Here is a 63,165-nt window from a genome sequence, read left to right on the forward strand (position 1 = left end):
TACATGAAATATATAGTTGTCCACCTCCATAATTTTTTGATGTCATGGAACATCTAGTTGTCCATTACAGTTGGATGTATCCGTACGAGGCATTGCTTCGTGAATCGGTTCACAACGGATGGATGTATCCGTATGAGCGCTCTATGAAACATTTGAAGGGGAAAGCAAAAAATCTTGCAAAGGTGGAAGGTTCAATTGTTTCTGGGAGGTTTAAAGCAGAATCATCTCACTTCACATCATACTACTTTTCACCAACAGTTCGTACGAGGAAAAAAGTTCCTAAATGATATGATGATGGTGGAGTCATGCCAATATATACAGTTGACGGTGTTCCTGAAATTTTCTGCTAAATTAGACGGTTTGGTGGTAAATTGAAAGAAGTATAGTTGTCCACGGAAGAGGATATGCATAGTGCCTACACTTATATTCTTCTAAATTGCGAAGATGCAGTGATGCGTTCGTTTGAAAGGTAAATATTGATGTAAATGTTAATTATATGAAGTGATGTTAATTATATGAAATGATACTTTTGTTCAATTTGCAGCTTATTTGTAACGAGAGTTGAAGAAGCAATACCAGAAATTCAGAGATAACTTGGTTAGCTGTTATCAAAATTACACCTCATTGACGAATTGTTGCTGGAGAAGAGCCATATTTGCAAGAAAAAGAGTGTATCACTAAAGTAGGTACCTGACCAACAAACTGATGAAATAATTCTTATTGACCTGGATTACCATGTCCCCGTTCCTCGAACTTGACATAGGGCTTAGAAGTTTCGATAAAAACGAGCTACCTTGGTTCAGATCATGAGAATAGATCATGAACAAGGTGGCAGGAGCTGAATGATCAGGATAGATCATGTGAAAGCTTAGTCAAGGTCAAGGAATGGATCAAGGGACATAGACAGATTGATTAAGATGAATATATCAAGCTGCACGAGTGATATGACAGCTGGGCAATGCGGTAAGGTAGCTCGACCAGCTAGGTGAAGCTTAGTGTAGATCTGTGTGGCTCACTCAAGTGAAAGTCAGCTCCATTAGCTGGAGGACTAGCTCCCTAAGATGGGTCATCTGGATATCAGCTCAACTCAGCTGGACTGAGTGTTCAAGTCTTGGGCGGTTTGGCCAGGTCCGGGCTGTGGTCGGCCGATGTGGGTGATCCATGTGTGCCGATGGGCCGGTGGGCTCTTGGGATGGGGCCAGTGGCTTGGAATTCATATTGGGATTGGTTTGGACATGTCCAGGAGCTGATTGACAAGTCCAGGACATCAGCAAACTGCTATAGGCGAATGGGTGTGATCTGGACTATTGATGAAATCAATGGCCAGAAAGGGATGCAATGGTTGGAAAGTAACCACCTCTTCTTCTATATAAGAAAGGAAAGTCTGTGCCTTTACAGGCACGCCAAGGCTTCCTCCCACACCCTGAAACACAAAGAAAAAATAGATAAAAAGAAAGAGATGGTCGGATTGCACAATCAAAGACCAAGGGTGGTTTGAAGGCAGCAAAGAGGCAGTTTTGGTAGGCAATCATTGGGAAGGTTATGAACGACCTTTGGATAGGTTTTGATCATGGTTTTCCACGCCCTAGGCTTTTTATACTGCCATGTAACACACACAAATAGCCAAAGAGAAGATAGGAGGCCAGATTCCACTTCTAATGGCTGAGACAGCCTTGAAGGTAAATGTGGGTGGAGAGGCAGTTTCATGAGCAGTAAAGGGAGAAGTGTTGCATGACTCCTGGATGGGTTTTGATCATGGGTGATCATGCCCTAAGATTCCTCTAAATCCTGGAAACACACGAAAATGGTCAGGAGAAAAGGGAGAAGGCTGGACTCCACTCTCAAAGGCCAAGAAAGCCTTGAAGGCAGATGCAGTGTAGAAAAGAGTTTCCTGGAAATCAATGGAGGGGAAGTTTGGGTGCGACCCATGGAGGGATCTTATCACATCTTATATATACTGGAAGTATATGATAAGACTTGATAATGGTGTGTGCAAGAGGATCAATGCCTAACATGATAAGGGAAGCACAAGATCTAGTAAGATCAAGTATAAGGTAACATATGTATGATTACTTTCCGGTTGATGTTTATATCTCTTGTGGTGTGATCAAGGCCAAGCATGGCACACCCCTTAAAGACTATATATTGCGATTAAACGAAGTATCCAGAACCTTGAGGAAAGGGACGGATCTTAGTTGATCTAATTCAGCCATGTGGATGATAGTTAGATACAACACCTCGGACTGCACAATAGGCGATATGGTGATGGTTACAAGTATGAACGGTTATGCTTGGCTGAGTCCAAAGGGTATGGCCGGTTGATACTTAGTGTAATTAGAATGTACTGATAGATCAGGATAAGGGAACCAAACATGCATTAATAGGCTTGTTCATTAGGATATTGGTTGGTATTGATTGTGTTCTGATTATGCAAGGAAGGCCGTTTGTGATCTGATCATGGGTAAGAATGGACGACCTGATCCATAGGTGATCAAGGTGTCTGATCTAATTGATCAAAATATGCATCGGTTGTAATAGTAAGACTGGTCGGCTCAAGTGGGACATAGTTCCATGGTCGGTTAGGTATGAGTGAAGACTGATCAGTTCTGAGCCAGGTGGGATGGCTGGTTGATTGACTTAGAGTCTGATGGGTGTTGTTAGTCCAAGAGATGGAATTGATGTTATATCCTACAAAGCGTAAGGATATTGGATGATGCATGAGCTGAGAAGAGCTAGATGCATGTTATTTACCATTGAAGACTTCCCAAAATTTACTTAGTCTGTGGGGATGGTTGGTTGAATGACTAAGTACCAAGGGAAGAGTTTATGCAGGTATAAGAGAGCTGGACGAGTAGACGGGGAGCTGGGTGAAGCTACCTCGAAGCTCAATCAGCTGGAAGAGAGTAGATGGAAGCTCAAGTGAAGTGGTCCAGCTCAGTTAGCTGGATGAGCTAGCTAAACAAGCTGGGGCAGCTGGTCATAGCTCGGTCTTAGCTAGCTAGAGTGTCTCCGCTCTACCATCCTTCTTCAGGTTCCATTCTTCCCAAAAATGGAGGACTTGCTTCACAACAGTCACCCTGAAACTACCAGCCTTTTAATCAAACAGAAGCAATTGAGGGTTTGCAGTGATCGAATAAAATCTTACTGAATGTAGAATTTGAGAAAATTGCGAGAGAAAGAGATGTGTTGATTCCTCTCTTTAGGTCCATAGTGTATGAATAAGATGGCTAACACTTGGAATCTGGAAAGATAAGGCTGTCCATACATATTCCCTCTGATTTAATGCTATCACTATTGCAATTTGGAGACATTATGGTCACTTGATCGACGGCTGCATTATCTAGAGATTTCGGCTGCGGAGATACAAAGTTCGAAGATGAGAAAAAGATGAAACATATCCTTCAATGGGCCTGAACAGTTATGTAAAAGCTCAAACGTAATATATTTAAAAATAAAAACAAAAGGTAAACTAAACGCTCAGTTCCGATAAAGGCACAAAATCATTCGAAGGCTGGAAATTTTACACACGCCATGTGGTAGCATAAGAGAAGAAGGTATTCTCCTTTATATATATATATACTAGTGGTTTGTCCTAGCATAATGATTGATATTTGACTGGGTATTTTAGTGTTTATATTGCAAATTAACATTTGTGAGCTGTGAAGGGTTGTTTGATATTTTGTGTATATGTTTTTTATTATCTTGGTGTTAATTTGTTGTGAAAAGTGAATTGTCCATAATGATTTTGGTTTTGTATAACGATGATTTGGCTATGGAAATGCCTCTAATGGGTATGTATAACATGAATCATCTTCAGTGAGCACAGTAAATTTTGGACATTAAAGATTGGCATAGTTGTTATATTAAACCCGACCCATTACAGAAATTTGTCAAATTTTAGAACCTTTAATTTTTATGATCATCAGATCTCTATTTTATTAGTTAAGAAACTTGACTAATCTGATTTTTGTGTATTTTAAATCCTAAAAGTATGGATATTGTTTTATTATTTTATCGTTATAATATAGTCATATATGTAAGACTGCTATATACATATGGAGCAGGCGATTAATCGTTTTCCCTTTAAATCTCACTGCGACGTCTAAAGTCAGCCCGTAAGCATGAGTAGATAATAGAATGCAAGTCTATTCAATTTAAGAAACTGTAGAACAGATACATGCTATAGTTTTTATTTTTGAATCGAAAGATTTAATATTCTGAAGAACACCTGCAATGGTCACATTGTGAGGGGTAAATTAATATTTTATAAATAAACGTTGATTAAATCATAAATAAAGTAAAAAACATTAGAAATAGTTTTTTTTCTCCAGAATATTTGATCTTCATGTCGATTATTAGATGTTGTATTACTTCTATCTTCAAAACATCGTTTGAGGAGTTGAGGATATTCTTTTCATAGTGATCACTTTCAAACCAAACACCAAAAGGAAATCTTCTTGGCCTGGAAAGCCAAATCATAATCTTGTCATATGCAATTGCATGGATGTCAAAGATGGCAAACACAATTAGCATACATATGGAGTTGATTGTAGTTCTCGTACTGGAGATGATTGTAGTTGTTTGTAATGGAGTTAATTGTAGCGTGTCAGTGATAGACACCATTTTGTTGTGCTTAAAATTAAGGACAAACTTATGTTTCACCTCCTTCATCAAGTCAAAAAATGAAAATGAAGGTGATCACCAAAGAAAGTAAGAGAATTAGAGCTTAAGAAAACTAAAGAGCATTAACTAATATGCCAGAAGTTACATATCACACTAAGAGCATTATTCAATATTTTTTTTTTTTTTGAATTATACAGAGGTATCCTGGCCCCACCGAAGTGGTCCAGACTAGTCACGTGTTGCCACATGTTGGTCCTCTGTCCCTGGCGATGCCGAAATGTTAATTCCCCAGTGCCGGGATTCGAACCCAGGTGGCGGAACTCATAGCTGTGAACCCTTTACCAACTGAGCTAGAAGCCCCGGTTGGTGCATGTGACTTATGATCTTATTTCTTCACTGTTTGCTCATTTTCAGAAAAGATAGAGGTTCTCTTGACCAAATTTAAAACTCATCAACTATACAAACTATTAAATAAAATCAACAGTTTTAGTTGTTCCCTATATATTCTAAAAGATTGTGAAAGAAAAAGGTTGTAAAAACGGTTTCTTGATTCACGAGTTATAGAGACTTAAAGTGTTTACTAAGGAAACATTTTTAAAATCAATGATTAGAAGATGAAACGTATCGGATTTAGCTGATTACCAGCATCCACTGATTTTTTAGGTTTGTCCAAATTTTTAAAAAGGAAGAAAAAAATTTGATATATAGTTGATTACCTTTTTGTTCATCATAGCTTGAGTTAAATCTTCTTGCACAATCCTGTGAGAAAGTGTGTTTTGCAAATGGACATGTGATATCTTAGCATTACAAAAACATATGGTTAAGTTTCTGAAATTTCGGTTTTCCCAACTTGGTTCACCGATCAACATATGGTTACTCTTTCTCCTCCTTGAGATAATCTCAATGAGTCTACTGATTGTCTTCTCTTTTAGTCAGAGGATAAAGTTTTCCTTCTCTCACTATTGCTATCAAATCATTTTCATGCTTCTCTAGTGCCTCAATACTTGCATGTTGGATCTTACAAACATAATTATTAACTCTCTTATTCATTAAATTTTTTATTGGGATTTTTAAATATGTGTCTTACAACGTGGTTACTGACCTTGGTCAATGACTGTCTGGTTCCCTCAATGAATTCAATTCCGAATTTGAAGCTCTTCTCAAGATATCTGAAAATTCTTAGCGAGAAACAAATACTCCACTGAGAGATAGAGCCCCCCTAAGTCTTTCCTTTGTTTGTCTTGCTCTATTAAACAAACCTTGCAAATCACGCCCAACATTGACTCAGAAGCTTGTACATAGACCTGAAGTGACTAACATAACTGATGACTCTCCAGACAAAACAAAAAAAATCACATTGATAGTAGACATTCATTACCTTTGTCCTTTGGTTGGTGTTTAAATGAACTTATAAGTTGCTTCTGGAATCTTTGTGTATATCATGCATTAAATGATTCTATTGGATGCTATGTCTTCACATCTCTGTTCCTCCGTCTCGTATAAGTGCGCCAACAACGGCTACTCTCTCAGATTCTTTAAAATCCAATAAATGAATCCTTCAACCACTCGTCGAGCTTCTCTTGGGACACAACGAATCCACCACCATTGCTTTTTCATACATGCTCTCATTCAAGATGAACTGGTGCCATCGTTATTGGAATGAAAATCCACATGCGCCACCTTCGTAATCATCTCCGTCTGCTACTTCATCACCAGCTAACTTCCCTACCAGTACCACTCCCACCCCACATTCCTTCAATCTCCGACCAATCCTCTACATCCTGATTAGTTGCTGTCGTAGTTAGAAAATCCTCTCCAAGTCTTAATGCTCTCAACAACAGAATCCAGAAAATACTATAATTGGAGAGAAATTATAAATTCTTGGTGAAATAATTCTAAAGGTTTTGCTAGAAAATATGCAACTATGAAAGTCTAATAGAAAGTTTGAAGAGGTGGAAAATGTATAGAGATGAGTAGATTTATCGATTACTTATTTGGTGGAGAGAGTAAATGATGAATTAGTGGAAGAAGTGGGAGTTGTTTGTAACTGATGAAGATTAAGTTCCACAATCGGCGAAGGATACAAAAACATTGCTTTAAATAAAAAAAATATGAGCTGCCACGTGTCGAAAAATAGAGATAGGAGTGTTGAGGTGGCGCAAGGAGAAATGAGAAAATGCAGCCTTATTATAGTAGATAGATAGATAGATATATAAGGTCCGATTGGTAATGGCTGTAGCTTCAAAATTATTGCTGTAGAAAAAAGTATGTAGATTTTTTGCTATAGCTTTAGATTTTATTGCTGTAGAATTTTATGGAAAAATTTGCTTTGGATATTTGGCTCTGCAAAGCACTTTTACGTCTGTAGGTTATTTCAAGAGCTGTGGTTTTAAAAAATAAACTAAAGTTTGATTGTTCTGATTTTGGTACTTTAAAAATAAATAGAGCTGTGGAGAGCACCCACAGCCACTACCAATCACACCCATAGATAGATGTTAGGGACACAACGTAGAAATGAAATTAAAATATTGCCTTATTTAAAATACAACACAATCGTTAAAGTAAAACTAGTTATTCTTAGGTTTACTTTCTAAGATGAACTTCTATGTTCACCATCAACATAATAGCCAATAAATTTTTTGACAAGTTATATTATGTTTTGAAATAAAAAATGTAGAAAAATAGTGCCAAAAATATATTTTTTTAACGTTGTTAACATGGTTATCAAAACCCTAAATCATAAACTCTAAACCCTTGGGTAAACCATAAACTTTTAGATAAACTTTTAACCATTGGATAAACCCTAAAACTTAGGGCCTATGGTATAAGGTTTAAGATTTTACTGACGACGTTTAGAGTTTAGTGTTTAGATGTTACCAATATTAAACTTGTTATGAATATCATGTTTGTGGATGTCCAGCAACCAGGTCCAAACCATTAGAATATAGTCTAGAGTCTAGACCTATTTATGGCCCACCATGTATTAGCCCCATTAGGGTTTATGAAATGTAATCCTATATAAGAAACCCTCTTGTTCATTAATGAATATCACGAAATCCTCTTTCACAAACACTACTTTCACAACACGTTATCAGCACGAGACTCTAAACCCTATCTAAAATCCGGCGACCACAAAAATCCTAGTTTCGGACGCCCGTCCGTTCTCTCAAACCGTATGAATCCACACAACGAGTAATATATCAAATTAAAGCCCTCGACGAGACGAATCCACCGTCGCAAACCTCGTGTCAATCCGATCTAAAAACCGCTCTCACGTTCCGTTTCAATACGCGCCACCACTTTGTTCTAAAACTCTAATTTCGGCTGCAACTTCAAACTGTCATATCTCTCCAACCATAAGGACTCAGACGACGAGACACCTATCAATCTCAAGCTCTTGACGAGAAGAATCCAGAGCCGCAAAACTCACCTCAATTCGATCTAAGACGCGCTCTCACCTCACGATCTCAGACGCGCCGTCAAAAACACTAAATCAACCAGCAGCTCTCTCTCTCTAGGTGGTCTGGTTTCAGACCTTTTAAAATCAAATGTAAACTGTCTAAAACTCTAAAAGAGAACCTACAGATCGAACATGGACTTAATATTAAAGGTTATGACAATTGAAAATATGCAAAACCCCTAACAGCCTAGATTAATAAGTCCAAACCCGTTCATGAGTAAATAAGAGTTCTTAAACCAAAAGTCTGATATGAGATTGTAAATCAATTAAAATCACAGCTTTAAGGGCTTGCTGAATCTCGACAAACCCATTGATCTGAATGATCAAATCGTTTTGAAACTTTAAAGATTGATCATCCCCTAAAACAGAAATATGATCAAACTTTATAAACCCTAATTACAAATCAGATATTATGAGTGTTTCTTCATCGGCCTTGAAACCGATTTGTTTCCTCCCTGTTTTGCTTGTCGAATTTTTTGATATGTCTGAATCTATGGACCTTGAAAATCCATGTTTATCGGAAATTTCGGATAAGTACAATCCGACCTTGAAAATCGGATCGGACATGATGAGCTTTATCCGACCCTTAAAACATCGGAGATGATAGGCTTTAATCCGACTAGTTTGCAGAAAAGGAAACTTTATATTTTTAGAAAAGAAAACTTTACATTTTTATAAAAGGAAACTTTCAATTTTTAGAAACTTATTATAAACGGAAAATTTACATTTTATAAAAAGAAAATTTCCATTTTCTAAAAATTTTCCATAAAAGGAAACTTCAAAGTTCAGTCATGTGATATGTTAGCCGACTTCTTCACCATGTCTACACCAACTACACGTCCATGAAGTCTACCTATCCATTTGGGACGTGACAACAGAAGGACCAGTTCAAGACTTGGCGCCCATGAAGCTAAACCACAAGAGTATCCATGCGCCAGACTTGAAAAATATTTACGGAGGTCCAAATCAGGGGGAGTAGTGTGTGTTGTACTCTTTTTCCTTCACCAAGATTTTGTCCCACTGGGTTTTCCTGGTAAGGTTTTAACGAGGTAACATTAAGCACACTACAAGCTCTAAATGGTTATGGCATCCAAAGGGGAGTGTTATGAATAATATATTATGGATGTCCATTAACCAGCCCGGCCCATCAAGAGAGTTAAAGTCTAGGTCCATTATGTATTAGGCCCATTTGACTATGACGGTCTATGACGGTCTATGTAATCTTATATAAAGGAATCCTCTGATTATGAATAAGATATACAGAAACATTACTTTCACAGCACGTTGTTTTCCAGTTCATACCTTGTCTCAGTCGACTTTGAAAACCGACTTTGATCTACTTGTTGATTTGATGCATGTTTTATAATCTCATCAAAGTATCAGTTGGCCGTGTGGCCTTGCATTGCATCATACATATAATTTTTAGAATTAAAATTTTCTTGCATGACTGATTAAACTTAGAGTTTTCATATTCTCATATATCATCTAGAAACCAAATTGTTAAGGTGTACTAAAATCTGCAAGCATATAGATTTTGATTATTCATGTCCTTATCCGTATTGCTTGCTTGTGTGGTCGTGTCACCAGCTTGAATGTTTCACCCTTGGATTATGATACCCTGTATATTTCTGGAGAAAATTATCTAGGATGGGCAATGAACATCTCGGTCATACTAGAGATGAAAGGTCTTGGTAAATGCATCATCAAGGATGATCATAAAACTGAGAATGAAATATATATATATGGCATTATCAGTAATGCATCATCATCTCACCGAGGAACTGAGAAATCAGTACCGAGGTATAGAGAGCCCTCGATGCCTTTGGACGGAGTTAAAGTCCAGATACATAAGGTGTTATTACCAAAGGCAAAGAATGAGTGGATGGGTCTCAGATTCCGGGACTTTGGGTCCGTGGAAGAATACAATAATGATCTATCCCAAATAGCCCATACATTGATGTTCTGTGGTGAAAAGATAACAGAGGATGAATTACTTGAAAAGACATTCTCCACAGCAGATCCAAAAGATCTAGTCTTACAGCAAACCTATAGAGAGAAATGTTTCACCACATACAATGATCTGCTCTCATATTTGTTGCAAAATGAGCAAATGAATAAGATAGACGATGAGATGAGTGGTTATGAGGCAGATAGTGATGAAAGTGATAATAAAGAATTCAAGGGAGCCGTATCTAATGTGACAAATGGAGTGGCCGGCTTGACCATTGTCTAAAGCCCTTTTGACATCCTGATTTTATTTATTTTATTTTGGTGTTTGATTTATTTATTTTAAACCTTGTTATCTTTTATGTTTTGGTGTTTATTTATGAGTTGTTATTTCCTGATTTTATATGCAATGAATTATTTTATTTATAAAATCTCAGCAAATGGTATTTACCTATAAGACACGTTTTTATTCACCCAAATATAAGTCTTATTGAGTTATAAGATTTGAGATTGAATGGTTTCCATATTGAACCAATAGGCACACAAAGGAAATGAAATTTCCTACAGATTTTGAAAGAAAAATCGCCTAAAGAGGTTATGACTATATAATACTGATCAGAACTATGCTAAGGATCAGTAAGGCACAGAGGCCTTGGTAACCAGCTTGGTTGACCACGAAATTTATAGAATCATTGGCATGACCGGACTAGCCATCCTGGTCCAAACTTGATGCAAAGTTGAATATTACAAAGGCACAAAGAGTTATCCCATATAAATCTCACATTGTGAAACATGTACACAAGGGGAACTCATAAGGCATAATAGTCCCAAGCATCACGAAATTGGCATAATGGTTTAGTGTTCTTACACAAACGAATTTTATAGCATGTTCATGAGGGGGAGAATTCACACCCGTGTGGTACATGACCATACTATAAAAGCATGAACGTGATTGCCAAAGAGAACATGATAGATTGAAAGAACAAGCCAAAACCCATACGGTTTAGACTATTAATGTCTAGAGCATCCGAAAATTACAGTATGTTCATGAGGGGGAGAGAGGATAACCCCATGATACATGAACACACTATAATCTTGCGGATATGACAGCTCAAACGCATTGTCCTTTAAATACAATCAGATGTATGAACTTCTAGTTCTCTGACTCTCCATACAGAGGTCACAAAGATATCTGATTAAGGACATATTAATTCCTAAGACTAAAAGTCTATAAGCTTGGGGACATCACACGATTTACATGTATAAGAGATACAGTGCATCAGGCCAGAAGCATAGATAATCCCATCTAAAGGGTCTTGATCCAAACATAGACCATCCTAAGAAATTATGTATAGACCACCATAAGCATATGTGCCGTCTAGGATGGAACCTCATAAGAAGATGAGATAAGATTGGGACTATATGTTGGATAAAAGAATATGTCTTTCTCCCACGAATTCTAAGAGACCATGAGCCAAACATGGGTACACGGATTACATACAAGATGTATCCGATTATGGCCAAGGTACACGGATTACATACAAGATGTATCCGACTATCCAACATCAAGGAGAAAGAAATAAGTTGGTAAATATAAAAGAAATGAGAGAAATGGATTGGTATTAACCATCCTTGTCTTGGCAAGATCCTCGGACCAGAGAAAGTAATATTGGACGTCCATATAAAGAAAGAAAATCTTATAAAGATAGCCAGACAGATTAAACCCGAATGAATGACTAAGTCATACCAACTTAGCACCACGAAATAAATGTCCTTGTAGAGACATAATCAAGTGCTATAAGTCTATACAAGATAGACCAATATGTTCCATATATAAGGAACCTCAGATAGAAATAGAAAGGTGCTCATAATGATAGATCCAAGGTCACAGTAAGGAAACCAGACCAGACATAGAGACAAGGCTTGCCAGCTAAACATCTAAGTACCGAACCATGTAGCTTGGGACGCCAAGATACAAGGTAACAAAGGTTCTGGATAATGAAATCTCTAAATTGATTAGAACATGTCTGGAACGCGATTGAACGCGATCGAACATCATATAAGGTGTCGACACACATATATACACTCACATAAGTGATAAAGATGCATAAGAGAAAACACTTGAACATAAGAGATATAAGCGAGGATCACGAACCCACGTGAGAGTACTCATAAAGAAAAGAAAGGGATGTTGGGTTAAAGAAAAGAAAGTATGAGATAGGCGTATTGGCCACATACATAAGAGAGACGCCATCTAACCAGTGAACAAATGAGTCTTGTGAGAAATAGAAAATCGTGAGATGTAGAACATGAACATATAGACAAGAGATTGTCCATGTTCCTACATAAAATCATTCAAAGGAATGGCTTGATCACAGAAGGATACTCACAAGGACTAAGGAACAATTTATAAGGAGATATACTCCTATGTGGTGGATGCTACTACAGAAAATCGAGATTGATTTTGTCTGGACACATATTAAAGAAATAATGGTGAAGTAAGCAGTAGATGAATCACTGGATGAGAATAGAAAGGTACCAGAAAGATCAGAGAAAGAAAATCTCGTAGAATAGTGTAGTTCCTGAGCTGTTCGTGGACTGAAGTAAAAGGCAGCTGCATGCATATAATGAGACTAAGTGATACTTAGTGAATGAGTTCCATCAGAACATTCATGATCAGTCCGTATGAAAATCATTCTATTGTATGAAAGAAATTCCTTGTGTTTATACTTAAGAAAGGGATGATTAAGTGTGTTGGGATATATGATCCAATGTACCAAAATAGAATGTGATATGGTCAGAGAATAAGAGGATGAATCCATCAGATTCACTACAAAAGGATCCATATCAACTAGGATCATGTCCGACCTAGTTCAAACTTAATCATCCTGGTCCTTGTCCCAGCCCGTTCAGATCCATCCCCTTAGGTCCTAATCCGACCTGAAAAGTCCAAGTTAGACGAACGACATATTGACCTAAAATGGCTTAGTTTTGAGAAACATCAAACCATGATATGGTAGCCATTCATGAACAGATTATAGACACACATTGGACGATAGCATGATCTGAATGGATCATGGATATACAAAAGCATTTATGGTCGAGATCCATCCAAGGAAGATGGATGAAAATAAATGAGACACTCCCGTGTATAAAAAGTCCATATGTTCTGGTCAAGTACCATAGAACATGTCCGAACATATTTATGAAATGGATGAAAGATTTGGTTTATTTATACTAATCAAACAAAGAGGAGTTTGGTTGATTTTGCTAATGCAGGATATTCATGAAGCATACGATTATAGCAACATCACCCAATCATGTCAAGATCATTGCCTTTCATGAGGTAAGTCGCGAGGTCGTTTGGAGACGGTCCATTACCAATCATATCCGTGTACCAGTCAAGTGCCATCCGTCCTACCAGGACATGGAGTGATCAGCAGCAAAGATGTACATCCTGACAACATCTTAATGGAGTTCCAGAAGACATACAGACGTCCAAGGAGCTACCAGTTCACCCAAAGGAGAATTCAGCTGATTCCTTCACCAAGGCACCACCGACCGCGACGTTCGAGAGGCTTGTGCACTAGACTGGGACGTGCAGGCTCAGGGACCTACACGGAGGTCCAGAATAGGGGGAGTAGTGTGTGTTGTACTCTTTTTCCTGTCTTTGGTTTCTCTTTTACCACATTGGGTTTTGGGTTTTCCAGGAGAGGTTTTAATGAGGCAACATTAAGCACACTACGAGCTCTAGACGGTTCTGGCATCCAAAGAGGAGTGTTATGAATATCATATTTGTGGATGTCCAGGTATCAGGCCCAAACCATTAGAATATAGTCTAGAGTCTAGGTCCATTTATGGCCTACCATGTATTAGGTCCATTAGGGTTTATGATCGATGTAATCCTATATAAGTAACCCTCTTGTTCATTAATGAATATCACGTAATCCTCTTTCACAAATACTACTTTCACAACAAAACTTTTCTTTTGGAATTACTATTATTTTTCATTTTAAATCTTTTTTTATTTCAAAAATATAATGTGTCTTATCAAATTTTTATTAGCTATTATGTTAGTGGTGAACCTAAATTTCACCCTATATGGTGAACCTAAGAAACTCAAACTTTATATATGTGAAAATACAATTTATAAAGACTTATTCTTCGGTTCACTCCCTAGGGTGAACCTCTAGGTTCACCAACCAATAGGATTGTGTCATTTAAGATTCAGTATCTTTTAAAAAAGGAAACAAAATATTATCGAATTATATTATACTTTTAAAATAAAAATTAAATAAAAATTATACTAATCACAAAAAAATAACTTTTTAATCTAAAAAAAAATATTTTCAAAAAATATTTTTAACGCTCCCAACAAACATTAAATCTTAGACTTTTGGATAAATTTTAAATTTTAAGATTTATCCAAGAATTTCAGATTTACCCAAGGGTTTAGAGTTTACCCAAGGGTTTAGGGTTTAGGATTAGGATTTAGGGTATAGTTTTTTGTTGATTGTGTTATAAATAGTTTTTTTTTAAATCAACGTTTTATAATTTATCCAAAGGTTTACTAAAGGATTTAGGGTTTAAGATTCAGAGATTAGTGTTTTTGTGGTATTAATTTATTTTTTTGAAAAAAACTTATTTTTTGCATTTTATTATTATTTTATTTATTTTTACTTTATTTTATTTATTTTTACTTTATTTTTTATTTTTAAAACGTAATATAATTTGACAATATTTTGTTTCCTTTTTTAAATGATGTCAAATTTGAAATAACTAAATCCTATTGGTTGGTGAACCTAGAGGTTCACCCTAGGGGGTGAACCCAAGAATAACTCATTTATAAATATAAATAACTGGTAGAGTCCTAAACTGTAACACAATCAGGGGCGAATCTACGTTGTAGACTAAAGGTGCACGTGCACCCACTTTTATTTAGTTTTCAAAAATTTTCCACTAGATATATAAAGTGTAAATGGCTTAATTGGTAAAGGTACACCCGTAACTTTTGAGCAACCTGAGTTCGATTCCCTTATTTTGCCTTTTATCAGTATATTTAGTAATTATTTTATTTATATGCACCCAGTTAATAATATGTCTGGCTTCCCCCTGAACACGATCATTTAAGTTGCTACACTTTTTTTTCGTAAAGTTGTTTCATATATATGAGGCATATATGTTTAATTAAAAATGTTTCAGTTTCAGGAGTTATAATCAAATCAGATTGCAATTGAGTTTAGCCGTGGATAACAAAACCTGTCCTTAAGTACTAATTATTAACATACTAGGATCGGTCCGCCCTACGGGCGGGATATACTTTATTTCTGATCTAAGTTATTATTTTTGTATGATTTTATTGTTTGTATTTTAGATTTGAATTTGCAAGACATGTGTATGGTAAACTATAAATTAAAGATCATATTATATTACATAAATAGTATCAAAAAAATAAATGATATCAATTTGAAACACTTCTTAATAAATGGTACAAAATATTTGTTTTGTAGGTTTAAAGATTTGGTTAATTTATAAGTATAAAATAATATATTGAAAAATATTTTATCATACACCATTGCCGGGGATGAGATATTATGGTCCTTGAGTTTGACTAAATTGTGTTTTATAATTGTACATTCTCATTTTTATTTTATATCTACTCTCGGTAATCATTAGAATTATGTTGATTTTTGAAATATTATATGTCAGTTGTGTATATTAAGTTTTATCATTGTTGAGTTTTTGAAAAGAATGGACTTTTTAAAATTCACTATTGTTGACTTTAAGTTCCACCTGGAGACTAAATTTTTGTATAATATTGTTGCTAAATTGATTGGTTATAATTTAAAAAAGTTCTAATTTATTTCTTAAAGCAAAACTCGAATTCTCTGGCTTAAAGCAAAAAAAAAAATTGTTAGTTTGTTTGTAGTAAATACATTTTTTTTTGTAGTAAATACATTTGATATTGATTTTCGATATTGTTGGGGTAATATGTAATCATCGTTTTTATATTCTTATATATTTTATGTTAAATGGTAGCCTCTTAAATCTAACCCAATATAAATGTTGTCAAGCTATTTTTTATATTCGTTTTTATATATAACCAACACCAAAAATCAAGCATGCAAATATGGATTTTGGTCCTTACTTAGAAACTATGGGTAGCGAATGATATGACTTATTTGATTCCTGGACGGAAATAGTTTTTTAGAGGGACTTTTTCTAGTACTAAATATAATTTATCTCCTTAATATTAAAATAGAAGCAAAAAATAAAAGTAATCTTTAAAGAGTACTATATTAACGAGTATGCCATTATGGCAACGTGGCAGCATGAATTTCTTTCTCAGACGGTTTATGAAGAAAGGCTTACTAACCTTAAGAAATTACGGCTATTGCCATTGGACAGACCTATATCCCCTATATATTAATCCTGGAACATTGCAACATTGTTTGGTAGCTACGTGTCATCATGAGAATTATTCTGAGGATTGTTAGAGAAATAAGTTGGTCCATCTACACATATATTATAGTTTTTATTAAATAACTATTAAATCAATTATTAATATACAAAAGAATATTCTCTGTTGTTTCCTTAAATAAAAGCTACGGAACTTCCTAATATGATTGACATATATATCACCATTAATGATTATGAATAATAAAGATTTGATAATAATTTTTTATCCTCTATACTTTTCGTTTAATTTTATTTGTTAAAATAAATTAAACAATCACATTAAGCATATAATAAAAAAAATTTATATTTTTTCTTATATGTTGTATTTAGAATTTTTTAAAACGATTATAAATTACTAAAAATGGTACAAGCCTCACATTAAAAATTTTGTGATCAATAGTAACTTTTTTTTCAGTTCAGCCTATCGTTTTTAATGGGTCTTGAACATTTTTTTAATGATTAACTAAATAAATCACGTACATAAAAGAAAGTGTTTTGATTTAAAAATTGTTGCATACCCAAAATCAGTATGAACCATCGTCACTTTCATTTAAAATTTGGTTACAATAAAAAATATATGGTTGGGAAAAAAATCCGAATCCAATAACCGAACCAAATCCAATCTACAAAATAGTATAGAACTTTAATCAATTTGGTTAGATATCTGAACATGTTTAAAATTTTGGTATCTAAAAACCAGAACCGAACCCGATTCGGACCAAAATATTTTGGGTATCCGAGTATATTCGAATCAAATTTGTATACTTAAATATATTATTTAAAAAAATTAATATCTCAAAGAAATAAACAAAATACTTAAGATGTTTTTAAATTGTCCAAAATATTTAGAAATATATAAAAATAGTAAAAATTATATATTTAAAATAACTAAACATTACTCAAAATACCAAAATACTGAAAATATCTATTCATTTTCTATCCAAATATTTAAGTTAAACCAATTTTTATGTTAAATTTAAGTATTTTGGTATACATTATTCAAATTTATATGTAACATGTTATTTTTATTTTTATGTTTTGAGAAATTTAAATTATATATGAACTTTAAGTTTTTAAAAAATTAAATGGGTTATCTGAATCTAAAACCAAACCGAACATATAAAGATTCGAACCAAATTTGCAAAGATCTAAACCGAACCTAACCAAACCAAATGATACCTACCCATATGTCATCCCTAATCAAATGTAAAAAAAATTATTGATAACAAAAAAATGTATTATTTATTTAGATACAACATATTTAAAAAAAAAGTTCACTCCGCGCAAGGCGTGGATTATCATCTAGTCTATGTTATTAAAACAGAAACATTACAACTTCTTCTATGTAGATTTTAAAGGTGGACCTCTTATATTTAAATTAAACATCATCCCTTATTTATAATACATACCATATACAGTTTTCATATATTATTACATATGGATTTAATACGTACCATTATTACATGTCGATTTATATACTAAGAATATAATACGTACCATTGCTCTGAAACTAAATCTTACAATTATATTGCAATTATACATAATTCACCTGTTTGTCCATATTGCAATTATATATAATATATAGATATAATATATAGATATCATTCCTATGAAATACGTACCATTCATCTGTTTGTCCATATTGAAATTATATATAATATATATATAGTAAGAATACTAAGATACATATGAATCATCACATACATAGAAATTAGATACTAATATGGAAAATCCCCTTCTCCAAGTATATTTTATCCAAGCGAAAATCTAGGAGTCGATCAAATTGTGATAATTTTATTTATTATGGTTGATTTAATTGAATGTGAAATATTCTTTTTCACCGCACAAAAATTTGTCTATAAATACTCGACTTCTTATTCACCATACGACATTAACAAAAACTCCCAAATAAACACAATGTCGAAACCTAGCACTTTAGTTATGATAGATGGTGTGAAACCTTTAAGAAACAATTGGAAAATTCGAGTTAAAGTTCTTCATTGTTGGAAACAAAACACCGGTTTTGGAGACGACACATTTGAGTGCATCCTCTCAGATGAATCTGTACTTGCATTTGTTTCAGCTTTTATAAGTTTTTTTTCTATTCTATTGGTTTATAAATCTGTTTCTTTTTCTGTTTTATATGGTGTAAAGATTGCAACAGCGTGCCAAAAGAATCACATTAGTACACATTGTTTATTTAAACACATTTTTTTTTCTCAAAATTTAAAATTAATACACATAGCAATCATGTATAACATTTAGTACGAACAAAGATAAAAAAAATTAACACCCGCTCGGTCGAGCGGGTCACGATCTAGTATTCCTTTAATACTTATACATAGTTTCATGTGGTTCTAGAAATCGCCATAGCATTATTTGTATAAAAGGAAAATAATTAAGTTCAGGATTAGATTGAAGCAATCTAAAATTTTATATATGGCCCACGTGATTATTCTCTTGGTATGCACTTTCTATATTTTGTTATGATCTTTCAGAAGATTTTGCAAATTTGTTTTGCATATGGAAATCAATATTTGACTCATATTATATAAGCAGTAAATTAGAGACTAATTAGATACGTTTTTCCAATATTTACATACGAAATTAGTTACCTGTTTTTCACTTTCTATATTTTGTTATAAGAGCAGTAAATTAGGGATTAAGAAGATATGTTTTTCGAATAGTTGTCCAAAGTTGGATATGACAGATTTTGCCTATCAAAATCTAATATTTACTTAATATTGTGGCGTATAATACGCATTAACTACCTAATGTATAGTCGATTAACTATATAAACAAATTTACTGCTTCGTTGAATAAGCATTCTAAGTTTCAATAATATTATACAAACTTATTTTCTATTTTGGTGTTTTTCATTCTGTTATCTTTTAATTTTAAAATTTAATTTATAATATCTTTTTCCCATAATTACTTTTTAAATCAAGTAAACCTGAATTTATATATGTATATTTTTAAATGACATTTATAATTGACTGAACAAGTAAAATGTTAAACATAAAAATTGTGGACGTTTACCGTGTATATTCGTGGCCATTATCCTTTTAAGTGTAACATGATTTTTTTTTTACATTTAAAAAAAAACATTCTTAATTTTAGACAATTGTGAATTAAGGCACAACAAAATATAATTAATCTATAGACCAAATTCTTCTAAGTATAAACTAATATATACAAGAATGACAATATTGGCCATAACGCCAAATATATCATGTATATAGATTATATTCCATTTTTTTAAATATGTATTTTTAAATTCTAGATAATTCCCTATAATCTATTCAGAACATGAAAACAACATTTCATAATTCCAAAACAAAAATTCAATATATTATGTACTGACCGATTATATTACATTTTTAAAATTAAATACTTCTACATTCTATTTAATTAACTTTCTAAAATACAGACCCCGGAAAATAAAATTTCAAATTTCAATATTTTTTTAAAGGCTTATCTAACCCCGCGCAGGACGCGGATCTCACCCTAGTATCTTAAATATAAAAGAAGAGACGAAATTTTTGCATTGATAATATATTATGGTATGAAAATCTAAAAGCAAGAAAAACTAATATTATGGACGAACTTTTAGAAGAGAGGTGAACAGAAACAATAAGAGAGTAAATATTATGAGTGTGAGTTAAAACGATTTTAGAAGCTTATCACACAGACACATACCTTTTCATCAAGAAGCTGAAAAGGTCCACGACCATGAGCCACCCTTTTTCTACATCAATCGCCTCTAAGAAACGTAGAAGACGTAACAACTGAGAAACCGATAGACATCTAACACGAAGGGCAAAAAAAACACATTTCTCTATACTGCATGAACCAAAGTTTATACATTACACATGAGTAACGGTCTTTGGATCAATACCATTACACCTCAAGAGTCAATGAAGCATAACAGATGCCACAAAACTCACTTAAACTTCACAACGATTAGAAGATATAGAATGTTAGCTTAAGAAACAGTCTCTTGTACATAAATCAAATGAATCATATACATCCCCAGCTTAAGGCGTAATATTTGTTTTGACAAAAGAGATGGAACATCTTTCTTGTCTTTTACTTCTGTTGTCCCGATGTCATGGTCTTAAGCTTCTCCTCCAAAATGTCCTTCTGTACATTCTGTTCAAAGCATGCATGTTCTCAAGAGTCTCACTATCTACTGTCACTCCCATCACATCTCAAATGCTGCATTGGACCATGCAAGAATCTGTTCACAATACCTCGGCTTAAGTCATCAACCGCTCCCGTCGTTTTCTTGTTGATGTCATCTCACATTTTGGACATGCACTTCTCCAGCTCCGCCATTCTGATTCTCTCTGCATAAGCTGTGATTGAAGATTAGCTCAATCTCCTTTGGAGATGGTTAACTTGAAGGTGGATTCCACAAGAGGTTTTGTTTCGCCCGCGGTTGCAGAACCTTGTGGATAATCTTGGCGATTTCAGCATGGTGGTTGTTTTCAAAAGGTGAAGATGTCTGACCATAAGTCGCACCTTTCATCCCTGGGAATGCACCTGGCTGAGTTTGAGACATGAATGGTCTAAAGCTCGTATCTGTGACTCTTGAAGAACTCGGAACGTGAACTTAACTCTCTGATGGAGTACCAAATGATATGGTGGAGGAACTGGGATGAGGTTGGGCAGACCAAGATGCAGCATTCACAAAATAATTTCCAGCAGGAACTGCTGGTTCACAAGAAGAAATAATAGTTTAAAGATACACACTTGTCCACAATCAACCAAAAAATAATGACATGACGCTCAAATTAGACAGAAAATGAAAACCTAACAGACGTTTCAAATTTTCAAAGAGCACAACAGAAACAATAAACAGAATCAGAGAAAAGATATGCAAAGGCATAAAGCCCAAGTAAGCATTTTTACAGACAACAAATCTTAAAAAAAACACACTGAAAACTGGAGGGTCAATTAATAAATTCAAAACCAAGTATGTAAACTAATAATAAAATGATCGCAAATCAACCAACAAATCCAAGTCAAAGTTGGAGCTAATTCTTGGAGTTGATGATATATTTCCCCCTCCTTGGAAAACAAAAAGGGGACAGAACAATATAGGTCAGGTCAAATTACCTGGTGTCTGAGTATGCACATCCGGCTTAAACTGTGGTCTTATCCCTGATGCATCCTTAACGAAATGGGTTGCACTTGCATTAACAACACTACTGGAAAACTTCATTTTGCTATTATTACCCCACTGATGTCCCATAGAAACATTACTTGCTGCAACAAAAGAATATACAATGAATGAAATGAAGATTGTCATAAGTAACATGGTTCTATAAGCATAGCCATACCCGGAGTTGAGTGAACTGGGGATGTATAGGATGCTACTGTGTTCTTTGTTGACTTAAGCTTAAAGAATAAGAAAGCTTAGTGAACAAGTATCTTGACCTAATCCTAATATGTTGAGGTTTTGGTTTTTGTAATATCAAATAGGATTAGGAAAATAGAAATCTCTATATAAGAGAATGTTGTGATGATGTTTGATGATACGAGTTTGTGATTGAAGCTTTTGATATTGTACTTAAGCTTGATTGATTGAATAATAAGAGAAGGACTTCTTGTTAAGTGTGTGTTTGAGTTCTTGATAGCTTGTGATTCTATATTTGGTATCAGAGCCATACAAAGAATTCTTGCAGACCTAATACAAGACATCCACGACCATGGTAGATATTAAAGATGATCCTGTTACGACGAAAGAAGGTGGTCCTCCCTCTGTGAAGTTTCCGATGTTAACTGCTTCAAATTATACCGTGTGGAGTATGAAGATGAAGATAGCACTGAAGGTGAGCGAGGTATGGGAGGTGATCGATCCTGGAAACAAGGATGAGAAGAAAAATAATATGGCAATAGCCTACTTGTTCCAATCGGTACCAGAAGCTTTGGTTCTGCAGATAGGAAACTTGGATACAGCTAAAGGTGTGTGGGACGCAATAAAAGCTCGAAATCTTGGAGCAGAGAGGGTACGAGAAGCAAGACTGCAAACATTGATGGCAGAGTTCGATAAAACCAAGATGAAGGACGGAGACACCATAGACGTATTTGTTGGAAAGCTATCTGAAATCACTTCTAAGGCAGCTGCACTAGGAGAAATAATAGACGAGCCTAAGTTGGTGAAGAAATTTTTGAAAAGCTTACCTAGAAAAAGGTATATCCAAATCGTTGCCTCTATTGAACAGATGCTTGACTTGAAAAACACAAGCTTTGAAGATATTGTTGGTCGGCTTAAGGTTTATGAAGAAAGAATCTCAGAGGAGGAAGAAGATGATGCAGGTGATGATCAGACAAAACTAATGTATGCTGACTCAGAGAACTATGGAGGATACGGAAAAGGCAGAGGTCGTGGTGGTCGTACACCATGGAGAGGAAGAGGTCGTGGCCGTCAAGGTTCTTTCCAAAGTCAGAGAGAAGCCTATAAGCTTCGATCTAATGGAGATCTTTCCCACATTACCTGTTTCCGATGTGAAAAACAGGGTCATTATGCATCTGATTGTCCAGATAAACACCTTAAGCTCCAAGAGACTGTTGAGAAGAATGATGATGACACTCATGAGGCTGACAAATTAATGATGAACGAAGTGATTTATCTCAATGAGAACAGAGTCAATCCTACCGTGTTTGAAGCTGATATGGACACAATAAACGTATGGTATCTCGACAATGGAGCAAGTAACCATATGAGTGGAAACCGACTGTTCTTTCAAGAGATTGATGAAACTATTATAGGCAAGGTAAGGTTTGGGGATGACTCACGTATTGATATAAAAGGAAGAGGCTCAGTTCGGTTTACGTTTGAGAATGGCAAGAAGAAAGTCCTGGATAATGTCTACTTCATTCCAGGGTTAAAGAGCAATATAGTAAGCTTAGGACAAGCTACTGAGGTTGGATGTGAAGTCCGTTTGAAAGGTGATACACTGATGATGTACGATCGATCAGGAGCACTAATGGTAAGCACAAAACGTTCGAAGAACAGACTATATAAGGTTACTTTGCAAACTGATGAGATTCAGTGTTTGCAAGTTTCTTCAATGAATGAATCATCTATATGGCATGCCCGTCTAGGTCACATCAACACCGAGAAACTCAGGATGATGGTCGAGAAAGACCTAGTCATTGGCGTACCTAAGATCACATCTAAAGAAGAAACCTGCATATCTTGTTTACTTGGAAAACAAACAAGGAGACCATTCCCACAAGCAACCTTATATCGAGCATCTGAGCCACTTGAGTTAATTCATGGAGATTTATGTGGACCTATCTCACCATCAACAACAGCACAGAAGCGTTACGTCTTTGTACTCATTGATGATCATACAAGATATATGTGGACAATCTTGTTGAATGTGAAGAGTGAGGCGTTTGAAAAATTCAAACAATTCAAGAAGATGGTAGAGCAGGAAGTACAGAGTAAGATCAAAACCTTTAGGACAGATCGAGGAGGAGAGTTCTTATCTAATGATTTTACAGCGTACTGTGAGGAAAATGGAATCAAACAACATCTAACGGCGCCTTATTGCCCGCAGCAGAATGGAGTTGTAGAACGCCGTAACAGGACTCTCTTAGAGATGACAAGAAGTATGTTAAAACATATGCACTTACCTAATATACTCTGGGGTGAGGCAGTGAGACATTCTACATATCTAATCAACCGAGTGGCGACTCGGTCACTGGAAGGAAAGACACCATACGAAGCTCTAAAGTCTAAAAAACCAAGTCTCACTCATCTGCGTGTTTTTGGCTGCGTATGTTATGCGAGGACAACTAATGCAGGAAGAAAGAAACTTGATGATAGAACAAGAATACTTGTGCATCTAGGAACAGAACCAGGGTCTAAAGCATATCGTCTCTTTGATCCATCAACTAAGCGTATTGTTGTCTCCCGAGATGTTATATTTGATGAAACAAAGAAGTGGGATTGGAGTGAAAAAGAGAAAACAGAGCATGACGAGAAACTAGTTGTCCAAGTAAAAAGAATAAAAGATGATACTAAAGAAATTATCAACCTTGATGATGAAGAAGAAGATGAAACTATTGATGAGGATAACGAAGAAGAAGAAGAAGGTAATGAAGAGAATAATGAAGTACAAGCACCATTGAGAAGATCACAGAGAGTAACCACTACTCCCGCCTATCTTGATGACTATATTACTTTGGCTGAAGTTGAATGTGAGCGTTTGCTGATGGTGATAAATGATGAACCATGGAGTTTCGATGAAGCAAAGGAGTTGGAAGTGTGGGTTGATGCGTGTAGGGACGAGATTTTCTCTATCGAAAAGAACGATACTTGGGAACTAGTGGAGCTTCCAGTGGGAGTAAAGCCTATAGGGCTTAAATGGGTGTTTAAAATAAAGAGAAACGCAGACGGAAGCATCAGTAAGTTTAAGGCTAGGCTAGTGGCAAAGGGTTATGTTCAGAGGCACGGCATAGACTATGATGAAGTCTTTGCTCCAGTGGCTCGGATCGAGACTATTCGAATGATCATTGCTTTATCAGCTGAGAAAGGATGGGAAATCCATCATCTTGACGTGAAGACCGCGTTTCTCAATGGAGAGTTGAAAGAAGAAGTTTATGTAGAGCAACCGGAGGGGTTCGTTGTGCGTGGACAAGAACATAAGGTCTATAGACTTAAGAAAGCCTTGTACGGTTTAAAACAGGCTCCTCGAGCTTGGAACATTAAGCTGAATCAGATATTGCGTGGGCTTCAGTTTCAGAGATGTACTAAGGAGCCATCTTTATACCGGAAGGAGATGAATGGAGAGTTACTTGTAGTAGTTGTGTACGTTGATGATTTACTTGTCACAGGCTCCTCCGTTAAGTCAATTTTAAACTTCAAAACAGAGATGGCTAAGAAGTTTGATATGAGTGATCTTGGTCTCTTGACTTACTATCTAGGGATCGAGGTGCATCAAAGTAACAACGGAATCATCCTGAAACAAGATAGATATGCGCAGAAAATTTTAGAAGAAACTGGAATGGATGCTTGTAATCCTACTCATGTACCAATGGAGATGAATGCCAAGTTTTCAAGGGCTCTCACTGAAGAAAGAATCGATGAAAAGGAGTATCGAAGGACCATTGGTTGTCTCAGATATCTTCTACATACACGCCCTGATTTATCTTTCTCAGTTGGAGTTCTAAGTCGATATATGCAGGAACCAAGGGTCTCACACGGCGCTGCACTAAAGATGATACTACGGTATCTAAAAGGAACGAGTACTCTTGGGCTACGGTTTGAACGAAACAGAGGATTAAAGCTAGAAGGTTTTAGTGACAGCTCACATAACGTGGACAATGACGATGGAAAAAGCACAACGGGTCATGTGTTTTATCTTGGTAACAGTCCCATAACCTGGTGCTCAACTAAGCAAGAGATAGTGGCTTTGTCTAGCTGTGAAGCTGAGTTCATGGCAGCTACAGAGGCTGCAAAACAGGCCATTTGGCTGCAGGAATTGTTAAGTGAAGTTGTGGGAGAAGCCACCAAGCGTGTGGTTATTAGAGTTGATAATAAGTCTGCGATTGCGTTAACTAAAAACCCTGTGTTTCATGGTCGGAGTAAACATATACACAGGAGGTTTCATTTTATTCGAGAGTGCGTGGAGAACGAGCAAGTTGGTGTGGAACACATTCCGGGAAGTGAACAAAGAGCTGACATTCTCACCAAATCACTTGGTAGAATAAAGTTCAGAGAGATGAGAAGTCTCATTGGAGTTCAAGAAGTTTGTGAAGATGGCTTTAAGCTTAAGGGGGAGAATGTTGACTTAAGCTTAAAGAATAAGAAAGCTTAGTGAACAAGTATCTTGACCTAATCCTAATATGTTGAGGTTTTGGTTTTTGTAATATCAAATAGGATTAGGAAAATAGAAATCTCTATATAAGAGAATGTTGTGATGATGTTTGATGATACGAGTTTGTGATTGAAGCTTTTGATATTGTACTTAAGCTTGATTGATTGAATAATAAGAGAAGGACTTCTTGTTAAGTGTGTGTTTGAGTTCTTGATAGCTTGTGATTCTATATTCTTCTTCCCTTCTTCTATCTATAGACAAACATTAGGGACAAAACATAAACTTTAACTCTGTAAGATCAATAAAAAAATAAAAATCAAGTCTTTTATCTATAAAACTATTGCTAATCAAATAAAGGAGGCAACTTTTGATAACAATTTTAAAGAACGAACCTTTCTCTTGCCAAGAGATAGCTTCTCGGAGATGGTCAACTTGGGTGCTCGGAACCCTAATCTCTGATCCTGGAGCTTACAATTCAAACCCAGATCTTCATCACAGCTCCGACAGCATCCCTACCGACGATATCCTCAGGATAACAAATCAGACAAACCAACATACTAAAAAAAACTTAAATAAAACCCAAGTAAAAACTGATCAGTTCACCGGGACTCAAAAATAAACAACATGATAATAAATCAGACAAACTGAAGATAATAAAAAAAATTCCGACAGTAAACATAAAATCAGAACAACGGAGATTCAGAAGTTAAAAACACTCACGTTTACGTGACAAAGAGCAAATCGGCCCAACGCTTGACATTCTCAGCTTCCCAGAATCGCAGCAGCCTGGCCTCCGCGACGGATGAACAACTCTCAGCCTTCAAGTCAGAAAAGTACACATTGGAGTTAGCCATCGAGATATGAGTTCAAAGATATGAATATGAGAGAGATCGAAACAGAGAGTTTAGAGATCGAAACCTCTCAAGATACAAACCTATTTATACATGGAATAGCCGACTGAAGAACGTGTTAGGATTTAGGTTCGTTTTAGTGTTCGATATGAACCCGCGAAACTGTTCAATCTCAAACCGACGTTGAACAAGTCGCGAAACGTAACTCTCACGGAATAACCCTCACGAACACGAATACGCAAAGAATGAAAGAGAAACGAAATAAGAACAGGAGCACACACAGAGATTAATTGATTACCCAGAGTTCACCGATGTGGCTACGTCTCTGGGGCCTGGCAAGGCAAATTACTAAACTCTTTCAAGATCACAACGGCCGTGACCTAAAGCTTGTAACCCTAGTACAATCTATCTTTCTCTGATGTCTTAATACAACTCACGAGCCTTGCTTTTATATTAGGCAAGGGTAGTTACAACTGATAACCGGTTTTAACCTAACCGTGAACCATGAGTAATATTAAACCGGCCGTTTAACCAAAACGCCATATAACCCAATTGTCAATCTCGACGCGGTTCAAGCTTCCAATATTGCTGATTCTTCATCACCAACGTAACAATCTCCACCTTGATGATTAATCAGCTCTATCTGCAGCTACCATGTTGCCAACTCGTGTCTTGCCAGGCAATGCCAAACACCTTAGTGATTGGCCACTCCGAGAACCCTCAGAGCCGCTTCAAACTTCTTCACAGGAACCGCCTTGGTTAATATGTCTGCAGGGTTCTTCGAAGTGTGTATCTTCTCGACAGTCACCTCCCCTTTCTCAATGATGTCTCTGATGAAGTGGAGTTTCCTGCTAACATGCTTAGTCCGCTCGTGATGAATGTTGTTCTTGGCTAAGCACATCGCACTCTGCGAATCACACCAAATCCTCACTGAATCCTGCTCAAAACCCATCTCTTCAGACAAACCTCTCAGCTAAATCGCCTCCTTAACTGCTTCCACAAGCGCCATGTACTCTGCCTCTGTTGTAGAAAGAGCTACTACAGGTTGCAAACATGACCTCCAGCTAATGACGTTTCCTCCAGCTGTGAAAACATAACCAGTAATCGATCTCCTCTTATCTAAGTCTGCTGAGAAATCAGCATCGCAGAAACCTTCTACCTTGAAGCTTTCATTATTCCTGAACACTAGCTTGTGTTCCTTTGTTCCCTTCATATATCTCAGCACCCATTTAACAACAGCCCAATGCACCAGACCTGGTCTTGACATGTACCTGCTCACTAACCCAACAGCATACGCGAGATCACATCTTGTTCCAATCATCGCATACATAATGCTTCCTATGACATTAGAATAAGGCACATTCTCCATCTCTGTTTCTTGTTCTCCATCTTCTACAGCTTTCAGCTTAAAATGAGAACCAACAGGAGTATAACTGCTTTAGCATCATCCATGTTGAACGTTCGAAGCACCTTTTCAACATAACTTGACTGAGATAATGTCAAAACTCCAGCTGCACGATCTCTGTGAATGTCCATCCCCAAAATGCGCCTTGCACAGCCCAGATCCTTCATCTCAAACCTTCCACTCAATAACTTCTTCACCTTCTCTATCTCCACCATGCTTTTAGAAGCGACCAACATATCATCTACATAGAGAAGCAAGTAGATATATATTCCTCCAGTCACTACTTTCACGTACACACAGTGATCGAATTCACATCTCCTGAATCCGAGTTCTTTCATGAAGCTGTCAAAGCATATGTTCCATTGCCTTGGAGCCTGTTTGAGACCATACAGAGATTTCTTCAGATGGCACACATAGTCTTCCTTGCCCTTCACACGAAATCCCTATGGCTGTTCCATATAAATTTCTTCTTCAATATCTCCATGAAGAAAGGCAGTTTTAACATCTAACTGTTCAAGCTCAAGATCGTGGTTGACCACAATCGACAGTAACAACCTTATGGACACATGTTTCACCACAGGTGCAAAGATGTCGTGATAATCAACACCTTCCTTCTGTGAGTAACCCTTAGCCACGAGCCTAGACTTGTATCTTGGATCATCTGTTTCTGTTAACCCAGGTTTCTTCTTGTACACCCATTTGCATCCAATGACCTTCTTATTCTTAGGTCGCTTAACCAGAATCCAAGTCTCATTCTTTTCCAGAGAATCCATCTCTTCTCCCATAGACCCATCCCATAGATCAGATTCACTACTATTCATAGCTTCCTCATAACTTGAAGGTTCAACTGCAATCACATCTTCAGCCGCTACTAGCGCAAATGCTGCAATAACTTCAAAATCATCAAATCTTGATGGTGGAACAATCTGCCTGCGAGGTCTATCTCTAGCCAGTCTATAACTTCCCTGAACTTCTGCTTGTTCTGACTCTGACTCCAAATCCTTTGAACCTTCTTCAGTCTGAGAACTAACTCCACCTGAAACCTCATCCGCACCAGCACCTGTTTGAATCTCGGTTTCATGTTGAACAAGTACCGGATCTCCTGAAACATCTTTTGCAGGTGTCTCTTTCTTTTCCAGATCCTTAAACACAACATCCTCAGTAAACACCACGTTTCTACTGATAGAAAACTTTTCTTCATCCAGCAACCAAACTATGTACCCCTTTGTATCAGTTGCATATCCAGTGAATATACCCTTGATCGCTCTTGGCTTTAACTTGCCTTGATCCGTGTGTATATAAGCCACTGATCCAAACCTCCTTAGGTGGTTGTAACTCGGTTTTCTACCAATCCACAACTCTTCTGGTATCTCATTATCAATCGCAGATGCAGGACTCCGGTTGATCAGGTAGGCAGCTGTAGCCACAGCTTCTTCCCAAAATTCTTCTTCAAGACCGGATTCGTTAAGTAAACACCTTACTTTTTCCATGATAGTTCTGTTCATCCGCTCAGCAACGCCATTCTGCTGTGGCGTGTATGCACAACTTCTGTGTCTTTCAATGCCTTCACTCCTACAGAAACCATTGAACTCCGAGTTACAGAACTCCAAACCGTTATCGGTTCTTAGACAGCTGACCTTCTTGTTGATTTGATTTTCAACAAGCTTCTTCCACTCTCTGAACTTACTGAAAGCCTCACTCTTATTCATCAAGAAGAATACCCATACTTTTCTGGTGAAATCATCAATGATTGACAGAAAATACTGCTTCTGAGACAAGCTTGGAGTTACATTTGTGGAACCCCACAAATCCGCATGAACATACTTCAGCGGTTCACCTGAATCATGCCTCCCTGCATGAAAACTCAACTTCTTATGCTTTCCCATGACACAGCTTTCACAAAAGACCAGGAACCCAATCCTCTTGATATCCAGGATTCCCCTTTTAGCAAGTATTTGTAAATTCTTGATACTGAGATGACCAAGTCGTTTGTGCCAAAGACTAGTCTCATCCCTTGCTAGTGACAGATTTTTCTTCTCCACACTATTCACTTGTCCAGCAACCGTCTTCCCGTCGAACAAGTAGAGCGAGCCAGTTAAGGTGCCCTGAAGTCCCAGCTTTCCATTCTTATAGAATCTGATTTTCCCTTCTCCACCTGAGTGCTTGAAACCAAGCCTGTCCAGAGTACCAGTGGAGATCAAGTTCCTCTTGAGCTTCGGAATATACCTCACATTTGTGAGAACCTTAACAGTTCCTCCATAGGCCTTCACATTTATTGTTCCTATTCCCTGAACTGCTACAGCATTGTTATCTCCCAACAACACTTGTCCTGTATTAAGCTCCTGAAACTGATCAAACCAATCTCGTCTTGATGTCATGTGATAGGAGCAACCAGAATCGAGAATCCATTCATCATCATGCCTATTGTCAGATACAGACAAGGCATCATCCTTATGATCCACTACAACAGCCGCTTCTCCAGATTCATCATCACCATACTTTTTCTTACGAGCATAGCAATCCTTCCTCATGTGTCCCTCTTTATTACAGAACCAGCACTTGAGTCTTGAACCTGAGCCAGATCTCGATCTCCCTTTGTCCTTCCTACCACTGCTACTCGGCTTCTCTCTTTTATCAGGTCTGCCACGGGCAAAGTAACCTTCACCATTCCGCTGCAATGAAACAGAGCTATTGTCTTTTGACTCCTTGATTTCTAGCTCCTTCGACCTAGCAGCACTCGTGACTTCCTCAAGGGACAATGTTTCCCTTCCATACTTGAGTGTTTCCTTCAAGTAACTGTACTGACTTGGAAGTGATTCCATCAGGAGAATCGCCTGAACTTCCTCAGATACCTGCACATTGACACTTGAAAGATTTGAAACTATCTTCAAGAAATCATCAATGTTCTCATCAATCGTTTGAGACTCCTTCATCTTAAACGTATAGAACTTATGCTGCAAGTGTATCCTGTTAGGTAAAGACTTAGAGAGATACAACCTTTCCAACGTTGACCAAGTCGATGCAGCGTCAGTACACGCCTCGATCTTCCGCAGTACGTGATCACAAACGTTAAGGATGATAAGATTCATCGCTTTCTCAGATCTCTGCAACCTCTCCGACTCTTCCTTCTGCAGCCTCTCGTTAAACACATCTTCATCCTCGTCTTTCTTCATCTCAGACTTCGGAATTAATGTCTGCTCCAACAACACATCTTTCAACCCTAAGACCGAAAGATGAGCAAGCATCCGCTTCTTCCACAAGGAGAAATCTCCTTTGCCATCAAACCTTTCAACCTCAATTCGTGCTTTCTCCATTGATTCAATCAGTCCAAGCTCAGCAACTTTGAATCAACAACCGATGGCTCTGATACCACTTGTTAGGATTTAGGTTCGTTTTAGTGTTCGATATGAACCCGCGAAACTGTTCAATCTCAAACCGACGTTGAACAAGTCGCGAAACGTAACTCTCACGGAATAACCCTCACGAACACGAATACGCAAAGAATGAAAGAGAAACGAAATAAGAACAGGAGCACACACAGAGATTAATTGATTACCCAGAGTTCACCGATGTGGCTACGTCTCTGGGGCCTGGCAAGGCAAATTACTAAACTCTTTCAAGATCACAACGGCCGTGACCTAAAGCTTGTAACCCTAGTACAATCTATCTTTCTCTGATGTCTTAATACAACTCACGAACCTTGCTTTTATATTAGGCAAGGGTAGTTACAACTGATAACCGGTTTTAACCTAACCGTGAACCATGAGTAATATTAAACCGGCCGTTTAACCAAAACGCCATATAACCCAATTGTCAATCTCGACACGGTTCAAGCTTCCAATATTGCTGATTCTTCATCACCAACGTAACAGAACGGAATTAATGACAGTAATGAAACGGAATGAAACGATTCTCAGAACCGATTTCAGTTACGGAAACAAAACGAATCCCAGTCGTCTTCGCCGTAGACGAAGAAGCGTCGTGAAGAAAACAAAAACCGCATCCTTTCATTAACAATGCCACGTGTCAAGCGCAGAGAGAATGAGTTTCCAGCGTGGCGTCCTAGGTGGATAGGCTAAGAGGAAAGAAAACTCTCTTTTATATAAATAAAGATTAACTTATTGCTACTGATAAAATCAGATAAAATAGCAACACCAGCATAAACAACAGAACATATAATTCAATAGTTTAACTTCTATAATAATGTTTTTGTGATGAAAAAAAATTAATAATAATGTTTTGAGAAAAAGACCAGATAGCACAAAACCAAGTTTTTATCACAAAATAGCATTAAAAGGAGGAAAATGATCAAAATAAATTTTATCGAAAGATAAATATGCATTTATAATTTTTGCGTTAGTTAATCTACGACTTAGGTTTAGATTTAAGAGATAAGTTTTAGGAATGTGTTCAAATTTTTAAAAATAAAAAAAATAAATATTAACATTTTCAAAACAAAAATGTGATTTGATCATTTTATTTGCTAAGTGTTATTTTTGTGACAAAAACTTAAAAAAATACCCTAATATTTTTTTGTCAATTTTGTAATTAAATAAAAAAAGAAACAAAATCCACGTTGTAAAACAGATCAAATCTAGTTTTTTATTGTTTAGTTTATCTATTGTTTAATCTTAGAATTTCTATGAATCCGACCCTTAAATATTAAAATAATTCTTTTATTTGAAAAAGAATAGCTTAAAAAATAATTTGATGGACCTTATTCAAATAATATAATCCATTTTCAACAATAAATTCTTCATTTTTTAATTCTTCATTTCTTGATTTATATTGGCAACAAAATGATGCCAAGAAAATGATATCTCACAGGGAGGGTTAAGGAAAAAAAAAAATGATGCCAAGAAATCTTTAGAGTTTACATTTTCTTGTATAAAACAAGTTCAACTTCGTAACCGAAAAGTTGTCGAATGAATGAAAGCATTTCAGTAAAAGAAATCTTTCGAACGAGTTCTATAAACATTACCAATATCCAAAAACAACAAATTATGAAATTTCATCTATTGTTTACTTCTTTCAGAAAAGAAATAACTTTCATCAGATTAACTCCACTACGGAGAAAGAAAAAAATGGTGGGCCTACAGGCTTTATTGAAGCCCATATAAATAAACTCCTAAAATGATGATGACAATAATAATAAAAAAAAAAAAAAAAGAGTTGTAAATCTTGTTAACGGAAAGGAATGAATGAGAGTTTCGCTTAATCTCTACTCAATGCGTTGAAGATCTCTGCAGCCATAAAGCCAACCCCTCTCCAAGATCAATTCTCTCCCGCTCGATCGAGATCTCGTGTGAAGAAGTGATGATGATGCGCTTTCTGTAGAGTCGAACAAAACCATGAAACTCCGGTCATGTTTGAAAATCCAGTAACAAGCAGTCCTCATCTTCGCAAATCTGGTAGCAAATCTCTCTTCCTCGATCCTGGTAATCCCTCCCTCTCAGCTTCTGATTCAAAAATGCATGTTTTTGATTGCGTGGATCTCAAATTCAACAAACGCGAGAAAAATGTTGTTATTAGATGCTGATCTGATCTGATCTGATTTAATTTCTTAAATTGAGTTTTAGGTGTAAGCGGGCATTTAGAAATGGGAGACCTCAAGGGATCAAGTTCACCTCTTCAGATTACAACTATGGTTCCTTCTCCTATCTTCCTTTGGAGATTTAAGGTTTGACGAGAGACTAATTTTGAGCATTCATCTCTGTGAAGTTGCATTGTTTAATGAAGCCTTTTTTTTTTCAGGTTGTTTTGTTTCTTTTCTGGGCTTTATGTTGCTGCAAGGTTAGTGATCTCCTGTAAAAAATTTTGAATGTGAAATTTTTTGCCCCCATCTTGATCTTTTTCTAATTAGGGATGTTTTGAACAGATTGGATGGGATTCAGTTATGAGAATGAGTATTGACCTGCGAGATTTGTTTTTGTACGAAGCGTTTCTTTATTACAATCCTCTGCTTCTTGTGGTAAGTTAAAGATTTTTTCATCTACTCTCTCTTTAGATACACCTCTTTTCTTTTCTTGTTATATATCTTCTCGCTTTGTGGCCATTAGACCATGATGGTTTGGCTCTGGGGAGTCAACTTATGGGTGTTCTCTCAAGGAAGTGTCAATTATTCCAAAGTCTTTGATCTCGACCATAACTACCTCACTCATCGAGAGATGTGGAAGGTACTTTACTTTAGTTTTAATATTCAATGATTTACAAACGAAATTCTCTATTTCCGTATTATTCTCAGTTGTTGTGTGATTTTGGGCTGCAGTGTAGCATGTGGATGACAATCATTGTCCCTACGAGCATGACTGCCTATCTATATCTCTATTCTCATGGTGAAGTATCTTTGGCTGCTTCACAACCGGTTAGCGTCTTCTCTCTAGCTTTATGTCCTTGTTTTGATCTTTATTGCCAATGTTGTGTACTGCTCTTTTCTCTGTTTCCTCTTTTGTGTGTAAAGATAAATCTGCTAGTTGTAAGTCTGAGGTTTATTGTCACTGCTGCAGGTGCTGCTGTACATTGCTTTTGCTTTGGTTCTGATATTTCCCTTCGACATTTTCTACTTGTCAAGTCGATATTTTCTGCTGAGAACGTTATGGAGGATAGCTTTTCCACTGCAGGTAAAATGTTAGTGACACCTATTGATTGTAATTAGACTTGCGATTGACAAATCTCCAAGTTTTGTGTAGTAGAAGTGCTATGCTTGTTCAAACTCTTACATTATATATAAGCTCATCAAGCATGGAGATCTGATCTTAGTTTTATGTTTAACAGCCAATTACATTTCCGGACTTCTTTTTGGCAGATATTCTGACCTCCATGGTAAAGGTATGAAATTTCAGTTAGTGTTGTGAGAAATCTTCCTTTTAATAATTATGTTGTTAGAAATTAGGGCATAGGTAGCAGGAGGCATAGTGTAACTAACTAGTGCCTTGTATTTTTTTTATAGTTATGATAAGGTTGCGGTTTAGGGTTTTACGGAGCTTTGGGATTTCTAAACGTCGTAGCTCCCTCTCAATGAAGCTCTGTGGTTCTTTATGTGTGTTTTGGGTAGTGTTATTGTTTGAGCTGAGTTAAAGAGTAGAATTGCTAGTGTTGAATTCCTCCTGATGTAGGAGATGCACGATAGGCACGATAGGCTTAATCTAAGTATCATTGTCTCCATGTCGAACTGGTTTTAATGGAGAAGAGATTGTTGGTTTGTCAATTGATATTCTTGTAATTGGATTACTGGTAGTAAATTGGTAATCTTGTAGTCGAAAGTTTTAAATGTTTTGCTTGCTGGATGTGGTTTTCTTATAGAGGTGTAACTGTCGTTGTCGTTGCTAGCATTATAGTCTGATAGGCCAAGGAATGGAATTGAATCCTTATATCTAGTGCATCTTATTCTGTGCCGATAAATATTATTTTACTGATTGACATGGGTAATTTATATGCAGGTGTTTTCTGACTTAGAGCGCTCCGTCTGCCGGATGGTGCATAGACAGGTAAATACTTTACTTGATTAGTTAGTTATTTGTGACATCTAATATATAATTGAAATATCTTATGCTGGAGAAACTAGTTCCATTCTTTCCTATGATCAGGAAGAAGTATAGATCCATCTGCACTATCAAAAATTCATCCTACAAGACGGACAAATGTGCCAGTATTTGCTAAATCAGCTAATATAGATTGAATATCTTTTAAGCTGGATCAACTAGTTCGATTTTTCCTAGGACCTGAAACCAATAGCCTTATCTGTACTACGAACAACTTACCCTCCAAGACTTGACAAACGCTAAGATATGATGTATTAGCTATTTTATTGGTATCTTAGTTTTATTGATGAACCAACTGGAACCTGGCTGTTTGTCAACCCTGCACGGGTTTCGTGAAATGGTGGGATATTATCAAAGTTAATGAATTTCCTGTATTTTCAGGTCGCAACAATTGCGTGGTTTGAAGCTGACGCTGTATGTGGCAGTCATCAAATTGCAATCCCTTTGGTTCTTGTTTTCCCCTACATTTGTCGTCTGTTGCAATGTCTTCGACAGTACAAGGATACAAAGGAAAAGTCATCTCTTTTAAATGGTAAAAGCCTATGAGCATTGATGTTCAATTGTTCTGAATTATTTAGAAGTATTTTTCCTTTTTCCTATCATCAATCTTATGGATAATCTGTGTGGTTTTTTCTTCAGCTCTGAAGTATTCGACAGCAGTGCCTGTGATCTTTCTTTCTGCGCTTAAATACCACGTGATGCCCGAGAGCTGGACATCATTTTACAGACCTCTCTGGCTTTTCTCAAGTGTCATCAACTCACTCTACTCATTCTACTGGGATGTAACTCGAGATTGGGACTTGAGGTAATAGGTTGAAACTGCGTCTTCCTATCCACTATACATTTTTTCTTTCATATCATAAGGCATCATTAGTCACATCACTTTGTTTCTGTTTTGTAGCGGTTTCACTAAGATATTCAAGTTTAACCGTCCAAGTAACATATCATATCTCTTATATGGCCGACAATGGGTGAGATTCAGTTTCCACTTTCCAGTGAAACGCGTTTGTGTTTTCTTCACATTATGATGTTTGGAACTGTTGAATAATATCGTTGCAGGTGTATTTCTGGGTGATAGGGAGCAATCTGGTGCTGAGGTGCGCATGGACATATAAGTTATCGGCACATTTGAGGCACAACTACATAACGGTGTTCGCAGTGACAGCCATGGAGATGTTTAGACGCTTTCAGTGGGTATTTTTCAGAGTAGAGAACGAGTGGAACAAGATCACTAAATCGCATCCATTGGCTGAGATTTCACTTGAAGAAGACAAACTACTTGGTTCTACTACAACCCATGATGTCTAGTTTTTTTTCCTCTAGTCCTATGCAAAAGAAAAAGAAAAAAAGAAAGATTCTTGTTTTCGTTTCGTACATTCAGCCTCTATACACTTTCTCGGAATATAATGCACTTTTTTTAAGAATTGAACCAATTTTGCCAGACTAAATCATACGGTTCTTTAGAAAGTGTACTTTTGGCTAGGGATATCAAATGGGCTGAAATGGACATGCCCAAGTCGACAAAGAGTCTATTGAACATTATATTTTTTTTAATCCCACATAGTCCAAATCCAAATTGTCTAGACGAAATTGCTCAATTCTAAATGGACGAAATTGCTCAATTCTAAATGGACATTCAGCGGAAGCCCAAATACAAAATCAGTCAAAACATCCAAAAAATTCATTTTAATATAATTACATTATGTTTTGTAGTATACAAAGCATTGATACGATTTTGAGAGGAAAACTCGATTCTACGGTTTTGACGGGAAAACTCGATTTTACGGTTTTGGCGGAAAACTCGATTTTACGGTTTTGCGGGGAAATCTCAATTTTACGGTTTTGGCGGGAAAACTCAATTTTACGGTTTTGGCGGAAAAACTCAATTTTACGGTTTTGACGGGAAAATCTTGATTTTATGGTTTTGGCGGAAAAACTCGATTTTATAGGGAAATCTCGATTTTACAGTTTTGACAGGAAAACTCGATTTACGGTTTTGGCTGGGAAACTCGATTTTACGATTTTGGCGGAAAATCTATATTTTACGGTTTTGGCGGGAAAACTCAATTTACGATTATGTCGGAAAATATCGATTTACGTTTTTTCCTCAAAATAAAAACCCTATATTTTTATATCATTGAGCCGCCCATGTCCATTTTGATTAAGTCCATTGGATTTGGGTTTAATTGGACATTTTTATTTGTTGGTCTAATTTGGTTTAGTCGAAATGGGTTTGGACATGGGTGAACCATAGACATGATGTCGAGGAGCGGACGCACGCTGTTACAAGGTGTGGCACATGTCACAGGTTAACTTTAAAAAATTGTATAAATGCGGAAGTAGTTGGAAATGGTCAGCTATGATGGTTTTAAAAGTTTTCAAGTGCCCCATGTATCTCAAGTTCAAACCGTGACCTTGTCTTTTATTTTTTTCTGAACTTATGAACTTGTTTCTGTTTGTCAGATAATTTTACATATTTATTATATTTTAGTAACTTTTCCATAAAACAAGTTTTCATTTTTCTTTTGTTCTTTATTATCTAATAGAAACTTTTTCTTTTCTTCCTTTTTAATATTAGTTTTATTTTTTGAAATATGTTACTTTTTCTTAACAACAAAATAAAAATTATTTTTATTATGTTTGTATTTTCAAATATTTACATTAAAATAATAACTAAAATGAATCATTTTCATAATAAAATTATATATAATATAATATTTTGTGATAGTACTTAAAATATTTAACATTATAAAAAATGCTATCTTTTCATTTGACTCATGTTTAAAACATATAAAAAAATTAAAAGATTAAGTTGTTTAAAAAGTATAATATAATATAATATAGATTGACATAATCTTTAAAGAATAATTTAATTAATAAATATTCTTAATATATATTTATGATTAAATTTTACAAATATATATTGTGCCCCATCTTAATTTATTTTTTGGGTCAGCCCCTGATGATGTCCAATTGACATCCCTACTTTTGGCTACCACATGAAAATATTCAACGGAACTCTTTGTAAGGAGGATTTAGATCCAATGAATTAGTGTTGAAGGTGCAAACGAGTAAGATCAGCAGCATGATCATTTGTATAAACAAATATTAAGATAATTAACGTAAGGCGTAAAGCTCGGAGTAACTTGTTATTAATAAAGTTGTGCTTAAGCGAACTTGTTATTAATAAAGTTGTGCTTAAGCGAAGCTGCGAAGGTAAAGATATTGAGGGCCTTCAGTAATTATGTGTGCACTTTATGAAAAAGTTGTATATTCTCATGAGAGATCAAACTATTCGTAATCTATTTAATGGATGGTTTGAGTTTACTTCTAAATAATGGGGTGGGTGTTTTGAGTAATATAAGGTAGGAAAGACGAGATCATAGGAATTTCTACAGGTCTATAAAAATTTATAAAGTCTGTTGTATAAATTCGGTTTATTATGATCTCATGCAAATATTGAAGAATTTATATTATTATGTACAAAATGAATTTTCGTATTCAACAAGGGTTTCCACAAGAAATAAGAAATATATTATTTGTTATCTATACTATTATTTGTGACTCGAATTTTCGCATTCGAATTTTCACGTTAAAATTAAGAACGGCTAATGTCCTTGTTATTCTTAATAATTAATTGTGTATAATAATTATTATATAACTATAATAACAAATTAGCCAATATATATATAATCTATTACTATATAAATACGTTTCTCCTCTCACAAGTTTCCACCGAAGTAGCCAACTATAATAGTCGAAGAACCACATGCTGACACGTGTTTGTGTTAATTGAAACTCATCGTTTCATTAATTCAGTGGTGGGCTTCGTTGCATTTTGGACTCAAATTCTGTTTTGGTTTCGGCCCGATGGAATAGTCGACATCGGTTAACCTAATCCGCAAAAGAAGAGACGAGACTAGGTTATGCTCTTCACGCAAAGATGACATTCATGCTTCCTCCGTGAATCTGCAACTGCCGGAGTTATATCTTCGTGTTAAAATCATTGATTCACTCACATACGATATCATTTTCAATGCTTTATTTCGATCTGAAAGACTGTGATTTCAGTATAAATGTGTGAGTATTCCTCTCCTTGATCTCATCTTCTCTTCAATCATCAATCTTTTTTTTTTTTTGAAAAGCTTGAATTTAGATGATTCTTGTTTCGTTTTATCGGTTTAGAAAGTTTTAGTTTAGTTCTTGTTCGTCTGTACATCTGGAAGGTGCATCCAGTGGATCAGACAGATGTCTTATCCAGATGCTCTACCTGGGTGTTGTTCGTTTGTACATTTGGAAAATGTATCTAGATGAAGCATCTAGATGCAGCTGCGTTCGTTTGTTCTTTTTTTTTAATTTACATTTGCCTCAAGATACAGTTGATGACAAAATGACTAAAATGGACATGTATTTAATTTATCTATATCTTACTCTTAAATCATGTTTATTATTTATATTAATCCTGTTAATTTTAACATCTTATCTAAATTACAATTACAACAAAATAATTTTAAAATTCTTACTTTAAAATTCATAAATTTATTTTATTGAAAATAAGACAAAGGAATTATAAAAAATGACTATAATTTTTCAAATTTGATTAGAATATTTAAATAAAAGTCTAACAATTGTTTGATATATGATAAACTTTTTACACTAAAATCCAACAATAGTTTTGATAATAACTCGAAACCAATTCCAAAAATAAATAAAGATATGATAGTCTCAAGAAATTTAAATAGATCATGTAAATAAAAACTTAAACATAAAAGGATAATGAGTTTGCATTATCATGGAAACAAATAGTGCGTCCTTCCACTAAAATGGGTTGGAAAGGAAACAAAACTACAAACCCATATGAGAAGTGAACAGAAAGCTACAACTATGAGTTTGAGAAGTGAAACAAAAATGCAAAGAAAAACATAGATCATCAAACATTCTGATCATCACTCTCTTCATTCTTCAACAGCTATATCTTGCCCTTCTCGCTCACATAGATCATCAAGAAACTTTCTGACATCCTTCTTCTTCACATGTCATTTCCATAAAATCAAACGAACAGCTTACAATGAAACACAAGACGAACAAGATGCATACAAAGAGTACTTGTTTCACACAGAGAGAGCTTCAAAATCACACCATCAAACAACTACTTATCAACAATTCAACACACTTTTAATCATCAAGACAAGAACACAATTGTCTCAACTGTATCTGACACAAAAGTGCAAGAATGAAGATTTAGATCAGAGGTTTACCTGCTCAGGAGGAAGCTCAGGTTCGTCATGGAAAAAAACTTACATCTAGTATGGAAGTCGACGTCCTCTCGCGATCTCTTCAGTAATGGAATCCCGCATAGCTTCCATGACTCTATCTCCAGCTGGTACGTATGCAACACGATCATCTTCATCCCCATGATGTTTTAATAAAAACATTAAATGAAATTTATTAAAAAACATTTTACAAATTTTTATTTTTATTTTTATAAAATGTTTAAAACTTTTTTGATAAAACTTTAATAAAATAAAATTTGTAAACTTTATAATAAATCAAATAAAACTTTACAAAAAGTTTTTAATAAAAACTTTAAACAAACTTTATACAAAATATTTTACAAAGTTTATTTTTATAAAAAGTTTAAAATGTTTGTTAACTTTTTAATTTTATCAAACTTTTAATAAAAATAAAACCTTTTAAAAAATTTTTAATAAAATTTTAATAAGAGTAAACTCTGTAAACTTTATAAAAATGAAAAATAAAACTTTACAAAAAGTTTTTTTTTGTAAAAAACTTTAAATAAACTTTATGAAAAACGTTTACAAAGTCTTTATAAAAAGCTTAAAACGTTTGTCAATTTTTTAGTTTTATTAAACTTACAAAATAGAAAAAGAGCATGTGAAAATCACAAGACATACTATGGAGATATCATATATTGGTGAAGAAAAAAATGCAAAATCATTTTTTCACAAGTAAAATCGACTATAACATGTTTTAGGAAGTTAGAATATTTTTAGGAGATTTTTATAATATTCTCTTAACTGAAATTTCATTAATTTTCGCAAAAAAATCAGGTATTCTTATCCGTAGAAAGCGTCTTCTAAAAGTTTAGAAGAATGATAAGAATCCTGAATACACTTTCTACTTTGAGTAGACGTAAGAATACTTTTTAGAAAACACATTCCTCCAAGTTTATAATACTTTTTAAAAGTAGAAGATGCATTCGAAAAGGAAAATGGATACATTTACGATTAGTAGAATGCACATTCCTCTTGTTTAGAAATTTAGTAAATAGTAGAATGAACGTTCTAAAAGAAGTAGATGAATGTGTTTATTTTAGAAATCGTTTCCTACTATACTTTTTTCGTAGATGACGCATTCTACTTTTAGTAAAACATATTTTAAAAATTTTATTTATTAAGTTTTTGAACAAAAAATAATTATCAGCTTGTGTATATGGGTGTTTTATTAATTGTTTATATTTTTAATAATTTTTTTGATTCATAAAATTATTTATTTCATTAGTTTTCAGAAATACAAAGGGTAAAAAAAGAGATAAAAATGGACACAAATTGTTTTATACCAAAAGGACAACAACCTAGTTTTTCGGTTCTATTTTTGCAATTTCCCCAATTTTTGATTCATTCAGATGAATCATCGAGATGACTTGTATTTTTCTATGACTTAAAAAACAAAACTCTCATTTTTAGATAGAAAAATGAACATCCTCATACTTATAAACATTGTTTCATCATCGAAATAAAAGTTTCAAAGTTGTACGGGTCCCATATCCCTAGCAGTAGAACATAGGATGGGCGTTCGGTTCGGATCGGGTATTTTGGATTTTTGGGTATTTCGTATAGAAGTATAATATCCGTTCGGGTATTTCTGAACTTCGGGTCGGGTTCAGGTATTTTAGTTCAAGTTCGGTTATTTCGGGTCGGGTTCGGATATTTAGATTTTGAAGAAAAAAATTAATTTTTTCATTTTTTAAGGTTCTTGTATTTAAAATTTTAGTTTTCGATTAACTGACTTTTTATTATTTTAGTAGATTGAGTTATTAATATATTGAGAGGTAAATTTCAAAAATAAATAGACATTTATTTGGCTATTATTTTTAGAATTTGGATGTAACTTTTGTTAATACATGAAACAAAAAGCTTGATATTCATTTTAATTGAATATCAAATCATTTTTCTCCGAATTATATGTACATTATATAGTTTTAAAGTATGTGTGATATCAATATAAATATTTTAAATTAAATGAGAGATGAAAACTAGAAAGGTAAGGGTAAGTATATATATGTTTGGTTATCTTCGGATATCCATTCGGGTTCGGGTATTAGCCGTTCGGGTTCGGGTATCCAATCTCTTTTAAATCAATATCTGTTCGGGTATTTTGTTATTTCGGTTTAGATTTCGATTCGGGTTTTTCGGATCGGATTCGGGTACGGCTTCGGATAACGGGTAAAGTATGGACCCCTAGTAGTACAACTAAACATGTATGATGGATGATCTAATCGCGAGAGTATTAATAGAGGGCAAAGGAGGGAATTTATCCTACAATTTTCTGATTGCTATTAAACAAACAAAAAGATAAGAAATATAAAGGTAAGGAAATAAAATAAAGATGATAAACAGTGGGCACTAATAATGAAAAGCAAAATCCAAGTTGCCCACTTGCAAATTTTTCTCCAAATAAAAGAAGCCCATACGGTGCCTTTCTCCCAACTCCTATCTCATCAACTCAAGAGAGAGAGAACAAACTAAAACGAGATCAGAGATGACGCAGATGCTTTCCATACTCCGCCGCAACCTCCAAAACCTTCGTAAGAGCCAACGCGTAGCTGACGAGACTGAGATAGCTTCGACAACACAAGGAGCAGGAATAGTAGCTCATAACGAAAGACGAGACGGGACTAGTGCCGTTATGATGCGATTCCCTTTCTCGATCATCTCGTGCTTTGCCGTGCCACGTGTCAGCGGGACAGATAGACTATGGATGTCTGGAGATTATGCCAGCGTATCAGAGGTTAACCATCTCATGGTTAGTGATGGCATGAGATACGCCATTTTAATGTAATAACCCCAAGTCCAAACATGTTCGTAGAGTTTCGTTTTTTTTTATGTTAACAATACACTTATTTATCTTCTCGACCATCTATGTGTACAGTGTTAAATCTATGAGATGTAGAACACGTTTTGTTCTTGTATAGATAGATATTGATGAAGTTTTTGTGTTTGTGGCATAAGTTATGCTTCTTAATATTTTCCCCACACTTATTCTTCTTTTTGTTCAACTTTTTCCCACTTATTCTTGCCTACTTTTTTCTTTGCATTATTTAACTAACCATGAAATACATATTTCTTTATTTTTTTTCAAGCACATTTCTTACTTTCTCCTTCCTAATTCATTCTAATTAAATACCATAATTCGCTCGCTCTTAAAAATGAAGTTGAAGTATACCTGCTTCCCTTCAGCATTTTGCTCTATAATATTTATCTGAAATTTTCAAATCGTAATCGAAAAGATAGAAACTAAGGGGCTGATTGGTTTTCCCGTTACCACCCGCAAACGCAGCTTTTGCGGTAGCGGTTGTTGGTGTTTCGAAACAATCAGAGAAAACGTTACAAATCGTTTTAAACCGCTCCGAACCTCTTAAAATCAAAAGCCGGTTCCAACTAGCGTTTGCGGTTGCGGGCTGTTGCGGGAGGGTAAATTTTTTTCTTTAAAAACAGAATAAATAAAAATAATACTAAAAATATCCAATAAAAAGTTTAAATTAAAATAATAGAAATTGTAAAATGTATTCATATTATATTTCAATTTATATTATAAATTTTTAAAACCAAAATATTTTCTATAAATTTTTAAAATTTAATAATATGATTTTATAAATATAAATTTTATATTTATCATATTATTATGATTTTTAATATTTTTATAATTACATAAAATGTAAATATTGTTAAATTATTATTTAACAGATGTTGCGTTTGGTAGTTTACCAGTCATAAGAATCCCGCAAACGCAACAATTTCTAACAGCTGTACCAGTCGTACAAATCTCTAGAAAACGCTTAAAACCGCAACCACCCGCACCCGCAAACTCCCGCAACCGCAACCGCAACCGTAACCGCTGCGGTTACACCAGTCAGGCCCTAAGAAAGTGACAGCAGTGTGATATATATTGCCATTTACTTATGTTTCTAAACTTTTCAGTTTTAACTTTCACTAGACCTGGATCCGGGCGCGAGCGCAGATTTGAATTTTCAGTGTTTATTTTTATTTTTTTACTAATGATGTATTTATAATATTTGATCGTATTATATTCAGTATATAATGTTTTCTGCGTTTTTAACTATCTTTTGTATGATGAATATTTGATATCATATAAACAAATTGAACATATACATGTAATTAGAGAATTGTATATGATGTATAAAGAATATAGTTATGAATTATAAACATGAAGAAATATTATATTATGTAGTTGATGTTTAGTATGATACAAACCGTCTAACATATATAATTAGAGTTATACATATAATTTGACAATACTATATTAGAGTTACGTAAGTCTATATAAATTTTTTTTTTTTTGAATTTGACAATACGAAAGAAATATAAGTTATAATGGTATACTAAGTTTATAAAGTAGGTATAATATTTGTAGGAAAAAAACTAATACACTTCCAATTTTTTTAAATATGAAACATTGGAAACAAAATTGCAAAGTAAAACAAAATAAACCATCAATTGAATTATCACTCACGCATGTAATTTTTTAAAAATATAGATTATCTTACATAAATTTAAATTTTTATTTTTAAAATTATCTGTATTAAATAACTTTTAGCAATTAAAAAATAATTTTATAATTAATAATAAATATATTGTTTCGTCAATTGTATCATCAATATTTTTAAAATATGACCCATATGTTCGGGCGAATATTTTTTATGGAAAAATAAAGTTGTTATCTATGATTATATTTGTTTTATATGATATAAAATTCAGTATATCATTTACATTTTGTGTTTCATGTTATGTATTTTATAGCATTTTCTTGTATTTTTGACTTAGTTTATTATACCAAAATTAAAATAACCAACCATTAATAATAGATATATGTTTTTAACATTTTTGGCATTGATTAAATATAATTTAATGTTTAGCTAGGTTATAGGAAGTATGTCTGAAATAAATGACACTTAATTTATTGTATTTCAATTTAGGAAAATGTATTAATGAAACAGCAAAAGACAAGCATTAAAATAGGAAATTAAATTTAATTTTCAGTGGTATACTATTGTATAACACTGATTAAGGAATATTGAAAACTAAGGAATAATTTATATGGGTATTTCTATTCTTTAAAACTTTTTTTTTAACGTCTGGATCGATTATTATCGATTAATTAGGCTATTACAACTATGAGAATATTACAAAGACGATTATACAGCCGACAATTCTACCACCATGTGAGAATACACGCCTGACTCCACCACTCTGAGCCGTCCTATGAGATTCATGTTCGATGGTACGCCATGCACCAAGCTGAAGATCTCCTGTAACCTGTTTCTCCATAATCTGCATAATTTGGTATTTCTATTCTAATAATATTGATTAACTAATACTCGTTCTGATTATTTTGTTATGTGGACGGCAAAATTATCAATAGGTGTTCTAATTTATCGTATAGTCAGTACCGGTCCTGAGTTTGAGTAGACCGGAAGCATATAAAAAAATGGGCTGCTTTAGTTTATTAAAAATAAAACAGGCTTGAGTTATAGTTATAGAAACGAGGGCAGGAAGCAGCTTCCTCTGCTTGTACCCAAACCGGGACTGCGTATAGTGCTTTAGAAAACTGAACCATAAACTCGAATTTTAAACCTCAACTAGATCTTGACCCGCCCGACCGGGCGGGTATTTATTTTATATTTTTATATTTTAATATTAGATAATATATTTGTAATATTTAAATATAAATTTATATTTGAAATTAATTTTTGCAGTTATAATAAAAATTAAAATTTTAATAAAATATTCTGATATAAATTTTAAATTTCCTAATTAAAATAATATAGAGATGGGTCATAATTTTTTCTAATTCAAAAATCTTAGCATCCCTCAAAAACAAAGATAATAAATTTATAAATACATAAAATATATATACCATATTTGGAACTATAATTTCTATTAAAATAATTTTTTAAAAGAAAAATATTGTTGCGCTGCTTTTGCTTATTTCTAGAGCTTGACTCGTGACCGTATAAATATTGTCTTTCACTTTAATTTTTTTCTCTGTACTAATGGTATACTATATATATTTGTAAATTAAAAGTATTAAATAATTGTTTATATAGCATTTTAAAACATAACAATTTTGTTTATTACTTTAAAATAATTATATTTCATGATTTAATCGTCTATTATGTTACAGTGTATCATATAAACAAATCTTATATTTATAACTAATTGGACTTATATATGGAAGCATTATGCTAATAATGTATGAAAAAAATATTTTATATTTTATTTATATGTTATATAAATTGATTTTGATGTGTAATTTTTTATTTTATTATTTATTACTAATAAATCTTAAAAATATTTAATATGTTAATATGAAATATATTAGGAAATATATTTTGGTTAAGATTTTTATTAAGGAAATCTATTATTTAAATTAGGAAAAAACATTAAATGCCTAAATCTATTATTTAAATTAGGAAAAAACAATCATACTTAAATATAGCTTCATTTAATACTTAGTGGCATGGCAATGTAAATATAGTAAAAAACTAAGGGTTAATCTAATTTTGTACTTCTGTTTTAATAGAATAGATTTATTTTCACATATTAGGTGCCTTGCAATCCTCACGTAAGAAATAACAAGTAACAAAATAAAATCATTTCTCCTCATAATTAAATAATCATTCCTATATTTGTTATATGATTTCATTTGGATTGGTTTAGAAAAAATTGTGACCTTTTAACATTCGTAAAAATTATTACATGAAATCATGAAAATTTGTTTATATCTTAAACTAATCATAAATTCATACAAAGATGTTTTCATTTGAAATAAGATGTTTTAAAACAACAAAGGTCACGCAAAATATCCCAAACCACATTAGTATATATATAAAAAAAATTAAAAAACACATTAGTATATAATAGATGTTAACAAAAAAATTAGACTGAATATTATTATAACGAAAATAAGTTTCTTAAACTAATATTTCAATCTTTAAAATTGTTTTATGTTCCATTCACCTAGGTTGACACCAAATCTGCTGATCGGATTGGTCCAACGATCATATTAAGAAAAAATATGGTGGCGACAAAAATAAAAACCGTGTCCCCGATTACCGGTGACGGTACAATTCTTTTGGGGTTGATCATGCTATCTCAATGGTAATAACTAAAATAGTAAGGAAAACGGCAAAAAGAAGTTCTAGAATGATAATCTATCTTTTTAAAACAGAAACATTACAACTTATTCTAGGTAAATTTTTAAGTTGAACATCACATTATTATTAATAGCTTAACATTGCATTTAAACATTTCCTAAAATAGTTCAATATAGCCTGTCTTACATTTCACCCATTGTAATATTTACACCCATATATCTTATTATAATTTGACCCATATATCTTACTATATTTTGACCCATATATCTTATTATATCTATCTTATTATAAGTTTTACGTAAAACGACACAACAGACCTAACATGATCGTGAGGGTCATTATAGCGAGTCCGACAATATATAGTTTCATAACAAACTCAATACTAAGTTGGTGTTAGTAAAGATAAATTGGGCACTGCATAGTTTATCTTTACTAATAACATATATCTTATTATAAGTTTTACGTTATAAGTTTTACATTTATCTATCTTATTATATGTTACACATTAGACATCTATTAGACAAAACATCTATTTATATTTTTTATTATATGTTAGCAACGACACTGTATAATAAAACATTTGATTTTCTAATTTGTAATAAATCCAAGGTGCGTTTTTAAATTGAATATATTTCCGTATACTTTTATTTGAATAACAAAAATATCAATCTATAGTAACAAAAATATCGATTTTAGAAAAACCTTTTCCCCAAGTTGAGTTTTCTATCCCTATATCTCTGTTACAATCAAATATCAAATATATATTTAAAAATCTTGGTCACAATCAAATATGGAAAACCCCTTCTCCAAGTTTATTCTATTATTTAAAGATTATGGTTTCAATAAAATCGGGATCAATTTATAGTTACAAAAAGTCGATTATATAATTTTTTTTTCTCCAAATTGATTCTTCTGCTATAAAATCTCTGTTACAATCACATATGGAGATTAAAAAATCTCGGTCAAAATCAAATATGGAAAACCACTTCTCCAAGTTTATTCTACTATACCTAAAATCGATATTTCAACTAAATCGCAATATTTTGTATTTATTACACCTAATTTTTTTAATCCCAATAAAATATGTCCATAATTAGTAGTCTTCGTATTCATCATTCCACATTCACAAAAAACTCCCAAAAATCACAATGTCGAAACCAAGCACTCCAGTTCTAATTAATGATGTAAAACCTCTCAGAGCCAATTGGAGAATTCGAGTTAAAGTCCTTCATTGTTGGAAACAAAACACACCTTATGGAGGAGACACATTAGAGTGCATCCTTGCTGATGAAACTCTAAATATTGTTTATAGTTTGTGTTTATAAACCATTTTCTAATACTGATCTAATGTATTTTTTTCTGCTTTGTAGGGTGTGAAGACAGGAAATAAAAACACTTACGAACGAACATCTCAAGCCTCAAAGACAATGTATTAAGAAATATAGTTTTGTTTTCTTTACCGATCATGTCGATTCTTCAAAGCTAATGGATTCTCTTTCACAAGCTTTTTCACCATCACCAACCATCATCACCAGCTTTTTCCCCGTTAACACGTTTATATTTATATTCTACCTTCAGAAAATTTTGGATACATGCAATTCCAATCAAATAAAATCACTCAGCAAGACTAAAGGGGTGTATTCAATTTAGGGGTGTATTCAATTTAACATTTGATGTGATTTGATTTTTAATGAAGTTTCGGATGATTTCAATAAGTTGCAGAGATTTAGGTGATTTTTGTCAAACTACTCTAGAATATCACCTAAAACTATGAGATTTGGGTTTTAATATTTTTAACTAAGAAAATTCACCCAAACACCCTAAAATCACCTCAAAATTTTAAAACTCGACAACTTAAAATATTTTCAATAACAAGGGATTTCAAAGTACTTTACGAAATATCAAATTCAATAACAGTGGATTTTAAATGAGTTTTTGAAATTCATGTTTGAATAGCAATGAAATTGTCAATTTAATACAAATCACCTAAAAATCTCAATACAATACACCCCCTAAGTATTATACAACTCAAAACTATATAATTTAAAATAATTTACACCGTGTATTAAAATTTCGTGAAGCAAACAATAAACCCGCCCGCTCGGGCGGGTCATGATCTAGTTGAGATCTTTAAAAGGAGATTCGGTTCGACCGGTGATGGAATAGTTTACTAAGTAAACGAATATTTATCTTTATCTTACCTTAGTGGATGATAGTCAGTAGTCACAGTTTCAATTTTGGACCGCTTTCACCTTTTGTTGCCCTCTCTTTGTAACATCAACTAGATTTTGATCCGCGCTTTTGAAGCGCGGGATATTTTACGATGAAAAATTTCACTAATAATTTAACAAATATTTTGGTTATTTTTAAAGAGTGTGTATTTAAAATATTTTTGCATTAAATCAGTATTTTTAAATTCAACCCGATTGTGATTATACCGGTTAATCCGGAGATCTGACAATTCAATTTATGTTTTTAAAATATTCATATTAAAAAATCACTAAAACCCGAGACTAACCGATTGAACTGATGGATGACCGATATGTAATCTAATTGGATTTAAATTGTAATAGTTTCATAATTTGTAATCTTATAATCGAAATTTTAAAGTTCACTATTTTGTAATTTATGAAATTATGACGTTTCTACAAAATTTTAAAGAGAAAATGATAGATATTAAATAACTAAGATTAATTATTGTATTATTTGGAAACATTGATAGTAGTATAAAAAATATATTGTTTGGAAACATTGATTGTAATATAAAGAAATAAGTATATTGTTTGGAAACATGGATAGTAGTATAAAGAAAGGAACATTAGTGACTTAATGTATGTTTTAACTATAAAGTATAAATGTGTATTAATTTAAAAACTTATAAAATAAATGTTAGGTCCAACAGAATGTTTCTGTTTTAATAAGATAGATGGAATATGTTCCGCAGAAGCTATCATTAAAATCACATGAAAATTATCCTTCTCACAGAAGTGGATGGTGTACATATATATTCTACTCTTGATATATCACGACTTCGTTTTTAGATTCATCAACAACGAATAATCTTTTTTCTTACACTATATTAAAATAGAATACCATAATTATCTTACAAATCGTTCTATCTCTTTCAATAGACTTTATTAAATGGAATGTTAAAGCTAAATAAATTAGATGTACCTTGAATAAAATTCAAAGGCCACTAAAACCAGAACAAAGTACAGCAAGATATATAAATTGGTGAAGATAAAAGATAGTAAAAAATGTGAAACTGAGAATTTGTTTTGTTTTTTTCACGGAGCTAATACAGCTTTAAATATTACACTGGTACAAAGCATATAGCAAGCAGGGGATCCATAGGAAGAGGGGGTGTGGCAAGCTTGAAGCATCTGACCGTAATTTGTTATCTCTTATTCATTAACTCGGAAGCATCGTAACACTTGAGATAACGTGTTCCCACTAAAATGATTTTTAGAAGGGTAATTTAGGTGAAAACCCAAAAAAATACTAGGGAAATTGCACTCCCTATACATAACTTATTCCATAATTAGCTATATACCTAAAAACACTGTTATTCACTGTGCACTTTTTTTTAATAACCAAAATGACCCCATCTTCTACTCTCAAAAACACGTTCATCTCTCTCCTTGGACATAGCTCCAATTGACCCAAAACAATGGTTGATTTCACGCCGATCTCACACCGTCACCGGCGAACATCTCCACCAAACGTCTCCTCAACGCACAGCCCCACCCTGTCCTCTTCTTTCTCTTCCCTTTCCTTTTCCTCCGCCTCCTCCTCCGCCACACTTGCCTTCGGATGAATCCGCATCTACCGCCCCAGTCGTCACCGGATCTTCGTTTCCATCACCGTACTCGTCTCTGGATCCTCCGCCTCCACCGCCGATTGACTCCACCGCCTCCAACACCTACCCTGAGATCCGCCAACAACCCAACGCAACCACCGTTCATAGCTCCCGCAGCGCGCCCTTTCCCACCCCCGCGCCGTCACCTCTACTCCCCCCTCCTCCTCTGCTGCCGTCTCAGTCCGACTCCTCCGATTTCTCCGGCCGCTGCTCTACCCGCTTCGTCTTGAAGATGCACTCCGTCGTGATGTTGGATGCGCACCGTCGATGGTGGTTTGGATTTAGAAAGAAGAACAAGACAACATTAAGGATATTAACGTCATTTTACACTCTCTAGATTGTCAATTTTTACTGTTATGGCATATACCTAATTATTAGCTTTCTTTTGGGTTTTCAACCAATTGACCCAAAATACTAATATTAGCAAAACACCAAAGACCAAAAAGTTCAGCCGACGTGGCAACAAAAAGAGAGTAAAAAAGACGTCCTTACCCCGAACAGTTGAGAGTCTAGGATATTATCTGTCAGAAAAGATATTCTCAAGATTTGTTTAGATTCTATTAGATACGTGCACAAAAAAAAAAGATTCTATTAGATATCTAATCTATTAAAATTGAAGTACAAATTAGAATTAACCCTAAGTTTTCTTAAATAATTACTATTCCATGCCACTGGTTTAAAAAACTGTGATTTTGAATATTTCCTAAACAACCTAACTTAAATGACGTCTCTTTTTAAATTGGAAACTAAACCGATTCATTTATTCCTCATTAAAATTTTTAGTAAATCTTTTTTGTCTTCTACTGCATATACATTGAAATTCTCGAAATGATGTCAAACTTCAAATCATTTATCGTACCATTTGAAGTACTTCAAATAAACTTGGAATAGAATCATAAATTCACAATAGGTTATCTTCACTATGATTTGATCATACTCTGTGTAAATAACTATGGCTTGAAGTTTATTGCAAATGTGATGTAAAATAAAGTAATAGCACTGTTGGTTATTTTTCTTATACCAAAAACTTGTGTGAAAAAATTAAATAATTTATTAATGGTTAGTCTAGCCTTTTATCTATTGTGTTAATGTTCCCTGGAATTGGTGTTTGGTTTGTGTGTTTAGATTTATCTTTTTAACCATGTCAATTTATGATTTTGAGGTGGACTGACTTCACGTTTAAACTATAGGTATTATATGTATGTTTTAGGCGTGTTAATGCATAGATTTTTTAAATATATTTTGTTAAGTATAACCAAGCTAAAGTAAAGTTTGGTTTAAATAATAGATAAATTACAATATTCATTACTTCCACAAAACATTCCTAATATCTATGATATTGTTGTTGTATAACAAGGGAATTAAAGATTGCAATCTTTTAACAATATTCTACTTCCTAAAAATATTTATAACATGGTTAATATTTAATTTTTGGTAATTCTACTATAAATGTAAAAGGCTCCAAATATTTTTGTTCTCACAAGAAAATCTAATAAAATCATAAATCAAAATTTATTATACTAATATAAAAATATATCAACATTCTAATGCATTTTAGTACTCTTCACAAACACACTATAATGTACATTAATTGATAGGTTGACAAAAAAATACATTAATTGATAGGAGTAATAAGAAATGAAAATAACTTATATACCTTTTATAAACCTTACACATACAATTTCCAAAAATTAGTATAACTTTTTATATGAAAGGTATATTCTCTAAAAATATGTAAGTTAACACACCAAACAAAAATAAGTGTTCAGTTTTCACTTTTAAATCAAAATCAAAATATTTTCTACAGTTCTAATAAAACAGAAAATAATATTTATAAAAATGATTTATCATCTATATTATTAAAAGAGAAGTACCATTTAAAAATGCTTCTTAATTATCACACATATTTACAATACCTTGCCACTGAGAATTAAATAATACTATCTATTTAATGTTTTGTCTTTTCTATTTAGATTAATGTGTTTTTCTAAATTAAATTTGAATTAAATACACTTCATTCACTTCTCCATTTAATCAATGTCAGAAGTATTTATTTTTATCAGCTTCAAAAAATACACTTTTATTAGACAAATGATTCATAAAAATTGTAATATCAACTCTTCATTTAACAAATCTGAACGAAAAAGTATTAGCAAATTTGAACCAAAACTGGATAAATGAATATTTGAATATCTAGAGAACCATAATCAAACCTGATCCGAACGAAATATTTCGGATATTCAAATGTATATGAATCATATTTATATACTTGAATATGTTAGCTATTTTAGAGTTAATATCCAAGATATAAGCTATTTTAAATTTGTATAAAATATTTGAAATATAAAAAATAGTCAAAAGAAAACATCTAAATTAGATAAATAATAATGAAAATACCAAAAATAATTAAAAAATATATATATATATATATATTTGTTCTCCATCCAAATATTCAAGTTAAACATGTTTTTAATTTTTAATTTAGGTACTTTGGCTACAATTACTCAAATTTATATGTTATATTATTTTTATTTTTAGATTTAGGAAAATTTAAAGTATATATAATTTTTGGAATTTTTTTAAAAAAATTCACGGGTTATTCGAATCCGCAAAGATCTGAATCGAACCGGAACCAAAATTTATAAATACCCGAATATAGTTGGAATCTTTAAACTCGAAAATCTCAAACCCTAATAGATTTTAATCGAATTCGAGTGGGTACCCAAATACCTACCCCTTAACTTAGTCAATGTAAACGATCAAATAGTATAAATACATCATTTAGTATAAATAAATAAAAGTAAAACAGAAAATTAATACTCGTGCGGACGCACGGGTCAAAATCTAGTTATAATCTTAAAACTATTATGTACATATTTCTTCTTACAATTTGTCATCTTCTTTTTCCATCTTCTTCTTCTGTTTTTATTTTTATTTTTTAATGAATCCAAATAAAATTGAAAAAGATCTGATCCATCATCATGATCCCTCCCAAACATACAAAATCGCCCGACTACACCAAACCATTCACCACCAATTTCGAAAAAGATCAATTGTATTCTCTCTCAGAATTTGAACTCCTATGACGATCAAGTTAAAGGTAAATATAAATGATAGTTGTGAAAAAAATTATTATATATACGAGCAAGTGTTTATGAGAAGAAGATTATTGTGGTTTTTGATGACATTGATAACCTACACAAGGTTGATGCTCTGGTTGGTTAAAAAATGTTGGTATGGTAAAAGAACTCTTATAATCATCGTCTAACTACCTCTGCAACAAATAAAATATTTTTGTCTAACTTGAAGTTGATCGTCTTATATATAATGTTTACTGGTGTGTGATTTGCATGTTTAGGATTTGGTTGCATTTGGTGAAAGAGGAATGGCTCATGTTTTCCGTCTGTGGAGGGGAGACTGGAAGGATAATGATTTCTTTGGACGGCTAAATCGTCAACTACTGAATATAAATATGAGATATTTATTTGTTTGTACGCTAAATCAAATACTAGATTACCGTCACATATGTTCTCACAGGTGTATGAACCCTTGGTAACAAATTTTTAAATGGCCAGCTAAATATTATGGTTAGACGTTATGTAATAATTTGGCTAGCTATAACATTTAAATAGATGTTTGTTCTTACTTGTGTGTTGTTATATATGACAACGAAGTGCTATTTCAAACGTCAATAAAAAAAAACGGTTATTGAATATAAATACGGGATACAGATTTATTTGGACGGCTAAATTAGACACCAAAATACCATCAACATAATAGAAATACAAAATTTCTTGTAGTTGTATGAACCATGGTCAACAAGATGATTGCACACACAAGAAAAACTAAGAGGATAAATCCGTGATATTATCTTAGTTGGCCAGCATACGTATTCGATAAACTATATAATTGTACTTATTCAAAAATTCCTGATTTTGTTAAGTTACATGTCTAGTGGTTAATGTAAGTGTCTTCATGTGTACATACTGGTCAAACAAAATCGTATCTAAGAGGTTATGCCAGCCAAACATATATTGGTCCATGTTTTAAGTGGCATCTAAGAGGTTAAGCCTATTTTGTAGCCCGTTATTAATTAAAATAGCTTGTCTCGTTCATAAAATATCTGGTTAAACAGAATAACCGAAAATCATGTGATGTGTTGTTTGTAAAAGTAAAAAACAGGCTTAACTGTCTTATATATACGGTTAGAGGTGCAGTGTAAACACAAAATTACCACATATATGTTAACCCTAAAACCCTAAACCTTAAATTTTTAACACTAAACACTAAACCATAAACCCTAAAATCTAAATGCTAAACCCTAAACTCTAAACCCTTATAGGACTCCTAAACCCTAAACCTAAACCTAGAAAAACCCTAAACCCTAACGCATATAGGGCTAATCATATAGTATATGATGTCGTCCAATTATTAGCCGTTAGAGTTTAACATAGACGTACAATGTAGTTATTATATGGATAACTATTTGTTAGCTAAATTAATTCCACAAACATTAAACTAAACCCTAAAACCATATGCCTATATCATAACCCCCACTCCCTATACCTTTAAGGTTTAACATATTTGTGCAACTATGAACCGTCCTAATAATCCAGTAAATAATATACGGCTAGAGTTTGAGATAGATGTGCAATATATTCAATAACTTGATAAGTATTATTTTAGCTGGCTAAATTTATTGCATATGCCATTATTCCTAAGTTTATGCCAAACATATATTGGTTCATGATTTCCGTCTGACACACTAAAAATGAATCCTTGTTACTGCCAAGTTAACAGTTGCAATTGTAGTACTTGAGATTCAAATCCAGAGGACCAGTCTACACTCTAGTTCTATAAGTTCCGAAATCAAGCTAAGAAGAAGATATGAATTTGGTTATAAGGTGATGATAGTTAACAAGCAAATAAAACACGAGATTGATTCAATTAAACAAGAGCTAGCCTAGGGTATTTCATTGGGTGTTGAATTGGAGCCAAACAGTTATTCAAGCGCGATGAAGTGCTTTCTAGAACTCGGATCACTCAGCTGGAACACTTCACTGTCGTGGCAGTGATCGCTTTGCAGATCGATCTCACCACCTAATTGTCGTTGGGATGAGGATCGATTGCAAGCTTTAGAGAACAGGTCCGATCAGTTCACTTACCACCCTAATATCTACTTTCACTGATTAGGGATACTAAGCTCATTCAATACATATCAAGTTATCTCCTAAGCGGTTAACTAGGCGATGAACTAGTGATCTAACATCAAGTGATCAGGTTAATGAAAGCAGTAAGAACAGTATGAATGAAGAACAGTTATGGATCGCTTATGTCTCAACACCCTAAAAACCCTAGGCGAGCAAGGCTACTACTCGATCATGATGCAGAGAATCAAAGACATAAATCCTGAATAAAATTGCATAGGAACAGAGTAGAAAACAATAGGGTTCAGATGATCTTCTCTATGAAAGGATGAATTCTTCTCCCTTACAAGTTGCAGATCGCAAATCACAGTGTTCTCTTGTAAAAACTAGCGTAAGAAAATAGTAAAAAGATAGATGGCGTTTTATATGGAGGCGCCAATCAGAAGAAAAGAGATTAGGGCAACATGGCTTTAATTCCCGAAATAAGAGTTTCCATATTCGTCGGGAACAATCTCCGGATCACTCCGTCTGCTTGTTCCGCTTGAGAGAGAGAGCAGTCTCGGGACTGTTCTACTTGAGTGTTCTCCGCAGGATTGCTCCAAAAGGACATCTTTTCATGAGGCACCTTCTCTTCTCTCTTCTACTAACTCCAGACCTGTAAAAGGTCAAAAAGGACTAGACTGACACGAATTAGTGACTTGAAACAAATGAAAACATATATACAATGATGTAAAAAACACCATATATCAATTCCCCCAGACTTAGATCCTTGTTTGTCCTCGAACAAGACAAGTACCAAGAACAGGGAGAAAGGTTTGAAAGCGTGGGAACTCGCTTATTCTCAGAAACCATACTCTTACCACAAATCTCTGAACCATACAAGCTGTAGATTAGGACCACACACACTTACTGAGAACCCCCTGATCGCTGTTCGAAGATCGGCTTGTTGGGGTCAAAAACGGTCACAGCGAAATTAACTTTCGAAAATATTCCTCGAAAAAGATAATTCTCGTAAAAATTGCTTAAACAAATTTTTACGATAAAATTCTTGAATAGATTTGTACGCAGCGTCAAAACAAGCTACAAGGGTTCATGTTGACGACGAAGTTAGTATCAAAACATTCGATAAAAATATACGTCTTAAGAATTTCTACGTTTTCAAGGAAAAACTTATACGAAAAACTTGCGGGAAAATCTTGTTATTAAAAAAACAACGATTTCTTAAATCAACGATTTAAGAAAATTAACGATTTCTTAAATCAACGATTTCTTAAAATCAGCGATTTCTTAAAATCAACGATTTCTTAAAAATCGTCTCCTTGCAAAAGGTTCCGCGACTAAACAAAGTTCTCGTTAAAACACGATCATCGGAGATAACGAAAGATCGTTAAACCATGAGGATGCGGCTTGGCAATCGCAGAACAACCAAGGGGTCATACTCCCTATAGCGACCGAGCTTACCAGACCCTTCTCGGCGAGGGCTTCGGTTTGATATCTTGATCGTTTTCTGGGTCCTCACGGATTGAGAAAACGGCCTCTTTGAAGTTCCAAGGCAGATTCGTTAAAATCTTGTTTTAACACAACGATTCTTTAAAACGACGATTTCCTAATCAACGATTTAAGAAATCAACGATTTCTTAAAAAACGACGATTTCTTAATTAACGACTTAAGAAATCAACGATTTAAGAAAGTAACGATTTTTTAAAGTCAAACGGAAATTTATTATCAAAGGACCAAACCTCCGCAAACAAGCATCCTAAGAGAATCGTAGCTTTGCGATAGGTTCAAACACTTGGATAACGGACCTCAGACCACGGCATAAACCCGATCGCGATGGCAATCGGGTCACGAACGAGAGCTCGGTTGCTATAGCGAACGGATCATGAAACCACGCTCGGTCGCTATAGCGACCGAGCTGCGAGCAAGGCTTGGTCGCTATAGCGACCGAGCTCCGAACAGAGCTCGGTCGCTATAGCGATCGAGCGTTCGTACATTGATCATTCTCCGAAACGGCCGAAGTCTTCCGAAACGACGATACGACGTAAAGCTATGCATTCTCGACTATCTGTATAGCCGTTCTCCGCAACTTACGACTATCCGTTTCTTGATCTCTCGATCAAATGGAATCGTCCGTTTGGTTTACGATAAAACCGCGGAAACTTAACCTTATCGGAGAAATCGTAAAAACGTCTCAAATAAAAAATACGGCCAAAGGGGTCCTAAACTTGATTCGAGGCCCACTTACGATTTCTTAAAAACCCATAAACCTTATGACGGTTTATGCTTGGAGGATAAGCATCAGTTTCCACGGAAAAAATGGAAACTTTCCGCAGATAATTATGAAGATCGGAAAAAATGGAATATTCCCATTTTTTCGACTATGACGGCTTAAGGGCAAAAGGGGAAAGCGTAAACCGACCTTGGAGGGAGTATATAAGGAGTTCAAGGCGAGAGGCATAGAGGCATCACTTTTTCCAGAGCAACTAGCACTTAGCGCATTTTAGGCAACCTTCCGTTTTTGTTTTCGAGCTGCGACTCAATTAGGTTTAGCCACCTTCGGGTATTAGAACTAGGATCTCGCCGACAGCTCTCGTATCCGAAGCACGTTGTCCTGTTGTTATCACGCTTATACGCAGATTCGGAATAAAACCCTTCTTGCTTTCTTTTTACGTTTTATATTTTATTTTTCCGTTGTTATCGTGTTCTGAGTGCTTGACGTGTGGTTTCTCAGAAATCCGGGACCTTCTGGGAAATTAGGATTTTTTACTTTCCTAAAATATACGAAATATTGACGGTGCGAATTTCGGTTCCCACAGTTTGGCGCTAGAAGGAGGGGGTCACGGATTATTCTTACTCATAGCCACAAAACGCTTGATCAGAAAGACATACGCAAATATAAAAGACAAACTCGCAGCACTGACTGCCCCTAAGGCCAACGCTTACGCAAACCCCGTAGTATTAAAAAAAAAAAAATTTAGTCGTGACCTTCCGTCACAGGAAGAGAACTAAATCGAGCTCGTGATTTTTCCCTCTAAACACAAAGGGCAACGATAAAAAAACTTCTAACCCCGTGAAATTCTTCTTATTACCGAATTAGAGAAATCTCAGCGCATAAGGGTTTGACCAAGACGATTTCTCCGAAAATGTTTCGGAAAAGTAAAACTCGCTCCCCCAATAACTGCGGAAAAACCCTAGGTTACTCGCAGAAAGTTAAACTCAAAGAAAAGCTCGGTCGCTATAGCGACCGAACACCAAGACAAGCTCGGTCGCTATAGCGACAAAGCACCAAAACAAGCTCGGTCGCTATAGCGACCGAGCATCGAACCAAGCTCGGTCGCTATAGCGACCGAGTCCGAAGACAAGCTCGGTCGCTATAGCGAGCCAAGCTTGGTCGCTATAGCGACCCAGACCCAAGAGGAGTTTTTCTCTGCGTTCTCCTTTGAATCCTCTTCGAAATGCCGTTCGTTTTGTCTCAATCGGAGTTTCCGTTGAGATTTTACGACGAAAACAAGTTGGACTCGTCTTGGCTCCCTTCCACTCGCTATAGCGACCGAGATACATCCTCACTCGCTATAGCGACCTGTCAGGCCTCAAAGGAGTCTTCCTTTGTGTTTGCCTTTGATTCCTCTTTGAAACGCCGTTTGTTTCGTCTCAATCGGAGTTTCCGTTGAGATTTTACGACGAAAACAAGTTGGACTCGTCTTGGCTCCCTTCCACTCGCTATAGTGACCGAGACACATCCTCACTCGCTATAGCGACCTGTCAGACCTCAAAAGAGTCTTCCTTTGTGTTCTCCTTTGATTCCTCTTCAAAACGCCGTTCGTTTCTTCTCAATCGGAGTTTCCGTTGAGATTTTACGACGAAAACAAGTTGGACTCGTCTTGGCTCCCTTCCACTCGCTATAGCGACCGAGACACATCCTCACTAGCTATAGCGACCTGTCAGGCCTCAAAGGAGTCTTCCTTTGTGTTCTCCTTTGATTCCTCTTCGAAATGCCGTTCGTTTCGTCTCAATCGGAGTTTCCGTTGAGATTTTACGACGAAAACAAGTGGGACTCGTCTCAGCTTGCTGTCACTCGCTGATACCGGGCGGCAAGACTGACGTCACGGTCCTGGGCGCCGGGCTGCGGGTCGATCAGCGAGTGCAGCCGATTCCTCGTGAAACCATCCCGACACTAGTCCAATAACGTACTTTGCATCCTCGCTCGAAACCACGTAGTGCAAATTTTTAAAATCGTGAATCTAAAAACCTTCGATCAGAACGATCGGGAAAGTTACGGAAAAACTCGGAAGGTCCGGCTAACAAATGGATTGCAATTCATCGTATAAAACAATTACGGTTACTCTAAAACACCAATCATCTTAACTATACGAGGAATTGGGATTCATTCGGAAGACCGATACCATTACCGTACTTCTTCCAAACAACTCTTCCGAGCAACTCCCGTTGTGAATGTGGTTTGTCTCGACTCTATCCCGACCAGCTCGCCATCCTTCTCAACCAGTTTTGAAAAAATGGAGTGATTTCTATAAAATCACTCGAAACTTAAAAACGGTTAACGAAGACTAAACAAAGCCAAAACGAGAGATCATATCCCTCACTGCTAAGACGTTTCCTAACAACTAAGATTTCACTCGTTGCGGACTCTCGACTTTTGTCTACTAATCTTTCTTTCGAAAAACTACTCAAAACTCCTTCGGATCAATCCCACGGAAACGAGAAAGTTTATAATTAAGATTTGTCACCAAAATTACACCTCACCGCAGCTAGGGATTCCGATATTAAAATTCGATAAATTTTACGAAACACCTTTCGTAAAAAAAAAAAAAAAAAACTTGACAAATATATCACGAGAAAGATTTTGTACAATTAAACTCGACAACAATTTTACGAAACGACTTCCGTAAAATTAACTCGGCAGCAGTTGTGAAATAACTCTCGAAAAATAAAAGCTCGACAACACTTTAGGAAACAGCTTTCGTAAGATCAAGTTCGGCCATATTTTACGAAACATCATTCATAAAGCCAAACAATATCGTATCTGGAACATAACCAGTTCGCTCGCAGCCTGACGAACTGAGAGCCTCACTCGAGTGACGCCTTGTCCATTGACCCGTCTTTCCAAACGCCCCTCTTTGTCTGCTTCTCCTCCTTTTGGTTCAACGATTTCGTAAGATTCCTTCGATGCATAAAACACAATGTGATTTTACCAGATTCCGCCACGTTAAGTCAAAAACCAATTCATATGAAATTCGGTAACTGACTTTTCGAAGTCCTTCGACGCTGAATCCAAGGTGGCCATTCCTAAACGCATAAAAAACTTTCGATAAAGTCAGAAGGAAGAAGGGGCAATCTCGAATCATCAATGGGACTAAGGTACGTCTGACTAAAAATTCCGTCAAGGTTTTAATTTTTGGTAGGAAAGGAACGAAAACGTCTTGAAAACTGCCGTAGAATTTAGGGAACTTAGAACCTAGGTGGATAGTCTAGCAAGCTAAGTCTTAGGCAAATTTTCTAGTCTTGTTCCATTGTTCCTTGACTTTCCAGGCAGAACATGCAAACCGACCTAGTCTCTAAAAAAATCGAGAAACGATCGCCACGCATTCTAAGGCACACTC

The 63,165-nt window shown here is 34.6% G+C and overlaps 2 protein-coding genes and 2 long non-coding RNA genes across 6 annotated transcripts; 2 read left to right on the plus strand and 2 right to left on the minus strand.

Moving 5' to 3' along the window:
- Positions 1-20,307: 20,307 nt before the first annotated feature.
- LOC130510458 (uncharacterized) lies at positions 20,308-21,880 on the minus strand. 2 transcript variants are annotated; one of them, XR_008944108.1, is made up of 3 exons: positions 21,835-21,880; positions 21,611-21,760; positions 20,308-21,202 (listed from the first exon to the last, which is right to left on the minus strand). It is a non-coding gene; the product is annotated as an uncharacterized LOC130510458 (long non-coding RNA). The 2 variants fall into 2 exon arrangements; XR_008944107.1 differs by having other exon boundaries at positions 20,308-21,205.
- A 4,670-nt stretch (positions 21,881-26,550) lies between these two features.
- Positions 26,551-27,580, minus strand: LOC108828957 (uncharacterized). Of its 2 annotated transcripts, XR_001945884.2 has the most exons (4): positions 27,260-27,580; positions 27,046-27,143; positions 26,718-26,837; positions 26,551-26,576 (listed from the first exon to the last, which is right to left on the minus strand). It is a non-coding gene; the product is annotated as an uncharacterized LOC108828957 (long non-coding RNA). The 2 variants fall into 2 exon arrangements; XR_001945883.2 differs by lacking the exon at positions 27,260-27,580 and having other exon boundaries at positions 27,046-27,233.
- Positions 27,581-33,733: 6,153 nt separating this feature from the next.
- On the plus strand, positions 33,734-37,551 carry LOC108828954 (uncharacterized). The gene is made up of 13 exons (XM_018602602.2): positions 33,734-34,019; positions 34,161-34,261; positions 34,336-34,374; positions 34,460-34,552; positions 34,641-34,757; positions 34,850-34,945; positions 35,088-35,201; positions 35,356-35,409; positions 36,021-36,068; positions 36,504-36,654; positions 36,762-36,927; positions 37,024-37,093; positions 37,182-37,551. The coding sequence occupies exons 1-13, from the start codon at positions 33,947-33,949 to the stop codon at positions 37,428-37,430; spliced, it is 1,371 nt and encodes a 456-aa protein (XP_018458104.1). The 5' UTR covers positions 33,734-33,946; the 3' UTR covers positions 37,431-37,551.
- Positions 37,552-43,828: 6,277 nt separating this feature from the next.
- LOC108828969 (uncharacterized) lies at positions 43,829-44,421 on the plus strand. Its single transcript, XM_018602616.2, has one exon. The coding sequence runs from the start codon at positions 43,905-43,907 to the stop codon at positions 44,202-44,204; it is 300 nt and encodes a 99-aa protein (XP_018458118.1). The 5' UTR covers positions 43,829-43,904; the 3' UTR covers positions 44,205-44,421.
- Positions 44,422-63,165: the final 18,744 nt, after the last annotated feature.

This window comes from Raphanus sativus, chromosome 4 (assembly GCF_000801105.2).
Source record: "Raphanus sativus cultivar WK10039 chromosome 4, ASM80110v3, whole genome shotgun sequence".
NCBI lineage: Eukaryota > Viridiplantae > Streptophyta > Magnoliopsida > Brassicales > Brassicaceae > Raphanus > Raphanus sativus.

Excerpts from the sequence above, each read along its gene's own strand:
- LOC108828954 (XM_018602602.2), top strand. The coding sequence starts at position 33,947 with ATGTTTGAAAATCCAGTAACAAGCAGTCCTCATCTTCGCAAATCTGGT. Across the intron at positions 34,375-34,459 it reads GGGCTTTATGTTGCTGCAAG|ATTGGATGGGATTCAGTTAT; the intron begins GTTAGTGATCTC and ends TGTTTTGAACAG. Across the intron at positions 34,553-34,640 it reads ACAATCCTCTGCTTCTTGTG|ACCATGATGGTTTGGCTCTG; the intron begins GTAAGTTAAAGA and ends TGTGGCCATTAG.
- LOC108828969 (XM_018602616.2), top strand. The coding sequence starts at position 43,905 with ATGACGCAGATGCTTTCCATACTCCGCCGCAACCTCCAAAACCTTCGT.